Source organism: Taudactylus pleione, unplaced genomic scaffold (assembly GCF_031769625.1).
Source record: "Taudactylus pleione unplaced genomic scaffold, aTauple2 ptg000349l, whole genome shotgun sequence".
Taxonomy (NCBI): domain Eukaryota; kingdom Metazoa; phylum Chordata; class Amphibia; order Anura; family Myobatrachidae; genus Taudactylus; species Taudactylus pleione.
The window spans coordinates 3816269-3888357 of record NW_028284750.1 but is presented as its reverse complement, the minus strand read 5'-3'; the positions used below and the strand labels follow the sequence as shown (position 1 = coordinate 3888357).

The 72089-nt window shown below is 46.3% G+C and overlaps 1 protein-coding gene across 1 annotated transcript; it reads left to right on the top strand.

Annotated features, from left to right (window-relative positions):
* Nucleotides 1-22579: 22579 nt before the first annotated feature.
* On the top strand, nucleotides 22580-65327 carry GDF9 (growth differentiation factor 9). Its single transcript, XM_088444106.1, has 2 exons — nucleotides 22580-23205; nucleotides 63060-65327. Exons 1-2 carry the CDS (start codon nucleotides 22887-22889, stop codon nucleotides 63986-63988), a joined length of 1248 nt encoding a protein of 415 aa, XP_088300232.1. The 5' UTR covers nucleotides 22580-22886; the 3' UTR covers nucleotides 63989-65327.
* The last annotated feature ends 6762 nt before the right edge of the window (nucleotides 65328-72089 follow it).

Below are 72089 nucleotides of genomic sequence, written 5' to 3'. Positions count from 1 at the left end.
TCACTGTCCACAGCCGAGTGAGAAAATGGTGCCGACGTGGGTACCTTATATAGAATCCAAAACCCGTGAGACCCGGAAAGCGGGATGATGACGTTTTGCCTCGATTTCAGATCCGAGTCAGGCGGGAAAAGTTGAGCCTGACTCGGATCGGCCTCGGATCGGGGGGGCTCGGGGGGGGTTCGGATTTCAGAATTCCGAACCCATTCACCCCTAATATATATAATATATATATATATATGTACATACTGTATATACCAGCATATGGCAGACTCGTCTTCTTTCTTGAAAGGAATGCCACCATATGCTGGTTTTGGATACATATATATAAGCACACACATATATATATATATATATATATATATATAAATATTTAATTTATATAGACACATACACACATATATACATATACACACATACATATATAATTATATACACACACATATATATATACATACACACATATATATATATACACACACACACACACCTATACATATATATACACACACACACCCACACGCATAATACATATGCACATATATATATTGACACAGATACACATATACATTATTTGTCTACTTACATCTCCTGGTGTCAGAGGCAGCAGCAACAGAACAGGAAGTACAGAACCAGGTCCCTGACAATATTTTGCGGGTCTTTGAAAAGGAGGCGGAGCCAAATGTGACATAGGCGGGGCTTAATTGCAGACTGTGGCAGGCGGCTCATTTAAAAGAAAAAAAAATTTGGTTCATCAGGGGGATTTTCTGGGTACTCAGAAACCCCCCCTGCATGCGCTATTGCGCTGGTGGTGGTTAGTTTACACCTGGCTTTTAGATTTATTGGATCCGGTAGAACAACAAGTGGCATAAGACACAGGGATGTCACAGGTGTATATAGATAGATAGATAGATATAAGCAGCCCGGAGCATAGAGTGTTGCTGGGCATTGTAGTGCACAGGGGCTGGCTGGCAACTTTTAGCCTGGGGGGCAAATGCATGCAGGCGGCCCTGGCAGAGGAGTAGCGTGTAGCCAGGGTGCTCAAAAGAACGTGCGTGCTACGGCGCCCCCCCTCAAGTGTTCTAGGAAGGAGGCGGGTCCATATGGGATTAATGTAAGGTAAAAATAAAGATATGGGGCAGCCCCCTGTCGTAGTGCCCATATGCAGTGCCACCCTGTGCCACAGGAGGACACCCTTATGCAGGCCTCGAGTAGTGCCCCCAGTAGTGATCCCCCCTATGCAGTGCCCCTTGTGCCCCCAGTTGTAAGCCCCTTATATAGTGCCCCCAGTAATGGTAACCCTTATGCAGTGCCCCTTAAATAGTGGCCCCAGTTGTAGTCTTCCCCCTATGCAGTACCCCCACTATTGCCCTTTATATAGAGCCCCCAGCAGTGGTCCCTCGATGCAGTGCCCCCAGTGGTAGTCCCCTCCCCCCTATGTAGTGCCCCTAGTAGTAGTCCCCTCCCCCCTATGCAATGCCCCTAGTAGTAGTCCCCTCCCCTTGTAGTGCCCCTAGTAGTAGTCCCCCCCAGTAGTAGTACCCCCCTTGTAGTGCCCCCAGTAGTAGTAGTCCTGCCCTTGTAGTGCCCCCAGTAGTAGTCCCCCCCCTTGTAGTGCTCCCAGTAGTATTCCCCTCCTGTAGTGCTCCCAGTAGTCCCCCCCTTGTAGTGCTCCCAGGAGTCCCCCCCTTGTAGTGCCCCCAGTAGTATTCCCCCCTGTAGTGCTCCCAGGAGTCCCCCCCTTGTAGTGCCCCCAGTAGTATTCCCCCCCTGTAGTGCTCCCAGTAGTCACCCCCTTGTAGTGCTCCCAGGAGTCCCCCCCTTGTAGTGCCCCCAGGAGTCCCCCCCTTGTAGTGCCCCCAGGAGTCCCCCTCTTGTAGTGCTCCGAGGAGTCCCCCCCTTGTAGTGCTCCCAGGAGTCCTCCCCATTGTAGTGCTCCCAGTAGTCCCCCCCTTGTAGTGCCCCCAGGAGTCCCCCCCTTGTAGTGCCCCCAGGAGTCCCCCCCTTGTAGTGCTCCCAGTAGTCCCCCCCTTGTAGTGCCCCCAGGAGTCCCCCCCCTTGTAGTGCCCCCAGTAGTCCCCCCCTTGTAGTGCTCCCAGGAGTCCCCCCCTTGTAGTGCTCCCAGTAGTCCGTCCCTCCCGCAGTAGAGACATAATAAAAAACAAAACAAAAAAAAACACACTTACCTGACACCCGCTCCTGCTCCTGGTCCCGCCGCCGAGATCAGCTCCTCCGTCCGCCGCTTTGCATTATGGGAGTGCGTCACTCCCGTTTTACCCACTGCGGGAGCCGGAAGATGTCCGGCTCTGGCAGTGGGAGCAGCAGCCGATGAGAGTCTGTCTGACTCTCATCAGCTGCTAAAGCAAACACACAGCTGCCGGCTCCGGCGGCTGTGTGTTTGTGCTGTGTAGCGCTGACTGAACTCCGTCCGGTCAGCGCTACACACGCGGTGCAGACTGTGTCACAGTGACACAGTCTGCACCGCGGCCCGCATGACGCTGCGGCCCGGGGGGCACATGGCACCCTGCCCCCCGGCCCAGCCCACCACTGGTAGTGCACCGGGCATGAAAGCGGTAAATACACCGACGGATGTTAACACTATTGCCCCCTACTATAGTGGTGGTGACACAGTGATTTGCAGTGAGCAGTATGGGTTCCTGGATCCGTCCGTTCTCATTTAACACCATGCATGCACAGTAGCGCATGTTAGAGATCGGACCTCCTGGTTGATTTCCGGCAGGTCCTAGAGACCATCTAGTCAGCTTACCATGAGGCAGTGCAGGAGCGCACTCCTTCCAACAATGTATAGGTGATTCAAATCCATTTACAAAAGTGGAAAATATCACCCATATAGATGTTTATTTGTATAAACAGATATATTCATCCGTCACACACACATAGGAGCGGGCCTACATTCCACTTTTGAAAACTGCAAAAATCTGAGTGTATATTTTTGCAGTATTGAAATAAAAATAGTAAAAAGAGTAAAAACACCAATTTAAAGTCTATTCTACTACAAATTCTAGTCTACTACTACTTTAGAGCCACACTGGTCATTACATTCAATAATCTAGTTTTTCTCCTAAAATACTTCCTTACTTCCTGATACAGGCCCTCATTCAGAGCCGTACGCTCTGAGCAGAGCGCACGCTCTGAATGAGGGCCGGGCTCCATTTTCATGGAGCGTCCTCCTGGACGCTCGTATAGCTGTGGGTCACCACCCACAGGCTATACGAGCGTGCTTTGTGATGGCCGCGATGGTCGAGACCATCGCGACCATCGAAATTGCGAGCCGGAGCCTGCGGTTGAGGTTTTCAACCGCAAGCTCCGGAGTGATTTTGGCTCTATCAGAGCCAAAATCACTCCCACTGACATCACTAGTGATGTCAGTGGGCCGGCTTCTGACGGGAGGCGTTCCCGTGGGAACGCCCCCGTCAGGGAGGCACGCCCCCGGCACGCCCACCAAAGGGGGCGTGCTGTCAATCAACATTGACAGCACGCCCCCTTTGATCGGACACAACGAGCGAAGGACTTTCCTTCGCTCGTCGCGTCTGGCGCATGCGCACGACGGAGCTCCCTCCATCGTGCGCATGCTCAGTCCATAACATCGACCCACTTGCGAGCGGGCAGCCGCTCGCGAGTGGGTCTGAATCAGGCCCATAGTCTCCTTTATGTACAGGGCCACCAAGAGAAATTTTGTGTAACTGCTACTAAGGAGGGGGTTTGACTAAGTGTATGTAGGAGTGGCCATGCCTCATTGTGAATATTGGCACCCCTTTGTAGATACTCTACTGCCATTCAGTGGTGGCACTAAAGGGGTAGTAGTTGCACCTCTTTATTTCATGGGTCACACTTTTGATCACTGTTATAAGAAGGTCGAAATGCACCTAAAAATATCCTTATTTCGGCAGAACATTCCTGCTTCTCGAGCAGTCTTGCCTTCCACCCACAGGCCCTTTTCTGCTTGAAAATTACCTCATGCACACAACGAGTTTTATTAATAATAGTTTGCCGAGTTTCGCGTGGAAGAACATGACTGGTCTGCACAGAGCCCTGACCTCAATACCATTGAATATTTTTGTAATGAACTGTAATGCCATCTGTGTCACGCCTGAGAGTTGGTTTGGGTTGGAACAGGCATGGAAGGCTGAAGAGGAGATTTGAGAGACGAGAACGAACTTAGGTGGCTTGAGCCAGGACTTCCTCGTGTATTGATGTAAGGAGGTAGAGACACGGCAGTGGATGATGGGCCCGAAGGATGAGACCGATGGTTGGAGTTATCGGCTGGAACCAATGGTGACTGCAAGAACAAGTCTCAGTGGTAAAACCAGACTGGTGTGCAAGATGGTATAGGAGACTTGTTTACCAGATATAGTAACTGGATAAAACGGACTGGGACCATACAGATACAGAGTACCTGGGAGCCCAGCACAGAGCTGTAACTTCAGCATGAATCAATGTTGTCCTGGCAACAGAGGCCAGTCAGGAAATGGAACTTATAGGGGAGGATCCCCAGGGATTGGATGCTGCGATTAGCTGGTCTGGGAGCAGCGCTCTGAGTGGAGGAAGAGCGTCAGGTTACATGGCTGTCCAACATGGCTGTGCCCATACTGTTGTTTAGGAGGGAACTCTGGTGTGCAGCCTGTGTGCCATCATCCTGGGAAGACACGTTGTCAGTAAGGGGCTGCAGAGAGCCATTTCCATGCTCAGTGACAGAACACTGAGTGGACAGGGCAGGAGCAGCACATACAGACCTCAGCATCAGCCGGGAGTGATGTGCAGCATGAGCGGACCTTTGTGTTATCTGGGAATGATGCATGTAGTGGAAAAGCTCATTTTCCATCAAAATAGGCATAAATGCTAAGGATATTGTATTGGTAATGACATGTATTTTTTCCCTCCGGTACAGTTGTATGTAAGAATCTTTTGTGAGGGTCTGTGTACTATAATCAGTGTGTGGATAGGTGACAAAACCCCTCTGGACTAGTTGGGCAGCAGAGGTTGTAAGAAGGTCTGTTTTCCTGAATCAGCCATAAATATGTCCATCAGTATATGGCATAAAAGAAATATTTCTGTTGAATTATATGACAGCTGGCCAGGCCCTTGCTAAAACAGTCATTGAGAGCCCTGTGTTCTGTTTGGGGACAGAGGAGCTCATTCAGACCTGCTTGCTAGATGCGTTCGCATGCACCCAGCATATGCAAATCCGGCACACACCCAGCAAGGCAGGCGATCGCATGGCATGGGATAAGCACGCCCACTATGTCTTGGCGTGTGATCACTTTGTGTATGCAGATGCCCACCAGCCTGTCTTAAGGCGCCCACTTGCGCACGCCATCTCCAGGAAGTGTATGTAACCATCGGTACATAGAGGACCATCGGATGCGATCGCAGCGCTTGAGGTTGACTATACCCTGCCGCAACCACTGCGATCACTTCAGTGTGAAATACAACCAGGTGATGTGTACAATGACACTGCCTGTTAATTATACACGCCTCTGAAACGGCATTAAGACGATCAGGCACACCTGCGTTTGCACCTCCACTCCCCCATTTCTAGTGGCCTACCCATGTTACCACCCACAAACTGTTTCTCCTGTCACTCCCTCTGCTGGGCTGTCTATGCGCAGCGAGTGACCGCTTCCCGATCTTTTGCACTGGTTCACGCATGCGCACTACGATACATACGCATGTGCAGAATGTGAAAATCGGACAGCTACAAGCGAACACTTCTTAGCGAGCGGGTCTGAATCAGGTCTTGTGATCAAAGAATGGTTATTTATACAGAAAGAAACTCAAGGCCTAATTCAGACCCGCTCACGAGCGCTGAGTGCTCGCAGCGGGTCGATGTTGGCCAAGTGCGCATGCACACGACGGGGCGGCTCCGTCGTGCGCATGCGCGAGACCCGAATAACAATGGCAAAGCCGTCGTTATGGGTCTCACACCAAAGGGGGCGTGCTGTCGATGGTGATTGACAGCACGCCCCCTTTGGTGGGCGTGCCGGGGGCGTGGCTACCCAGACGGAGGCGTTCCCATGGGAACGCCTACCGTCTGGGTCCGGCCCCACTGACATCACTAGTGATGTCAGTGGGAGTGCTTTTGGCTCTGATAGAGCCAAAAGCACTCCAGGGCTTGCGGCAACGAGACCCTACCGCAAGGATCTCCTCGCAAGCCCGATGGTCACGATGGTCTTGACCATCGCGACCATCATTTTGGCCACTCGCTATAGCTGTGGGTGGTCACCCACAGCTATGCGAGCGGCCAGTAGGCCGCTCTTAACTTCAGAGGGATGGCCCTGATTCAGAGCGAGTGCTCTGTCAGAGCATCCGGCTCTGAATCAGGGCCTCAGTCTCCAGATGTGTGAATTTCCTCACCTAAATCACTGGGCACGTTTAATGACCCAAGAATATTTCCCAAGCTTCAAATTGGGCTGACTGTGTAATTAAAGAACCCCTTTTCATGTGGCCAGGAAACCCTGAGCTTCAGCCAGCTAAAATACCTACTCTGAGCTGAAAATGGTTAAAATCTCCAGGGAGGGGGTGAGGGGGGTGCATGGCAAAGGCAGGCATACAATGTGGGTCCACCCTGACCCATTGTTCATTCTGCATGAGGCTAGCGAAGAATACAGATGATCCCTAATTCATCACTGGGAAGGCCTCATCCCAGAACCATTTAATCCAACTTGATCCGAATGGTTTGTAATTTTATTTGCTTTTCTGGAAAGTGTAAGTAATGGTGTGATTCTTTTTTAACATTATTATATTCTTTGTAACTTTTTGTACATACTGTAAGCTTTGAAGACATTCTTGTATTAAACATTAATTCTAGTTCTGGATCTGTGTTTTTATGACCCAAGGCCTCATATGACTCATGTTACCTATTTTTACTAAGTGTGCATAATTGTATGGGCAGGTAAGGGCAAAGGCTTACCTTGTGTTTTAACACTAAAATTCCCCTTTGCTGGTGGCAGTTACCAGGTTTAGCTAACCACACATGCTGAGGTAACCTGTAAAAGTCACGGGCAGCGATTGTCAGATTGGCGTATCTGGAGGGTCGGCCAGCAGGACCGTGACAATGCACAGTGCGAGCGGACCTCAGCGCTAGCCTGGACAGACACCGAAGAGGTAAGAAAGTGGTTTTTAAGGGCCAGAGTGTGACAATCTGTGAGCAAGACCTTATTTATCAACATTATTGCCTGACCTCACTAATGATCTTGTGTCTGAATGGATGCATCTCAATGCAAATATGCTAGTGGAAAGTCTTTCCAGAAGTTTGGAGGTTATTATCAGGGCTGCCAAGAGCCGCACCGGGCCCAGGTGAAGGGGGCATGGCCTAATTGCAGGAGGTGTGGCCACGCCCCTTAAGAAAAAAAAGTGTGTGCTGGGCTGCTCCGCTGACTTCGAGGAGAGGGGGTAGCATAGGACTTGGGCCCCTCCAACAAGCCTGGGCCCAGGTAAATAGTACCTGCTTCCCCCCCTCTTGGCGCCCCTGGTTATTATGATAGTAATGGGAAGACCAAGTGGGACCAACTCTCTATTGCTGTCTATGGCTTTGCAATGGAGATATGGGTGTGATGTTTGGGTGCACACATACTTTTGGCATTGTCAGTTTAGACTCCGAAAATTATGTTTTTACCCATCTCCGCCCTCTATCCCCAACTAATCATAGGGGTTCCATGTCAAACCAATATGCTGTTTTAATGAAATTCCCCAGTTCAAACATTGGCAGCAATGTAGGCATCACCCCTGCTGCTGCTGTAGAAAAACAAACCTCTCCCCATCTGTCTATATGATCAGTTTATGTATTTTCTTCTCAGTATTATTAGTTCCAGAAAAAATAATTGTGTATTGCAACTTTTGTAACCAGGCACATTCAGCAACAAAAGAAATGTAAACATCTAAGGAATTTAGTAAAATGTGACGTTGTTCAGATGTTTCAAACCAATCTCAAAATCATCATAATTAAATCATGAATTTATTGGACAAACTCAATAATTCAGTAAATAACAATTGTATTCCTAAATCAAGAAAATAGTTTATTTGTACAATAGAAAATCTGGGAATTGAATTTTGTTTAAACAATCTTGTTGCTTTTCCCATGCATTTCAATGACCTATACATTCAATGTCCATGCAGAAAATAGATACATTGAAAAACAAAACATTAATACCCTTGTTCCCATGGTGCTAGTCAGGCAGGTTACCATCAATACCCAGGTAAATTTGTAACCAGCAACAGGCTAGAATAAGCTGAACTGATCCCACTATAACAGGAACTCTTGCAGAGTGGGGCACCCCTGTCATAGATGACAACAGTTGCATCCCATTCCTCAAACATTCAATGGTTACCACAGCTGGGTCATGTAGTTGTAGTTGTACATTAGCAGTAACGGCATATTTGCCACTGCTAATGTACTATGACTATCAACTCCAACCGTGTGCTGAACAGCCTGGTGCTGATTCCTTTTATGGCAGGGGACTTCTCCCTATGGGAGCGAGTTTGCACAGATGTTTTCAATACAGTATCACATATGATTAATAATAAATGATCCTTGTGCACTGGTAATGTTGGTAGGTTAGGGGATGTAACACTGAGCTGAGTGATTGGGAATGCCAATGCCAATCAGTTTATTGATTTTTCAAAAGAAACACACCCCACCATTTCTTGTGCAGAATGTTCCAAAATTGAACTTTGACTTTTGTAATCAATTCTTTCAGCAGGAACGGGTTACAGAACACCTTAGCCAGCCATTCCAGGTGACGTATCAGGTGTTCCAGGTGGCCACCCTAGATAGTAGCTCTGGGTTCCAGAATGGGGCGCAGATCACCTTAGCCAGCCATTCCAGGTGTCGGAACGGGGCACAGACCACCTTAGCCAGCCATTCCGGGTACCAGAACAGGGCGCAGACCACCTTAGTCTGCCATTCCGGGTGTGCAGACCACCTTAGTTAGCAGCTCTGGAAGCCAGAATGGGGTGCAGACCACCTTGGGTATCCCTTCCAGCTGCCACTTTGGGGCTCCCAGTACCTTAGCCATCCATTCTGGGTGCTGGAATGGGGCTCTTCACTGCATTCCTGCAAGTCCTAGTTATTTCTGAAACAAGAACTATTCCATATATTTGAGGTGTCTCGATACCATGGGGGTAACTAAACGTTTGTGGATTCCACAGCATTTTGTAGGGGCCCGTGCAGAACACACACACCTAGAGCACCCCCTCTGCATACAGTGGGGGAGGGATTTCCAAAATAACGAATCATCCATTACTTTCACCCAAACATTGAAAAACTTGGGGCAACATTTCCATATCTAACCCTTTCACTGTTGAAACAAGAAGGCTCAAGCCAACCCTCGTTACCAAGCCATTAGTAGAGGGCCAGATCTGGGTGCGGCAGTGTACACCCCCTGTCTGATCACCCTATGATGGATCAAGGCAGAATGCGTGGGATCCCTGCAGTCTTATCACAGTATGCAATACATGGGGACAGACAGGAGCTACTTGGCTCTAGGTCTATCCCCAATATTTATTTAGCATATATGCAAATGCAGAGTACATCCTAGTGACTGCTATACAGTGCACAAAACATCCCAGTGACCTCATACAGAACACAGGGCATCCTATTCTCCATAGTACACAGAACATCACAGTGACCTCCATACACTACACGAGATTCGGTCAAAATCCTGACAGTTGGGATGCCGGCGATTAGAATACCGGCGCTGGAATTCCAACACCTGTCAGAATCCCGGCGCCGGCATTCTGACGGTAAGTACTGGGGTTAGGGGCAGGGGCTGGCTGGCAACTTTCTCCATGGGGGCAGATGCAAGCAAGTGGCCCCGCTTTCTACCCACACTTGCAACGGATCTGTAGGAGGCACTAGAAATAAACACGGTAAAACATATGCACCTTGACCAAAGTGTTTCAATACACTGAAATTTTGCTTTTCTTGCTGTTTTCCCTATTATGAGCTTGTTTCTTAGTCAATCACAGCCATCCTCGTGTTCTTTTGCAGCAGTCACGTCTGCGACTTACTGCTAATGGTGCTACAAAGACCGTCCCTGGTGTACATCTGTGCGTCTGCATGTGCAACAGGGCCGGCTCGAGGCATGATCGACCAGTGCGGTCGAACGGGGACGCCACCCCATAGAGGGTGCACCCCTCCCAGCCATTCATGATTTCAGCAGGATAGTCCCATTTTTCGGGCACTGCCCCGCTGTTCCACCTATGGGACGAAGCTGGGAAGAAGAATGGATGCGCGCATGCATTCAGTGCAGGGAGAGAGCTGGGGGCAGCCCAGCTACTGTCGTAGTGCTGGGCTTGCCCCCAGCCTGACGTTAAATGGGAGGCATGCCATACGGGCAGGCCCCCAAATAGCTTCATTTAGGGGGAGTGGCCTATGGTAATCAGGCCATGCTCCCTTTTCAACAGCAAGGTTTGGGCCATCCGGGTCCCTCGCTGCACAAGGCGCGGCTCAGGGCTTGTCTTTAGATGCTCAAATACTGCTTGCTGAGTCTTCATACGCCACCCATCCACATATGGTCTCCTATGTGAATGAATGTGAATAAATCTGCATCTCAGTACACAAACACTTTCAGCCACACATGCCTGCGACACCCCCATAAGATGCAACATCACTGTGTGTCTGATTAGCCACCCTCCTCTCACCGCGCAGGAACGCCCCATAAATTTTCAATACAATTTTTCTACCGTGCGTCTAAATCTGTACAAATCTGTACAAATAAAATGCATGCACAGACAAAAAACATCTCTCCACTGCATCCGGCATCGCGGCTGTGTCCGACCCAGAATCTAGCCCTATGTGTCCCTACTTTGAGCGCTGCCTGATGTGTAAATCGGTGTCAATATATATACACACACATGTATTATAAACAATACCCCACACACATCATTTATGCCAGACCGACATAGTTTGTACACACACACACACTAATACAAAAAACAATATAGTCCTGCAATCACAGTACCAGCAGCAAATGGCCTGGTGCCTGCACAGATAAAGTGAATAAAACATGTGGAGGTGCGCCACTCATGGATCCCTTAATAGTAGTACTCCTGATGATAGTGTGAAGTAATACAGACACTAAAACATTGAAGCAAGCCATGTCACCGTGAACGCTTATTATTAAGGGATCCATGAGTGTTGCCCCTCTCTCTCTCTCTTATAAAATATATCTTTATTATTTTTCTCATAAGGATAAATTCTCATTTCTATTATTATGCATAATTATATATTCATGTTTAAACTTATTTTAATAAGTATATGATGATTATGATGAAGTTAATCACGTGATGTTTACAAATATGTGCCACTGAAACCTGTTTTACCCCTCGCCCACAAGAAACTGTACACAATACTGGAAGATAAAGGGAATCCAGCATGGAACAGTCTATGGCAAGAGCCTAAGTATGAAGCAACAGCACCCATTGGACAAAGGAAATGTACCTGAGTTATCGGACGTCGAGTGAAAGATATCCCTACCCTCGGCCAATGAAATAATAACCTGGAACAATTCCAGTTTGCAGGTCATAAATTCCTGCAAACTAGTGTTTTGTTCTATTGGAGGCTTGCCACCTAGCAACAGCAGGTGGGCAGACTACCACATACCTGGTGTTTTCTCTGAGAAACTCGATCTTTGGTAGATCAATTGGTCTCCGATGTTTGCAATGTGTGCATGCGTATAAGACGGAGTGAGCGTGTGCGAACTAGTCAATGCGATCGGGAAGCATTCACACCCTGTACATAGATGCCTCACTAGAATGAGTGTCAGGACGAGCCGTTTGTGGGTTGTGACGGGTTGGTCGATGGAAACGGTGGAGTGGTGGCGCAAATGCAGGCATGTCTGTGCATCTTAATGCGGTTTCAGAGGCGTGCATAATTAAGACACAGCATCATAATACACGTCACATGGCTGAATTACACACTGAAGCACTCGCAGTGCTTGCGGTAGGGTATGGTCAGCCACGAGTGCTGCGTATGGGTCTGCTGTTACTCGATGTTACCAATTGTTGAATACACTTCCTGGAGATGATGGGTATTGCTAAGGGAAAGTGGCCGTCTTAAGACAGGCTGGTGGGCGTCTAAATACAAACCGCGATCGCACGCCAAGACATAGTGGGTGTGCTAATGTTTTGCCGTGCAATCGCGGGATTTGCATACTTTGGCATCTGACGGCTGCGTGCGAATGCATCTAGTGAGCAGGTCTGAACCGGGCCATGAGGACCATCTTGCTGCTAGCATTATTAACTGTAATGGGAATCCTTTAGCTGTCGCTTTTGTGGCTGCTGCTCCCCGTAGGGAAAGACTTTTGAATTGGTTTGTATCTACTCCCGCCTCCCTCATGGATGCTATAATCCATCATCTGATAGTGGAGGATCTTGCTAGGTCGAAAGGGTTTCCTACAGATAATGAAGAGTTGCATGATACTATCTCTCATGGGAGCAGTCAGGGCCAAATAAGAGGACAGGCACGAAGCTACACAAAGGTTAGGTTCTGAAGAGTCGTAGATAACATCGAATTCAACTATGGGATTATTAAACAAGGAGGTTTTGGTGTAACCTTTTAGGATAATGTGGTACTCTGCAGTAGTAAGCGCTAACCATGGGTCTGAGACGTGTATAAGGGTAAGGTCAGCTCCCCTGGCCGCTATGGCTAGAGCTAACAAAGATGCTAATTTATGGGATAAAATGAAAATGTTGGAATCTGTTTCCCAGGAAGCCAGGAAAGAGAGGGAAGGCTCGATGTCCTAAGTATGTGAATATTTTGGAACTATGGGACTAGATATATGCCTCTTAATAAACGTAGGTATAGCCTGTTGTTTGTTAAGTTTGGGATCATAATAGCTAAAGCGGAACCATAAGATTTAATGGTAACTAACGCTAGGCCTGACTCGTACTTAGAAGCTAGGAAATCTAAAGATAAATGGAACAGTGAAGACTGGTGAGAAGGGTTAGTTTTGGATCGCCGAAGGTTACATTTTAATGATTGTACAATATCTAGCCCTTGTCCGGGGCCTTCAGGAGGCAATGATTAGGGCTTTTGTGGGTGATGCTAGAGCTACATCTGTTAACAGTCTAGTAATATTGCCATCTACATACATTGGGAAAGTGTCTCTAACAGGTATGGGGTACCCTGAAAAAGCATTCCTGGGATAAGCCATGGGAATTTTTGGACCTATTCGTAACTGGTTGATCAGAGGGAACCACACTCTGGAAGGCCACACAAGGTATACTATTACAATTTACGGCACTCTGTCCTCCGATGATTTTGTGTAAGACTATCAGGAGTAGAGCGGGGGGGAGGGAAAGCATACGGGCAAGTCAGATCCGTCCAAGGAAAGGACTTTGCATCCATCCTCCACACCCCTTTTGTCCATATTCTGGAAACAAAATGGTGAATCTGAGCGTTCGTAGGACTGGCGGAGAGATCTATCTGTAATCTCCAAAATGTGTGAACTATTTTCTGAAAGATTTGACTTTTCAGTGCTACTGAATCTAGGGAGAATCTTTTCTGGATAGGGACTCTGCTAATTCGTTAAACTCCCCTGGGATATAAACTGCAACCAGAAGTATGTCTCTCTGGGCTGCCCAATCCCACACTTCTAACGCCTCTTTGCATAGTGTCAAAGTCAAATAATTGAATATGATCGCTTACAATTATTATCTGACGATATAGTCTATAGTCTGACGATGTGTTACCAGGACGCTACTTTGCGTTGTGCAATTCAATGCGCACAAATGCGAATCCATCACACACATACACTGACGCATGTAACTCACACATATATATATATACATACACATAAACGATTGTATGTATATTCACATACGTACACGTAGACGCTCATATGCGTATTCACATACATACGCACATTTGCTATTACAATACACAGACGCACATATGCAAATGCATGCATATAAAAGGGTTCCTACACGTTATAGTTAATAACCAGAGTTATTAAATGTTTTGTTATTTAATAATTATGATGTAATATGTACTTAAACGAGATCTAAGGTTCAGAATACAGTGGACATGTTATGTTTGGTATCATACTAAATCCCTGTTTATTTGCAGACATCCGCATCTATCGGCAAAGAAGTCGCATCATGCGTCCGCTAGTTATGGATGATAGGGAGTTATTGCTTACAATGTTAACACTTGTATGCAGTGTTGTAGCCAGTTTTAACTAGTTGTTTGGCGGGAAGCTACACAAAGAGACCGTTGGAGGACTGAGCCATGCCCCTGATGACACCGTATGCACTGACCAATGACCAGATTATCCAGAAGCAAGAACCGATGGAAACCTGTCAACTAGTCCCTTTGTTAACTCTGAAACCTGTAAGGCATATAGGCTGTATCCCGATCTCAGTGTAGAGACATTTTCTTGCAACCGCAGACTTCTGGATTGATGACTGTATACTGGGAACAGTGTGCATGCGTATGTATCGGCTGTACTATTTTCATTGCTTTTTACTGTAATTGTTAAATCTTATATCGTGTTACTTTTCTACATAAATAACTTTTTGTGCTTTGGAACCACACGATTGGACTGGAAAGCAATTCTTTCTTAAGCGACTTGCAACGCTAAAAGAATCAATAATAGGGACGTTGACTTGGTGCCACCCATCTTGTTTACATAGGACACTACGGTTGTATTGTCCAGGCATAGCTGGATACAAACCCCTGAAAGGTGACTGGGGACTAGAGCCTGTAGAGCTAATTTTGCTGCTTGTAGTTCCAAAATGTTTATGAACAAGCAGGATTCTTCCTTTGACCAAGCACCCTTTACTGATTTTTCTTGTGAGAAACCTCCCCATATTGTTAGGGATTCATCCGTGGTGATCATCATGCAGGGAGGGGGATCCAGGAGGGGACAAGGAGGACTGAGAAGACTGTTCCATTTGGATAGTTCTGTTTTTACATTCCTGGAGAGATATATGGTGTCTGTTCAGGAATATCGGGCGTGAATCAAAGTTCTTAAGAGGCGTTGCAATTCCCTGCATAATAGCGGAACGTGTCGAAACCCCAGAGATATCGCTATAATTTTCCCAATAATTGTTGCTAAGGTGCGGAGGGTCATGCTGTACTTTTGGGAAGTTTTTTTAATTTAACCTTTTGTGCTAGCCATTTCTGTTGTTGAATGGCTAAAGAGAAAGAATGGGTGTCTAAGTCGAAACCTAAAAAGGTGATGGACTTGGTTGGAGTCAGTACTGACTTTGGGATATTTAGCATGAAACCCAGGTTTGATAACAGAGAAAGGGTTGAATCCTTGTGCTTTAAAAGGGTATCGTGGTCTGCGTATACCAAAAGTATATAATCTAGGTATATGATATATTGAACCCCTTGCTGGTGCAGGTGAGACACTAAAACTTTCAACACCTGTGTAAAGGTGTAGGGGTGGTGGAAAGGCCAAAAACCATCACTGATAAAGATTGTCTCTCCAATAGAACCTGAGGAGACGTCTGTGATTCGGGTGTATTAATATAGAGTTGAAAGCTTCTTTTAGGTCTATTTTTACTCAGAAGCTGTCCTTTGTGAGAAAGTAAGGAATGTCTGAAATGCCTTCCTTGCAAAACCTTTGATTTTAAATATCGATTAAAAGTTTTGACATCCAGGACTGGTTTTAAGGAACCATCCTGCTATTTTATAGGAAACAAATGGCTGACCCAGCCCTTTACTGCTGGGTTTGCCAATTATATCTTCCCTTGTTGTAGGACTAGAGTCAGTACATCGTTCAACAGAGGTCTGCAACTACTTGAACGAGGAGTATGAAATGCCTGTTGAGGGAAGTGGATTAAATTGAGGTTTAATCCTGACTGGATTATTTTTAGCAACCATTTGTCTGTGGTAATTTGTTGCCACTCCGCATATGATTCTTTTAGGATTTGTGGTGAAGTGAGTGTGTGTGGATATACCATAACCATGGCCTCATCTGGCATTGTTCCATGCACCTGAGGATGATTCTCGATGGGTATCATAGCATCTTTACATGAAGCCTCCTTTCTGGGCTCTCCTTGTGCCTTGAAAGTCTTGGGTCGGACCTGTGGCTCTTAGAGTCTGATCCTCTTGAAGAAAGGGCCTCCTGGGAGGCTCATTCACTTTTTTAATGTCAGAAAAGGATTTTCTAGCTTCGTGGCATGTTTTCACCTCTATAAACTGTGGGCCAAAGAGGTTGGCATCTGTAAGGTTAGGAAACTCCATGGATTTAGGAGCAAGGTCTGCCAGACCTGCACTAGTTAACCACCTAGATCTGCGGGTATTAGTGATGTGATTAAATGTTTGACCTATGATAAGAGTTGCTCTGCTAATAGCCTTAAGTAGAGCGAGCTTAGATGTCACCAAAGAATCTAGGGCACCTCCGGACTCTCCCTCTCTCTCAGCTTTATCCAGTATGAAAAGAAGAGGGCCAGCTGCATTCACTAATATGTATTGGATTTTTCTTAAAATACAATCCGTGGGCTCATTGTGTCTCTTCTCCCACACTATAGAGGCGAAAGCCGGGTCAATGTTAGGGGTAAATAGAGCAGGTACATCTGACATCCCCATATAGGAGCGCAGGACTAACTCATCTTCCTTAATAAGGGTTGCTCTAAAGGGTATTTTGTATTGGATCTTTCTTAAAATATGATCCGTGGGCTCATTGTGTCTTTTCTCCCGCACTATAGAGGCCAAAGCCCGGTCAATGTTAGGGGTAAGTAGAGCAGGTACATCTGACATCCCCATATAAGAGTGCAGGTCTAACTCATCTTTCTTAATTAGGGATTGCTCTAAAGGTGAGCTGAGCAAATTTTTGTACCTCTGAATTGCTCTTTAGGGGCTAGTGTGTGGTATATAATTTTGACGGGGGAGGTTCACCCTGCTAAAGCCACTCTGGCCATCTGTACCTCACTAAATTTGCCACCCTGTGGAGAGGCAGAGGTTCTCATTATTATCTCCTCTGACTCCCAGTCTACCGAGGAGGGTTTGCCAAATTCACTAGATTGTGGCTGTTTGGTATCGACCCCATATACAGACTGCGGGTCCCTTCATGCTGCCAGCTACGGACAGATAAATTATGCCGGCTATGGGAAGAAGTATTGTGCTTGCTCAGAGCACTGGGATGTTGCCTGCTACGGGTAATTCCTGGGAATGGGGGAATATCACCTGAACAGGTGGCCCTGGGCTTAAACTTACTTCTATTTTTATGTGATTTTTTCAGTTAATTTTGACTTCCTGAACAGGAAGGTGGCCTGGCACTTTCATGAGGAAAATTATTTGCCTCAGAGTCTGAGGAGTTAGATGTTCCCAAATTTGTGACTGGAACAGACTTTCTCCTTTTATATATAAGTACTTCAGATGAAGATGATGAGGAAGATAGTGGCCTTTTATGGGCTCTCTTCCATGAAACACTGCCAGCGGCAAAGGACATTCTGAATGAATCTGTCACAGAGACAGAAACTGTGTCCTCCATTGTTCGTTGACAGAAAAATTTGACCAGCGGTGCCTGCGCGCTTGCACGTGACCTAACGTGCACCACTCAGTGTTCAGGGCAGAGGGAGTGAAAATTCTTTCACTTTCCTCTGCCCCAGCGTATTCGGGGGGCTTGTTGCCTAACCCACCTGCTGTTGCTAGGTGGCAAGCCTCCCAACAAACAAATAAATTAACTTGCACTGATCCTTGACATAGTTGTCAAATCCGCTTACAACAAATGAAATTGAGCTCGCTATTTTTTAATTTGCGTTTACCAGCCATGTGTTGCGATATTTTTGCTTGTGCTTTTTCATGTGCGCATTGCGCGAAAGCACTATGACTTTCTGGGCAGAGGGAGAGGGGCACACAAGGGCCTGTATCTGACTATGCGACGGTCCGCAGAAAGCACATCACAGGAAGTGATGGAATACGAGGGTGCGCAGTGAAGTTACCGGTTTCCCTTTAGCTGGATTTTGGTAAGAGTGTGTGAATGTGCTATTACACTGGTAGTGCATGAGGGTAGGGGGCAGTAGGCAGAGGACGGGGTAAAATTGAAGAGGGCAGGCAAGAGGAAGAGATAAAATGGATGAAGAAAATTAGTCAGGTACATGTGGGAAAAGTTAAAACTACTGAGGCTGTTAAAGAGATAGGGGATATTGGAATTTGGCAGGTGGAATATGGGGGGAAAATTAGTCAGGTAAAGGAGGACTAGCAACAGAATGAGGTAGGAAAAGAGGGAAGAGGTAAATATATGGAGGCTGGTGTAAAGGGATTAGAAAACCAATATATGCAGATAATATGTGGGTCCCAGGGACCCCTTACTTTAAAAAATTGGGGTCCTACTCCACTGTTTCTTGGTACCATCACAAATCATGCTTTTGAACTCCCCGTATGCCCCACATAGCATCAGAACACACAACATGCCCTACACATAAACCATGGCAAGTTACACTCATATTTTCAGTGCGGATAATGCTTATAAATACATTGCCTTGATCTCACATAGGTAACAGGTGCAGTGCTGGGGGCAGAGAGGGGGAAGGGGGTAAGGGCAGGCAACAGTTAGGACAGTGCAGGGGGTGGGGTCAGGTGGCAGCTTGGGCAGTGCTAGGGGAAGGTAACAGTTGGGGTAGAGGGGGCTAAGGGCAGGCAGCAAGTGGGGTAGTGCTGGGGGCAGTGGAAGGAAGCAGTATGGTGAGAGAGGGGGTTAGAGAATGTGGTAGTTGGGGCAGGAAAGGGGGGATAAGGGTAGATAGCAGCTGGGGCAGTACTAGGGGCAAGGAGGGGGCTAGGATAGATAGTAGCTGGGGCAGTAATGTGTGCAAATAGGGAGTTAGAGTAGATAGCAGCTAGGGCAGTACTGGGGTAAATGAGGAGGTTAGGGGCAGGCAGTGCTGGGGAAAGGAAGGGGGTAAGGGTAAATAGCTGCTGGAGCAGTACTGGGGGGCAGGGAGGGAGTTAGGGGCAGGCAGTACTGGGAGCAGTGTTTGAGATACCAACTGGGGCAATACTGGGGACAAGGAGGGGGTTAGGGGCATGAAGTACTGGGGTAGGGAGGGGGTAAAGGTAGATTCCAGCTGGTGCAGTACTTAGGGCAAGGAGGGGGTTAGGGACAGGCAGTGTTGGGGAAGGGAGGGGGTAAGGGTAGATAGCAGTTGGGGCAGTACTGGAGGAAAGGAGACGGTTGGGGCAGGCAGTACTGGGTGCAGTAGCTCCTTCTTTCTGCCATGTCATCAGTGCCGTCTAATCCAGCAGGAGCTGCTGCCTCAGCTTGTCCCTCAGCACTTGGAGGACAAGCTCCAGCTACTTCCTAGCCCAGCCACTGTCCACCTACCTGGCTTTCTGTGTGCAGAGAGCTGACTGAAGGTGTCGGGGATGGAGCGCAGGCTGCTGGAGGGACCTGGCACCAACAACATGGGGAAAAAACATTGCTTGTGCAGCCAGGAGACTCACAGGGTGGCCGACGGGGAAGGTGTGCAGAGTCCAAGGATGAAGATACTGAGGGGCTGCTGAAGAACTGGATTCAAATAGCAGAGTGGCATGCTGGAAGGCAGGGATGGAGGAAGACACTGCAGGCGACATTGTGACTGGCTGGGGAGACAATATAGGCGGCGACTGGCTGTTGAGACACTGCAGGCGGCGATTGGCTGGGGAGACACTGCATGTGGCAGTTTGGCTTTGGCGCAGACGCACACAGACAGATCATAGAGTGTCCTGTGGGAAACGCACATTTCCTTAAAGTGAGTCCTAGGCAGCCATTTTAGGGTAAAAGATGCAATAGAGCATATACTGTATATGTGATCACTGAGACTGGTGAGGGGAATGAGGTAGTTACAAAGGGAGTGGTAAATGAGGGAATGAGATGGGTTACAAGGATAATTGCTAGGACTGGAAGTTAAAGTGAGGATGTGGAGTTAAAATTATTTAGGTTAGTTAAGAGTACTGGAAGTAAGGTAGAGAGTGAAAGACAAAGAGCCCCCCCCCCCAAACACACACTCAATGGCCCCCTCTACCTGCGATGGGACAGTCATCCAGCAGGAGAGGACACTAACTTTCCCACTGATCCCCTGCACTCTGCTGGCCACCCCCTCTGGACCTCCACTGATCCAACATTGATGCTGATCTGATCTGCGTTAGCCACCACCGCTCCCTGAATCCTCCAGCCGATATCCCCATACGTGCCTCCACTACCTGCTTCTACACTGCATCACCTGGACCTGCTACCTTCAATTCCTCATTGCTGGAATCCTTCTCTAAGTGGATCTGTGACCTAACTTGTCTCCTGTGCTATCATAAGTCCCATCCCTCCTACCACTCTCCCTGCTTGATCCTCTTACTATATTTACCAACTCTAGATCCCATCTTCGGTCCACAAGGGTCCCTGGCCAAGACTTAGGGGTATATAAATGTGAGAGTTTTTAGAAGTGGAGATGTTGCCAATAGCAACCAATCAGATTCTACTTAACATTTAACTAGCACCTTCTAGAAGATAATATCTAGAATCTGCTCTCATTTAACTAGCACCTTCTAGAAGATAATATCTAGAATCTGCTCTCTTGCTGTCTTCCTCAACTTCAACGTCATTCTCTTCTTGCTAAGCAATCTAATGTTGGGTACACACTAGACGATATTTTGTCCGATCCTGCGGATCGGTGCCGACATATTGTGCAGATCGTCTAGTATGTACCCACTATGTCACTGACGGTACATGCTCCCTCGTGTCATCAGCGACATCCTCCATTGCCCCTACGTGCGTGCCGAATGCAGCATGGCTTCCGCCATCGCTCTCCGCCACGGGAAGTTTGTATGCACTTGCCGATGCTGGCTCCCCCACCAGGTCCAGTCGCTGCCAAGGTCGGGCTGGGTACACATCGTTTAGTGTGTTCCAAGCTTTACTTTACATCTCTCATCTCCTGCCAATCATCCAACCCACAGCATTTTTAATTAAATGTCTTTATTACATTGAACTTCCTCGTCTCCTATCTCAGTTTGCACTTGACTCTGCCACCCTTTTTTGTACCATAATATCTTTTTCAGACTTCTCCTGTCACCCCAACACCCAGTCTGGCAACCTTGTCTTCCCCTTGTCTCACGTGTTGAGGTCCATACCCTTCTCTCCTACCACCTTAACCCTATCCCTTCTCTGGTGCCTACTCCCACATTGCCTATGTGCTCAACCTCTCCCTAGCTACCTTCTCTGCCTTCTTCAGATATGCTAGGGTCCTCCCCATTCTTTTTAAACACTTCCTTGACATCGGATTCCCTATATAACTATCACGCAATCTCTCTTCTACCCTAGGCTTCCAACTCCTTCAGCAGATTATTTACAACTGACTCCCCTCATTCCTCTACATGCACGCCCTCCTTGACTATCTCCAGTCTGCTTTTCAGCCTCTCCATTCTACCAATACCAACCTCGCCAAAGTCAGTAATGACTGCCTCCCTGCTAAATCCAAGGGTCAGTTTTCTCTACTGACATCTCGGTCTCATGGGGGCTTTTGACACCATCAACCAGCACTTCCTCCATAAAGTCATCCACTCTGTTGGCATCTGCTCTCTTAGCTGTCTAATCACTCTTTCTCAGTCTCCACACCTCTCCCACCACACCTCCTTTACCCTCACCATATCGTTGGCCTTAATTTCAGCTAACTATAAAACAGCCTTTAGGCCAGACCCTATGTTTTGTATGAAAGTTAATTTGTATGGGTCAAAAGGACCAGAACAAATTTTATATGTTGAACTTTTTCGATTGGAAAATAAAAAAGAAATTGCATATAAATGTATACTATACTATTATTTTTTGTTTATAGCCAAAGCATATGGCTAAGGTGGTCTGGCACCCAGAACGGCTGATTTAAGTGGTCTGCACCCTGTTCTGGCAACCAGAATGGCTGGCTGAAGTAGTCTGCACCCTGTTACAGAACCTGGGACAGCTATCTAGGGTGGTCTGCACTCTCTTACAGCTGGCTAAGGTGTTCTACACATCGTTATGGCACCCAGAACTGTTGGCTAGGCTGGTCAGAGCACTATTCTAGCACCCAGAACGTCTGGCTAAGGTGGTCTGGCACCCAGAACAGCTGGTTTAGGTGGTCTGTGCCCTGTTCCAGCACCTGCAACAGCAGGCTAAGGTAATCTGCACCTTGTCCCAGCACCCAGAACAGCTGGCTAAGGTAGTTTGGCACCCAGAACGGCTGGTTTAGGTGGTCTACGCCCTGTTCCAGCAACTAGAACGGTTGGCTTAGGTGGTCTGTGCCACATTCCGGCACCTGGAACGGCTGGCTCAGGTGGTCTCTGCCACATTCCGGCACCTGGAACTGCTGGCTAGGGTGGTCAGAGCACTGTTCTGGCACCGTTCCTGAAGAAAGTGATGATTAAAATAGGCAAAAATTACATTATGTAACATTCTGCACAGGACATGGTGGAGTGTTTTTTTTTTTTTTTACTCAATAAACATTGGCATACCCAATCACTCAGCTCAGGGTTGCATCCCCTAAATTACCAACATCACCAGTGCACAAGGATCATTTATTATTAATATGTTATACTGTATTGAAAACATCTGTGCAAACTTCCCCCCACCCCCTCCCCCCATGCAGCAAGTGTTGGTTGTAGCAGTAGTAGCCATCTCCATGCTGCTCCCTCCCTCTGTCTCCGAGTCCCAGCACAAGAGCACAGGTACCGGGGTGAACTGCGCGTGGCTGGTGTCAGGGCTGACAGTTTCCTTTCAGTCCGGGAGCAGCAGCTTCATACGAGGAGGCTGTAATCTCTCCCTCCTCGTTGACACCTCTCTCAGACACACCCCTGGACGGAAACGCGCAGGCTGAAGAGGTCGCTGTAGGGAGCCGGTCCGGTCCGGCGTTCCGGATTCCGGACCGGCCGCTTATCGCCCACCCCAGCTGTAATTACATCAACTCTCCTCCGAGGAATGGCTGTGACACTGTTTGTATGCTTCTACTGTTCCCTATGGCTGCTCTCTGCCTCTTCAGGTGACTCTGGACTGGTTTATGACAGCCAGGAATTTAATCTGCTACCTCCATTGCTCAAGGAGCTGTCAGAGCGCCCAGGCTGGAGGGAAGGCACGCCAGGACCCCAATCAGTAGCCATCAAGTACATGAAGAGGCTATACAAGATGTCAGCCACCAAGGAGGGATTGCCCCGGATTCACAAAAATGCACAGTACAATACAGTCAGGCTGATCCCTCCAAAAACAGAGTGCAAGCCATGTACCAAGGTGCAGATTCAAAGTTAGTATGAACATGGGTCCCCACCCAAATTAGTGCATAGTTATGTTCCAATTTATATGTGTGTATATGTGTATGTATGTATGAGTGTGTGTGTATATATGTGTGTGTGCGTGCTAAAGCCCAAACAAACTATCTCAGCTGGCTTTGTTCTGTTGCACGCTACATATTATATATATTTGAGTCTGCAGAGTGACAAACAAAAAAAAAGGCTTCAAAATGATTTGGAAAGAACTGCTTAGGTCCAAAGTTTGGGGGTATTGTAAATTGAAGATGTATGCTTGTTTTATTATTTTTGAGGTGTTTCTCTGCTGTAACATGGCATTGGTTTGTTATACCATCCTAAAGATTTATAAGACAATCCTATCTTTCTGCCTTCTTTTGAATAGGTCTGTTATGTGTTTACATCCTCAGGTGAACTTGTCTTTAGTAATTACCCTGGTATTCAACACATTGGATATAATTGTATTTCAAAACCAACTTTGTGTTTGTATCCGGGAGTGATAAAAATAGACTGCTCCCTCTGTCTAATGACATGGCTGAAAAGCACAGTAGTGATTTAAAACGGCAATATCCTCAGCAACCTAGTGCAATAATTCTACTAGAATGGTGGATCAAGATCATTAAACAAAATATATGCTGCTAAACATTATTAGAATTGAGTAAGTATATGTATGTGGCTGGCTGACTTTGAGTCTCCATTTCACCTGGTTTTAATCAGCCACATAGCCTGTGTAATTCACGTGTCCCTAATTGAAGGAATGATATAGTAAGCCTATATATGTAATGTATTAAGGCCCCCATATATCAGAGATGGATCACGGCGATCGGATCGGAAACGCCAACCGGCGGACATCGATGTTCCAAAGATCCGTTGCAGGATTGGTGAAATTCAACATGTTAAATTTCACCGATCTGCCAATCGTGATCATTTTTTGATTGTGATCGACAAATCTGTGAAATCCAACATATTGGATTTCGCCGTCCTGGCATCTCTGGATCACTGTATCACGGCGATCCGTCTCTAATGTATGGGGGTCTTTAGTTTTTATGTAGTTCTCTATAGTAATCTTGTCCAAATGACCTAAATATAGCAAGTGCCTAAAAAAAACAAAAACTAATTGGGGTCTATTTATTGAGATGTGGCGATAACATTTTCTATGATCACTTATCACAGAAAATCTATCAGCGTACCTTAGCAGAAGGCTTTGCTGGAGCATCAGAGTCATGCACTGCTACTCTGTGATATTGGCAGACAGCAGTGAGAAGAGACTTATCGCTTTGCCTGTAGTTCTGGTTCCCATACAGTCACGTGTGACTCGGCATCACTGTGTAACACAAATGCATTGCATCAGAAGCCTGAACTTGGGTATCCAAAAGCAATTTAAATAGGAAAAAAAACATTTGAGTTTTATTAGCGAATCATTTTTATCCCTTGTGTACTGCCTCTGCCAAAGCCATCCTGAGATAGCAATAGGAGGACAGTCAGTACACGTAGTGCCACTGTCTTTGTTAAATAGGCAATAACTTGCTCCCCCTTGCTTTGCCGAAGCTGTCTAGTGAGTGCCATTGTCAGCGATCTTAGATGATAGCTTTTACCAGTTGCATGATCTGTTAAATGGAAAGAAACCCTATCTTTGTTGAAAACTTCCAATTTCACTGAATTAAGGGCTCTATATGATAAATGGGGACGTATTGACCAATTTCATTCATAAATGTGGTCTTAAAATGTATTCACAAAACGACAATGGAAAGAATAGGATCATAAATATCCTGATAGGTAGCCTATATTAATATATATGAAAAAGCAATGCATTTAGCTTGCACTAAAGTAAACAGATGTAAAAAAACTGCACCTCTCATACCCCTTTTCCACTGGCCAAAATACCCAGGTTATTGCTGTGTCAACCCGGGCAGCGGCTCAGTGGAAAAGGCTTCTAGGAAAAACTCCTGGGTCGACTGACCTGGCATTTCTTCTCGGGTCTCAAGCATGGTTTTATGCGGGTAAAACCCTGATAAGGCTCAGTCCGGACCATTCCAGTTTTTACCCCGTCCCCGTTTCATACGGGGAGGTTGTAATCTCTCCCTCCCTGGTGACAGCTGTCACAGACAGTCTCCTGAATGACACACCCCTGGAAAGGACCCTCTCCCCTGGTCCCCGTTTCACTCTGGTCTGGCGTTTAGAGGAGATGTGGAGTTTCCGACGCTTGATGATGACATCTCCAAGCGCCGACACTGCACCCGTGCGCAGTGTGAACGGCGCCGTGGAAATGGGGTAAATACTGGGTCTTACCCGGCTTGGAAGTGTGTTCCAAATCCCAGGTCAGACCCAGGATTTTGATGGAAAAAGGGTATAGGTAAATCCCCTGTTAGTAAGGATCAGTCAGTAATACACAAATTCAAAACCAGAGGGTGTTATGCAGATGAAATATTTAAATATAAAATCAATGGGTCGTCTTTACTGTGTCTACAATTCCTTTCCACTAGGATCCTCAAAGGTGTAGTGTTGTAGAGGCTGATATATCCTGGGTGTTCCTAAAAATACCCTCTTACCAAAGATCACCTCACAAGAAAAAGGCCCAATGGGTGATCAATAAATAATATGCAATTTTTTAAAATTTTTGATATAAAAAATGCATATATTATAAAAATAGCTTAAGGCATAATATACAATACAGCCAATATTGTATAGCGGCTGTTCTACAGTAAGCGGCTGCTGATTGGCTGAGAACCGCATGGCTGTCAGTCAACAGCCACGAGGGTCACAGCCAATAAGCGTCCGCTCTAGAGTAAGAGTCCGCTGATTGGCTGTGACCCACACGGCTGTTGACTGACAGCCATGCGGCTTATAGCCAATCAGCGGCCGCTTACTGTAGAGCGGCCTCTGATTTGCTGGTGGCCCCTGAGAAGGACAGAAACCACCTGATCTGTGTCATTTTCCGGAGTAGAGATATGCGTTATCACATATATCTCTAAATGTCCGAAATGGTACGGGCAACTCTTCCTTTTTTTTTTTTTTTTCAAACCAAGTCTCGGGGAGTCTACTGGACAAGGGGACAGATGCTAAGCCAGGAGGTAGGTGAGTATTGGAAGCGTTAGGACTATTTGGGGCATATCTCTATCTCTATCTATCGATAGATAGATAGAGATATATATATTTCTACTTCAGGGTCCATAGGGTATCCACAGGATACCTTGGGGTATAGGTGTGACATCAGTCGCTGGGCACCATAGAGTTAAGCTTTTCAGCCTCCCAGGATGCACTAGGGTCCCCCTCCTATACCCCGCCCCCGAGCCAAGGCACCCCAGTTTAGTTTGGTGCCCGGCTGGAGTCGGGTGCACCTGTCGGAGTGGGGGCTAGAAGAGCCCCTGAAGCTTTCTTCAGTGCAGCTGTGACTGCACATCTGGTTGTACAGCATGGACAGTCAGTCCTGACGTCCATGCTGTCTTCCCTACACCCCCGCCGGTACCAGAACGCCGGTACCGATCCGGGGATGCTGGTGAGCATCTGGGGTCACAGCTAGCGGTGACCCCAGATGTTCCGGACCATGGCCGGATCCAAGGGGGACAAAGGTAAGCAGCGGGGTCCCGCGGTGGGTCCCCGCTGGTCACATGGTCCTAAGTCCCCAGGCAGGGGGCTCCCTGGGGACTGGCTGCAGCGTGGAGCCAGGCGACCAACCTGCGCTTTCCACTACCCCCTGGGACAGCGGACCGCAGCAGAGCGGTAGCGCTGCGGCGTCCCAGGGGTTAAATGCATGCCAGGGGAGCGCGCCTTCCCTGTCTCACAACCGGCGCCTCCCCCGCTGCACACAGCCCTCTCCACGCTGCCGACTGGTCCTGTGGCAGCGCTCCTCCCCCAGGCCAGCCTCCTCTCTGCTCCTCGGCGGCCATCTTCTCCAGAACGCATGGTGAACGCTGCTGGAAGCGCTGGACGGAAGCATCGTGGTCTGGGTCCCCCCGCATACCTCTCCTCCGCTGTGGTCAAGTCTGTGTATGCAGCGCTGTGTCCTACCAGGCCCTGTGTCTGCGTAGTTGAGTGATCAGCGCTGTTAGTGCAGGAATTGATTTTCTTTGCATTGTATGTGACTGTGCTAGCGCTGCTGCCTGTAACTTTTCTCTAAACTGTCAGCTTTATTACTGTCCCTGTTCTTTCTGCTAAGCCCTTGCGGTGCTGCAGGGTGGTCTCTCGCCTATTTAAGTTATAATTGGTGAGAGAGGTCACATACGTGGTGCCATCATGTCCGAAAGTGATTTTACCCTCCGGCTACAGTGTACTACGTGTAAAGTACTGTTAGCGGAGGGGGAGGGTAGCGCGGAGGGCCTTTGCCGGCAGTGTTTGTCCATGGCGCGGCCTCTTACGGTTACAGCACCGGTACAGGAGCCGCCCTGGGCTTGTTTCGCTAAGGCGCTTACAGCCTTAGTGGGCCAGTTAGCTCCGCAGCCCGCGTTTTACACCGATGGGTTTATCTCAGCAGTCAGTGGTGTCGTCACCCATGCAGGGTTTCCCACGACAATTGGTGGTACCCCACAGTCTCCCTATTTCCCCGCTCCCGGTTTCTCAGGAGCCAGCGTGGGTTAACTCCCTGACGAGTTCTGTACAGCACTTGTCGGATGGGTTGCGAGGGGAGTCTGTGATGCGGCCGCATAAACGGCCGGTGGCGTCTCTGTCGGCTCCTTATGAGGATGACGAGGGGACGTCTGATGATGGGGAGATTCTGGATCCTTACGATCAGGAACCTCTCCATACTAAGGACGCTGATGCTAAGTCCAAGGTATATATTCCTGGACTTATTCGGGCGGTCCGCACAGCCTTGGTGATTGAGGACGAAGTTCCCCCAGCGGCTAAATCTAAGTATGCCTTTTTCAAAGATGTGAAGGGCGATGCCACAGTCTTTCCTCTTTCGGGTCAGTTGGTGGACCATTTAGAGGAGGCGTGGAAACAGCCTGGCAAAAGATACCAGCCGCAGAGACGCCTGGCGGTGGCTTATCCGTTCGCGGATAATTATTTAGCAAAGTGGGAATCTCCTCCACAGGTGGATTCTCACGTGACCCGTCTTGTCCGTAGTGCCACATTGCCGATGCCATCTATGTCCTCCCTTAAGGATGCTACGGACCGCAAGGTGGAGATCTGCCTGAAGTCCGCTTATTCCCTTGCGGGGGGGGGCAGCGCGGCCGGCTATGGCCATTTGCTGGGTTGCCAGAGCGATGGAGCGCTGGGCGGATTCATTAGAGGCTTCCTTTGATTCCGACTGTCCGGCCGAACAGGCGGAGTTGATTGGTAATCTCCGTGATTCGGCCACTTATATCAACGAGGCGGCCCTAGACATTAGTACTCTGGTGTCTAGAATTTCTTCAGCAGCGGTGGCTGCTCGTCGCACCTTGTGGCTGCGATCCTGGAAGGCGGACGCAGATTCCAAAAAGGGTCTGGAGGCGTTGCCGTTTACCGGAGAAGTTCTCTTCGGTCCGGATCTGGATAGGATTGTGGCCACGCTGGCGGCAGCCAAATCGGCTTGTCTCCCGTCGGCCGCTGCTCCTTCTGGTTCTGGACCATCGTCCTTTCGGTCATCTAGGGCCCAGGGCAGGCCCAAACCACAGTCGTTTCCTCGACAGGCTGGCCCTAAGAAATCGGCCAAGCCCCGGAAGCAGGCATGGAGTACCAGACGTCCGGCCCCCAAGCCAGATGACAAGCCTGCGGCCTGACGGTCCGGGCCTCCCTTTGGGGGATCCCAGGGTGGGAGGCCGCCTGCTGCAGTTCGCCCAGTGTTGGTACGACAGACACTTGGGTTCTGGAGGTGGTTTCCCACGGATACGCCCTCTCCTTCCGGCACAGACCCCCGGCTCGATTCTTCACCACGGGTCTACCATCAGACCGGAACAAGGCTACGGAGCTGCGGAAGGTATTGCACACTATGCTCCAGGCTGGAGTTATAGTGTCTTTTCCATTCTCCCAGAGGGGCCAGGGTTTCTATTCAAATCTATTTTTGGTACAGAAACCCAATGGGTCGTATCGTCCGATTCTCAACCTCAAAGCACTCAACAAGTCTTTGCGGGTTCCGAAGTTTCGGATGGAGACCCTACGGTCCATCATTCTGGCGCTGGAACCTGGGGACTACATGGTGTCATTGGACATACAGGACGCTTACCTGCATGTCCCTATTCTTTTGCGCCATCAACAGTTCCTCAGGTTTGCAATCCGCAGCGACCACTTCCGGTTTCGGGCGTTACCTTTTGGCCTGGCAACAGCACCACGTGTTTTCACCAAGGTGATGGCGGTCATGGCGGCTTCTCTGCGGCTGCAGGGAGTCCGCATGTTGCCGTACTTGGATGACCTGTTATTGGTGGCAGGATCTCCAGAGCTCCTGTTACGCCACTTGGACCTGACCATTGCTCTGCTGCAACGGCACGGCTGGCTAATCAACTGGCAGAAGTCCACTCTAATCCCGTCTCGGAGGATTCTGCAACTTGGAGCCTTATTGGACTCGGGACAGCAAAGGATCTTCGTGACGGAGGACAAGATCTCTGCTTTACAGTCAAGGGTGCGCAGTTGTCTGCACAGCCGCCGGGTGTCCCTACACTCGGCGATGAGGTTACTGGGCTCCATGGTGTCGGTGTTCGACATGGTGGAATACGCCCAGTTTCAATCCAGATCTCTGCAGCACCTGATCCTGTCCAAGTGGAACGGGCTGCCTCAGTCTCTGAAGTCCCAGACGATTGTGATCACCCCGGAGGTTCGCCTGTCCCTTGCGTGGTGGTTGCAGACGACCCACCTCAACAAGGGACGTCCGTTCTGGATTCCAAATTGGGTCCTGTTGACAACGGACGCCAGTCTTCGGGGCTGGGGAGCAGTTTCGGGTCCACACTTGTTCCAGGGCAGGTGGACGCCGACAGAAGCGGAGCTCCCAATAAATATCTTGGAACTCCGTGCGGTCTTCAATGCTCTCCTGCAGGCACATCGGTTTCTCCAGGGTCACCCGGTGCAGGTCCAGTCGGACAACGCTACCACCGTGGCCTACATAAACAGGCAAGGAGGAACTCGCAGTCGGGCGGCTCTCGTAGAGGTCTCTCGGATCCTGGTTTGGGCGGAGCGCAATCTTCCGGCCATATCAGCGGTCTTCATCCCGGGAGTACTAAATTGGGAGGCGGACTTTGTAAGTCGACAGGACGTTCATCCGGGGGAATGGTCCCTGCACCCGGACGTTTTTCAACTGCTGGTGGACAGGTGGGGTCTTCCAAAGATCGACCTCATGGCGTCCCGGCACAACAACAAGTTGCCGGTGTACGGGTCTCGCACAAGAGACGAAGGGGTGTCTCTGGTGGATGCTCTGTCCGTCCGGTGGACGTTCCGGTTCGCATACCTGTTCCCTCCGGTCTCCCTTCCACGGGTAATCCAGAAATTCAAACAGGAAGGAGGGATGCTCCTGTTGATAGCTCCCGCGTGGCCCAGACGGCACTGGTTCTCAGACCTTCAGGGTCTGTCCGTGGACAGTCCTCTGCGGTTGCCGCTACGACCGGACCTCCTGTCTCAGGGTCCTTGTCTTCACCCGGACCTGACTCGGCTGTCTTTGACGGCGTGGCTGTTGAGACAGCCATGCTGAGGTCCTGGGGGTTTTCCAGCTCTGTGGTGCGTACCATGTTGCGAGCTCGGAAACCGTCTTCCGCGAGGATATACCATCGCGTGTGGCATACGTTCTTCCAGTGGTGTCGACCGAGAGGTTATTCACCGCGGGAGTTTCGTCTGTCTCGGATTCTCGCCTTCCTGCAAGCGGGACTAGATCATGGGCTTCGCCTTGCTTCTTTGAAGGTACAGGTTTCGGCCCTATCTGTCTGGTTTCACCGTAGGATTGCTACAATCCCGGATGTGCGCACCTTTATGCAAGGTGTTCTCCGCATTCAGCCGCCCTTTGTTCCGCCTGTGGCGCCTTGGGATTTGGCTGTGGTCCTGAGGGCTCTCCAAGGACCGCCGTTTGAACCACTGGGCTCAGTGGATCTTAAATGGCTAACAGCTAAGACTGTTTTCCTTCTGACCATTGCTTCGGCCAGACGTGTTCCTGAGTAAGGGGCTCTTTCTTGTAGACCCCCTTTCTTGGTTTTTCATTGGAACAGGGCAGTGCTCCGCACTCGGCCCGAGTTTCTTCCCAAAGTTGTTTCCCAGTTTCATGTTAACGAGGAAATCGTTGTTCCGGCCTTTAACTCACCGGGTCTTTCCGTGGGTGAGGCCTCTTTGGATGTTGTGCGGGCCTTAAGGACTTATGTTGACCGCACTTCTTCGTTTAGGAAGTCTGACGCTTTGTTTGTCCTCTATGGCTTCCGTAAAAAGGGTTGGCCTGCTTCAAAGCAAACTTTGGCAGCCTGGATCCGTATGGCTATTTCTGAAGCTTATCTTCATGAAGGCCTACCGGTTCCTCCTTCTCTGAAGGCTCATTCCACTAGGTCTGTGGGTCCTTCGTGGGCAGCTCGACGTGGTGCCTCGGCAGTTCAGATCTGCAAGGCTGCTACGTGGTCCTCTGTCCATACCTTCGTGAGGTATTACAGGTTTGACACCTTCGCCTCTCAGGATGCTTCCTTCGGGCGGCGGATTCTCCTTTCTGCACAGGAGCCCCCCCACCCTTAAAGGATACTGCTTTGGGACATCCCCAAGGTATCCTGTGGATACCCTATGGACCCTGAAGTAGAAAATATGAGATATGGTAAGAACTTACCCTTGTTATCTCTATTTTTACGAAGTCCATAGGGTTCCACAGGACTCCCGCCCTGTCGCACCTGTGCTGCAGATGGGCTTTGCTCTGGTCACCGGTTTTCCGTCTCCCTCTGGTGAGAATGTGATTCTTGTATGTGTCCAGATCTTTTTTCTCTCTCTTCCTTCTCCTCCTCCGGCCTATGGCTTGATAACTAACTGAGGTGCCTTGGCTCGGGGGCGGGGTATAGGAGGGGGACCCTAGTGCATCCTGGGAGGCTGAAAAGCTTAACTCTATGGTGCCCAGCGACTGACGTCACACCTATACCCCAAGGTATCCTGTGGAACCCTATGGACTTCGTAGAAATAGAGATAACAAGGGTAAGTTCTTACCATATCTCATATTATATTAGCATTAGTCAATTTCTCCCCTTCTATCAACAATTTTATCAATAAATAGCGACCTTGAGTATCGTTGATTTAATAATTTATGAATTTACTGAATAGAACAAGCACTCCTCTTGTCTTTGTTGTATATGACGCTGCAACATAGTCTCTAATCCAATCTCCTTGTAATATATTTTTGTCTCTAACTTTCCAGTGTGTTTCTTGAAGTACTATATCTGGTCTAAATCGTTTTAACTGTTGTTTTTTCCTTTAAATTGGGGTAATAAGGTCTGCTATAGTCCATGAATCAAACTGAATAGATTGTTTGACTCTGATTCAATGAATTGCTAGCCAAACTAGACATTTATCCAAAAAATATATTTTGGTATGGGTCTCAGTATTTTATATATATTTAACCCCTTTCAGCTTAATCCAATTAACATACTGAGGGCTGATTCAGCATTGCACATACGTTTGAGTGGCAGACATTCAGTAGGTTTTCTGAAATTTTAGATCATGTCTAAGAAGCCTTAAAGAGACATCTGAAACATAAGTTTTTTTGTCTATGGAATTTCATTGCTTTTTTTAGAATTTATTAACCACAAGGGACGGGAGCAGCAAACTGGGCCACTTGCAGGGGAGAAGTTCAACAAAATGGTACACTAGCGTGGGTGGTGGAGGGGACAGCACACAGGAGGTGTTTTGGATGCGCAGAAGGAGGGGCGGCTGCGGGCGCAGGCTGCAGGCATGCGAGGCAGTGGGGCAGTGCAGAGTAGTGGCAGCAGCGGTGCAGAGGGGCAGCAGCAGGGGACAGAGGGGTTCACTGGCGCTGATGGTCCGAGAACGATGTGCTCATGATGCAATATCGTGAACTATTTCCCTTGAACACTCCAGGACACAACGGGGGGTATTAATTTGTTTGTGTCTGGGCGTCTTATTTCTCCGCCCAGTGTTCTTCGACGTCATCGCGGCTAATCCGGCCGGTCAGGTCCTGATTCAATTGTTTTGTTGTTATTTTTATGTGGTCATGTAGAATCGGTGGGCGGCGATGTGCGCTTCTTCCCGTCCAGACTCTCTTCCCCACATATGGATGCGCTGCTGTGTTGCTGCTCCCCCTCCCTCCATGCCCACCTGCCAGTGGAGCCTCCCCGCGTGCCCAGGTGTCCTGGGCACGCTCCCTGATGACTGTCAGTGGTGCCTGCCAATCCACTGGCCGCCCGTGATAGTGAAGTGTCCAGTGAGAGCGGCGAAGCGCAGAAGGGGCGGGATCGTGGAGCAGAGGATCCCGGAGGAGGAGGGTTCCAGGCTCCGGGCTGGGTAGGAGGGGAGGCAAGCTGAGTGTGCTAGAGGAGTGTGGGGTGGATTTGGGGCCCCCTAAAGACCATGGAAGAGGAGCATCCTGACCTGGCCTTCCAGGGTTATGGTGTGTGTAATGCACATAAGTCTGTCAGCAGTGTGTATATATACTGCGTGTCTGTGTATATATATGCGTGGGTGTATATATATATATATATATATATATATACACTGCATATTATATATTCTACATATTGCAGGCAACTTACTATATATATATATATATATATATATATATATCTCTCTCTCTCTCTCTCTCTCTCTCTCTCTCTCTCTCTCTCTCTCTCTCTCTCTCTCTCTCTCTCTCTCTCTCTCTCTCTCTCTCTCTCTCTCTCTCTCTCTCTCTCTCTCTCTCTCTCGTGCTCAATTCAATAGAATGCAAATGAAATAGCGCCGGGAGGTAGCTCCCGGAGCTATTCAATTCTGCGCGCGCTTAAGGATTTCTTATTGCACCCTTCCAAGGATGGGATAACGGGCATTCTCCAGCCTAACAACGCAAAAAAAAGGTATTTTATTGAAATATTTCATTAATAATTATTACATACCAGTTAAATATTAATAAAATTCTAATATTAAAATACTTTTTACTGAAAACGCACACCCTCTAGGGGTGGTGAGAACTGACAGGTGATGAAGTGAAAAATAGGTCGACCAATATTTTTTTATCATGCCTAATTTACAACAGTTGAATAGCCCTGGCCATGTTACAGATAGGCTGAAATTTAGGCGTGATAAATCACAATCATGACCATCCGTACGGCTTGCATTTGAGAAAAAATAAATTAATAAGACACAGATGAATGGACGGATCAGTGACTTTTTTTTTTTTTTTTACTTAAATGTGGCCCCCCCCCCCCCCCCCCCCCAGCACACATCCTCCCTAAAGCACAACCAGCTCTGGGATTTTCACAGCCGGTCCTGGTTGCGAAAATACAGGGGACAAACAACATAGGGGTCCCCAGTATTTAGCACAACAAGCACTGGGCTTTTCAGAGCCAGTCCTTACCAAAACACAGCGGACAAAATATGTAGGGCTCCCCTGTATTTCGCGCAACCAGCACTGGGCTCAGCTGGTTTTGGAAATACAGGGGAAAGTGTAGGTGTCCCCTGTATTAACCATAACCAGCACGGGACCCTTTCTGGCGGGGTGGGGGTAATGCCACAGCCAGGGAATCCCTTTTACCGGGTTCCCCAGCCAAAGCATTACTCCTGACAGCTAGTCAGCCCAGGCCGGGGATCCCTGGTGAGTCGGGGACCCCCCAATAAAGGGGTCCCCCTTTCCAGGGCACCACAGGCCTGGGATGATAGCTCGGGGCTATCCCCGGCACCCCTCGGCGGCGGATGCTGGGTTGATGTGTATAAATGTGGTGCATATGAAAGAGTTAAAATATTGTCTTTTTCAGAAGAACTACAGGCCCCAGCAATCCTCCCCCGCATGCTGGTACTTGGAGAACCACAAGAGCCAGCAAGCGGGGCATTAAGGGCCCGCTAGTACCTATAGTACCCCTGTAAAAGAAATATTAAAATAAAGAACACAGATTGTTTTAATATTTTTTTTTTTTTCACCCAGGGGGTTACATGGCTGCCACCTTCCCCAGGACTTCCAAGGTTACTTCACCTGGAGGGCGGCTACATTTAAACTCTTTTACATGGCTTCCACCCATCCAGGACTTCCCCAGCATCTTCTTTCTTCGGCAGCTCTTCACTGCTGCCTCCCCGCTGTTGGACAGCTGTGCCGCTGCCTCGCGCTGGCTTATATAAGCCAGCCGAGGGGGCGGGGCGATGAAGTTGCGAGCTGTTATTAGCTCACGGCGCCCATCTGTAAATTTCAAAAATGGCGCTGACGCATTTGAAATGTACACAGAATTAACCTTAAGTTACTTTTGCAGTTCTCACCATTAAAGTCAATGGTGGGAACCATTTATTGGCTGAGAGGCAGAAGGCTCGCCTCTCTCAGCCAATGAGTGCTCCGCACCGGGATTTCTATAGCGAAATCTCGCAACGGAGCTGTCATTTGTAAGTTTGGTGGTTCGCCTAACTTTGCTTTTTTTGGGGGCCAAGCCCGGGGATGCCTACATGGACAGAAGAGGACGTGATCCATGCATAGGAGGAGGTGAGTGTGGATTTTTTATTACAGGTACCCTATGGATTCCTACTGGACAATTGGAGGGGATGGGCTTCAGGGGTACTAGGTGAGTATGTGAGAGAGTTTGTGTGCATGTATGTTTTCATAAAATTTTACTTTCAATGCTGTGTGTGTCTTGTGTTTATTTTAATATTTCTTTTGCTGGTGAACTACAGCTACCAGCAGGCCCGTAATGCCCCGAATGCTGGTACTTGTGGTTCTCCAAGTACCCGCATGCAGGGGAGGCCTGTAGTTTCACAGCAAAAGACATTTATTTTTACTATTATCAAATGCACCACACTACATAATCAACCTGGCAGCCACCGGCCAGGGGTGCCAGGGATAGCCCCGGGCTATCAGCCTAGGCCTAGGGGGCCCTGGAGAGTTGGACCCCCACAATAAAGGGGTCCCCAGTGATCCCCGGCCTTGGCTGACTAGTGGTCAGGGGTGATGCTTCGGCTGAGGGGCCCGGTGAAAGGGATCCCCTGGCTGTGGCATTACCCCCCCTGCTAGAAAGCTCCGGTTCTGGTAATTACAGGGAACCGTATGCATTTTTTCCCCCTGTATTTCCAGAACCACGACCAGCTCAGAGCCCAGTGCTGGTTGCGCTTAATACATGGGACCCCTACATCGTTTGTCCCTGTATTTTGGCAACCAGGACTGGTTCTAAATAGCCTGGTGCTGGTTGTGCTTCATTCGGGGGACCCCTACGTCGTTGTCCTCTGTATTTAGCACAACCAGTACTGGCACTCCAAAGCCCGGGGCTGGTTGTTGTTTGGGTGGTGAGGTGGCGGTCATGCTTTTTTTTTTTTTTTAACACTGGTCTTATTTTTTAAACACAGAAGCACAGACTGATCGCGCTGATTCATCTGTGCTTCGGTGTTTGTTTATTCACAGATGCAGGCATCACGGATCTCCCAGGAGATCTGTGCACGATAGATCTTGTGTTAGTTTCAAAAATGGTGCTGAGGTGCCATTTTTGTAATGGGCACCACTGCCGAACTCGGGAGAATGGCTGGCAGGGACTGGATCCTCTCAGATCCAGGCCTGCTGCCAACACAGCACCACTGCCACAAGGTCCCGCAGCCAGCACTGCCACCAGATACCGCAGCCCACACTGATGGCAGGACCAGCCACTAACACCTGCACCACCGCAGCTAACACTACCTGCCCGGATCCTGGCCGCAGCAAAAGCCCGCTTCCTTCCTCCGGGTTGCTCCTGTGCTACCGCCCGCAAAGGACAGCCATCTTTGTGCAACCAGGGGAAGCCACAGTAAGTACACCCCCCCTGCTGGAAGCACCTACTGAGACTGTGCAGCAAGTTGAAGCTCCATTTCTACTTCAGGTTCCATAGGGGGTCCACAGGGTTGACTTTGGGGTATATCTGGATCCATGGGCACCACGCAGTTAAAGCTTTGCTGCTCCCAGGATGCACTGGGTCCATCCTCCTCTATACCCCGCCCCAGCCACAGGCACAACATTACCTTAGCGCATGGGGGCTGCTTTTCAGCCCCTAAGCTTATTTTTAGAGTTAATTATTTTTCTTTTTTTGACTCTTCAGAGTGGCAACTTCAGACTGTCCATTGGACGTCTAAGCTGCCGCTCCTACAATCCCGCTGGTGACGCGGGGTTGTAGGATAGCGGTGGGACCCCAGAGTCTACACTAGCACAAGCTCTGGATTCTCCCTTGACTGCTGCCGGAGCGCCGGGGACCAGGTAAGCCGCTGGTCACTGCTTGCAGTGACCCGCGTGTAAAGCCTTTAAAACTGCAGTCGCATGCCTCCGGTCTCTGGGGATAGACCGGAGGCGCTAGCTAGTGACGGCCGGCTCCCCCTCCCCGGAGGCATACACCCGCGAGACCACTGGACCACCAGGGAGTACCATGCCGGCAGCGGGAACCGACGTCCCGGGGGTCAAATGCTAGCCAGGGGAGAGAGCCTTCCCTGTTTAGTGCTCCTCCCCTCAGCTCAGCGCACCTTTCCGCTTAGATCTGGCGATGCTGAGCTGCTTCCTCCTTCGGCCACTCCTCCTATGAGGTCTCCGGCGGCCATCTTTTATTGGTGGGCAACGCAGATCTCTCCAGGCAGTGTGCAGTCGATCCCCCTGTGTATCTCTCCCCGGCAAAAGGGTAGTGAACACAGCGCTATAGCCCTCCCAGACACTGAATCTGGGTGGTTGATTGTAGTGACAAAGTGCAGGGAATTTTACTTTCTGCATTGTATGTGACTTTTGCTAGTGCTGACTGTATCTGCTGTATTTCTACTTTACTGTCAGTCTATAACTATCCCTTTCCTTCTCCTCCAGCCCTGGCAGGTGTGTGTGGGAAGGGCTTTTCAAGGATCTCACTTATATAAATTCATGTATTTGTGAGGTCGGTCACATACTGTTGTGTGCTACATGGTGCCATATTTGTGGGCTTGTGTGCTGCATACTTGTGGGCGCACCAAGAGCTTCCCTGTTGTATTGCTATATATCTTTGTGTGTGTGTGTGTGTGTGTGTGTATATGTATATGTATATATATATATATATATTTATTTGTTAGCGTGTCTGATGAGGAAGTTAAGCGCTCTACGGCTCCCAATCTGCTCACCTGCATACGCCACGCTGCAGTGGGCAATATGGAGGATTTATCGCAGGATGGGTGTGTGTGTAAGATTTTGTCAGTTACCTGATCCCTCTAACCCCCCAACTTCGGGACAGGATCCCCCTTGGGTGGTATTTTCGCAGGTGATGGCCTCCATCATGGACCGTCTGGCGGTCCCGACTACCATCCCCCATAGGGGGTTACCACAACCAGCCATCCCCCCTTCTCCGGGACTACCACAATTATTGCAGTGTCCCCCTGGGCCTCAGACAGTTCATCCATATGCGGGGTTCCCTATGTATGTTCAGTCTCCTCCGATGACGCAGCAGTCCGTCATCCCCTCCCAGGGTCTCCCGCAAGCTAACCCACCGTGGGTGGATGTGTTCTCCAATTCTGTCCAGAATTTGGCGTCCTCTTCTTCGGATTTTCTTCGGTACGCCCTGTCCTTCCAGTACAGACCCCCTCAACAGTTCATCTGCACGAGTCTTTCCCAAGAAAAGACCAAGGCATTGCAGATCCAGGAAGCCACAGAGTCCTTGCTGAAAGCAGGGGTTGTCGTTACTGTTCTCAACGCGGGACGGGTTACTACTCTTCTCTATTTCTGGTTCTAAAACCGAATGGGTCTCATCGGCCCATTCTCAACCTCAAATCGTTGAACAAGTTCCTCAGAGAGCCCACTTTCAGGATGGAAACTTTGCATTCCATCATTCTGGTTATGGAACCGGGGGATTATATGGTCTCCCTAGATATCCATGATGCCTACCTCCATGTTCCTATAGCCCCTTCACACCAGCAGTAGCTGAGGTTTGCTATACAACATCTTCACTTCCAGTTTCAGGCTCTGCCCTTTTTATCTTTCCACGGCTTTGAAGGGTGTTCACCAAAGTGATGGCTGTCATGGCTGCCCATCTGCGCAGCCAGGGTATACGGCTTCTGCCGTATCTGGACGACCTCCTATTGCTGGCAGGCTCTCCGGAGGTCATTTTGCAACATCTACACCTGACGATCGCTTGTCTCCAGAGGATGGTTCATTTGGGAGCCCTTCTAGACTCTCGTCGGCAAAGGCTCTTCCTGACTCCAGAAAAGGTTTCCTCCCTACAACTACGAGTGAGCAGTTGTCTGAAGACTTCCCAAGTGTCGGTTCACTTGGCAATGAGAGTTCTGGGGTCCATGGTGTCGACGTTTGACATGGTGGAGTATACCCAGTATCATTCCAGGCCCCTGCAGGGGCTGATTCTATCCAAATGGAACGGGTTACCACACCTGATCAGGACTCAGATGCTTATGTTGTCTCTGTCGATGACTTCAGACAGCTCATCTCACCAAGGATCCCGGACTGGGTCCTGCTCACGACGGATGCCAGTCTCCGGGGTTGGGGGGGAGGTGTCGGGTCCCCTATCACTTCAGGGCCGTTGGACGGTGGAAGAAGCGGTTCTTCCCATCAATATTCTCGAACTTCAAGCTGTGTACAAGGCCTTCCAGTTGTCAGGTCACACTCTTCACGGAAGGGCAGTGTAAGTTCAGTCCGACAACACCACCACAGTGGCGTACATCAACCATCAAGGGGGGACTCGCAGTCGAGCAGCAATGTCGGAGGTGTCACGCATCCTGTCTTGGGCGGAATGCCACCTTCCGACCATCTCGGCAGTCTTCATTCCAGGAGTTCTCAACTGGGAAGCGGGCTTCCTCAGCAGTCACGGCTTGCATCCCGGGGAATGGTCCCTTCATCCAGATGTATTTCAACTGCTTGTGGACAAGTGGGGATTGCCGGAGGTGGACCTCATGGCCTCCCGTCACAATCGCAAATTGCCCGTGTTCGGGTCCAGGACAAGAGACGCCGGCACAAGCCTGGTGGACGCGCTGTCAGTGAAATGGACATTTCAGCTGGCGTATCTTTTCCCTTCGATAGCCTTGCTGCCTCGGGTCCTTCGGAAATTCAAACAGGACGGCGGCACGCTTCTGGTGGTGGTACTGGCTTGGCTCAGACGTCCCTGGTACTTCGATCTTCGGGGCCTATCCATCGACATTCCGTTTCTTCTACCTCAACGTCTCTTGAGACATCCGTCTTAAGGGCCCGGGGTTTTTCCAGCTCAGTCATCAGCACAATGCTACAAGCACGCAAGCCTGCTTCCGCCAGGATTTACCACAGAGCGTGGCATACTTATTTTCAATGGTGTGAGGATTCAGCCTCCCTTTGTTCCACCAGTGGCTCCTTGGAATTGGGCAGTGGTGCTTCGGGCCTTGCAGTGTCCTCCATTTGAACCTCTTGAGTTGGTGGAACTCGAGTGGATGACACTTAAGACTGTGTGTTTTTCTCCTGGCAATTGCTTCGGCCAGAAGAGTGTCAGAATTAGGCGCACTTTCTTGCCGTTCCCCTTTTCTGATTTTTCACCAGAACAAGGCACCTGTCCGGGCGTTCTTCCTAAGTCTCTAAGTTCCACATTAATTAGGAAATTGTTGTGCCGTAATTTCAGTCACTTGATCTCTCGGCTGGTGAGGCTTCCTTAGATGTTGCCCGTGCTCTCAAAGTTTTTTATTGATCGCACTATTTCCATTCACAAATCTGGTTGTTTGTTCGTCCTCTTTGGTTTTCACAAGAGGGGTTGGCCTGCCAACAAACAAACTTTGACCTGTTGGCCTCGTTTGGTTATTTGTGAAGCTTATTCACATTAGGGTTTACCTGTTCTGGCCTCTGTTAAGGCTCATTCCACTCGTTCTGTGGGTCCCTCGTGGGCTGCCGGCCGTGGCACCTCGGCTGTAAAGGCTGTGTAAGGCGGCCACCTGGTCTACCATACAGACTTTTCTACAGTTCTATAAGTTTATGGGAAAGATTTCTGGACTGCACAACCTGACTATATATATCTCAATTACCAGAACCCCAAAAGGCCCTACCCTAGAACAATAGCTATCTAATAAAACAAACCCCAAGCCTAAATTCGCCCTCTACTCCGAGTTATGCCTTCCCAAAATTCCACCTTAGACTACTGCAGAAAAGTGGTCCTAACCGGGAGTGTAAGAAAAAACTGACAATTGGAACTTTAGATTGTTCCCAAATCCTCTTTTTTTTTTTTTTACCCTGAAATTTGTCATGCAGAACCGAGCGACAGCTCTACTCGTCAGCTGGGTACCTCCAATAGCTTTTGAATTGTATCACCTCAAACACTCTCTGGAATTCTCTATGTGAGAACTGCCATTTTTTTTGCGATTCACCCTTAATATAAGTGCACGACTGTATGCATGTATGTGTATGTGTGTGTGTATATGTATGTATATATATATATATATATATATATATATATAATAATTGAAAAAAGAGCGCACTCACCCGGCTTTTCCAAAATTGAAAGGTATACTCAACAGTTTATTGCATCATGTAGTCATAGAAAGTCGACGTTTCGGTCCACACAGGGACCTTTCTCAAGACCAACAACCTGCACAGCAACCACACATAGTGAAGATGAAGCCCCATACTGACACCTGTGTGCCCTTATATACCCATAACAACGATAGTATACATCTGCAGCATAATTGCCAACCGGAAGTCACCATCTCCAAGCTCCAACATCGTTATGACCATATCTCATATCAGCCTTAGTATAACAACATCTTTAATATATAACATACCTAGTGCACCCGTTCACATTGTAACCCATCTAGGTACAGCCACGCGCTACTCAAAGCATCACGGCATACTCCCCGCAGTCTCTCTCTAAGCAAACAAGAGTATTAAATCTTTTAGTAAAAGCAGTACTTTTGATCCAATATCTACAAATCCTAGTTTAAAGACAATTTTGAGAATGGTGGACCAGGATATAAAAATCGATGCTGCTGAGAATAAAAAGAAGTTTGATAATCTGAGATTTGATGAAAGACAGGCTTTGAAATCTTTACGCAGCAATACATCTATAGTAATAAGAAATGCCGATAAAGGTGGGGCAGTGGTTATACAGGGTTTTGAGAAATATGATGCTGAGGTTAAAGAACAACTGGCTGACATCTGTACATATTCGAAGTTAGAATATAACCCGATGATTCGCATTAAGAAGGAAGTTGATGATCTCATTGATACAGCCCTTAAGTGTGGGTGGATCGATGATAGCACTGCTGAATTTTTAACTGTGGATTTTCCGGTGTGTCCTGTTATTTACACTCTCCCAAAGGTGCATAAATCGATGGTTGACCCACCTGGCAGACCTATAATATCTGCCAGGGGGTCAATTTTACAGCCAATTGCGCAGTTTCTCGATCGTTATTTACAGCCTTTAGTACAATCTACTAGGACCTATCTTCAGGATACGGGTAATTTTTTGAAAGATTTAAAATCTATTGAATCTCTGCCTCATGATGCCTTATTGGCTACTTTGGATGTAGTATCTCTATATACCTCTATACCACATGATGATGGGATAGAGGCCGTTAGGGAAGCCCTTGTACGGGGCCCATATAATGGTCCACCAATTGAGTTCATGTGTGAGCTCTTGGGTAAAGTATTGAGGTGTAACCACTTTATGTATCAGGGGGAGTACTATATCCAAATTGCGGGAACTGCTATGGGATCGAATATCGCACCCGCATATGCTAATATCTACATGAATAGATTTGAGCATAAATATATTCTGCAAGAATTTTTTGAGGATATACTGTACTTTCGTCGATTTATAGACGATATATTTTTGATATGGGGGAATGATGCCGAATCATTTAACAGTATGGTTAAATCTTTTAACGATTTGAATAGCCCTATAAAATTTACAGCATCGATTGACGCAGCAACTTTGAATTTTTTGGACGTTACTGTGTTGAAAATGGGGTGCACACTTGAATTCACCCTATATCGGAAGCCCACTGACAGAAATATGTTGTTGTGGGCCACAAGTCACCATCCAGATTCACTCAAATCGAATTTGCCTATATCTCAATTTCTGCGCATATTGAGGAACAACTCTGACAACTCCAGAGCTGAGATACAATTGGAGGAGTGTAAACGGCGATTTATTGAGAGGGGCTATCGTCCCAAGGTGGCAAAAAGGTGCCTCACCAGAGCTAAAAAGTCATTCTATATGGGATCCAATGAAGGTGGGTCCGAGAAGAACATCTCTAATAGAGTGATTCTTAACACTCGTTGTGACACCAGCCTGAAAACAGTACAGAGAACGGTGAAAAGACATTGGCCATTGGTAACCAGTGACACTGCATTTAAGAAATTACAAGGTCATCGACCACTATTGAGTGTGAAAAAACGGGACCCAATCTAAAGGACGCCCTATTGAGACCTAATATGCAACCTGTAAAATGCGGGGACGATAATTGGTTATCGCAGCAGAAAGGCTGTTATAGATGTCTCGGATGTACAACCTGTCGAGCAATGATAGTGGGGAAGTACTTTAGTCACCCACACACTGGGAGAAAGATCTACCTTCGTTATCGGTTGACCTGCCTTATGGATCATGTAATCTATTTGTTGATGTGTCCCTGTGGCCTGATGTACATTGGGAAAACGATACGCACTTTTCGCGAAAGGATGAACCAACATAGATCATCAATTTGTTTGGCCTATAACAGTGGCTCTTCTGATAAACCTGTGGCGTTGCATTTCCTCAAGGAAAATCACCAGTTGGCAACATTACGTTGTATGATGATAGATTGGATACCCCCATTATCAAGGGGTGGTGACCGAGGCTTGAAGTTACTAAAGAAGGAAGCGTGGTGGATACACCATTTGGGAACAGTGGCCCCCAGGGGCCTTAATGAGATGAATTCTTTTTCTATTTTTGTCTAAGGGCTTATCGTCTAGATTAATACCTGAGATGTTATGATTCGGTATCACTAAGTTTTTTTGTTTTAAAACAGCTGGTGATCAGGTTAATTATAATGAATGTGTTTTATATTTTTAATATGTACATGTGTTGTATTTTCATATTAGAAGTATCAAAATGGTAATTTATGGGTGTGTTCACTGACACCTGTGTGTTCTGGACCCTGACTATGAGTGATATAACGTAGATTAGGAGTTGGTATTGGGCTCTACACTTTAAGTTTTCTGGTTCATGGTAATGGACAGGGAGACTGTTATGACACTGTGGAACACTAACTGCCATTTAGTTATGTGTTCCGGATCTCTCATTCGGCTTGTGATTTGATCATGTGATCGGCTCCTAATGCAGGTGGAACGCAAGCCTGTTCAGTTGTCAGGTTATGCGTTCCACGCCTCGTAGCCACCTAGTGTGGGACTTCCTGGCTGTTTGCTTAGAGAGAGACTGCAGGGAGTATGCCGCGTTGCTTTGAGTAGCGCGTGGCTGTACCTAGATGGGTTACAATGTGAACGGGTGCACTAGGTATGTTATATATTAAAGATGTTGTTATACTAAGGCTGATATGAGATATGGTCATAACGATGTTGGAGCTTGGAGATGGTGACTTCCGGTTGGCAATTATGCTGCAGGTGTATACTATCGTTGTTATGGGTATATAAGGGCACACAGGTGTCAGTATGGGGCTTCATCTTCACTATGTGTGGTTGCTGTGCAGGTTGTTGGTCTTGAGAAAGGTCCCTGTGTGGACCGAAACGTCGACCTTCTATGACTACATGATGCAATAAACTGTTGAGTATACCTTTCAATTTTGGAAAAGCCTGGTGAGTGCGCTCTTTTTTCATTTATTTATATTGGCTCCTTTTTGGATATGCAAGCCTGAGTGTGGCACCCCAGCAAGGATGTACATTTAATAGTGAGTGCTGCTCTATTCCTGATAGATATATATATATCTATGTGTGTGTGTGTGTGTGTGTGTATATATTATGTGTGTGTGTGTGTGTGTGTGTGTGTGTGTGTGTGTGTGTGTGTGTGTATATATATATATATATATATATATATATATATATATATATATAATTATATATGGACAATGTCCCGGCACTCGTCAGAATATAAAGATAAGTGCGCAGGTGCCCTCCAAGGAACAAACAGTCCGAATTACAAAAAATAAATGGCGGCACTCAGCGTCTTGCAAAAATACAAACTCCGTTTAATCCATCCTACGACCGTTTCGGGCACATGCCCGTCATCAGGGATATGAAACACCAATACAAACAAACCGTACAATCTGGCCTTTGATGTGTTTGGGTCATTTGTGATAAGAAGCATTCCCAATTTGGACATTTTGTTAGCAATCAATTAATATTGCATCTGATTTGATAAACAAAATGTTATTAGTTATGCTATTTTGAATACCTGGTTTTGGAATAATTGGATATAAGAATTAACCTGCACTGGCTGCTCGTCTTAATGTAAACAAAATAATAATATATCTAACTGTCAGGATTCTGCCTGGAATCGGCTGTTACTTACCGCAGCGCCGGCTTCCCCTCACTAGCGAGAGCAGTGAGACGTCCGATGCAGCGGTAGGTGACTTGCTGAGTATTCTCCCCGTGGTCCAGGTGACTTCCACGCAATTCTCCAGATATGAGTTCCTGTGGCGGGGGTCATGGGCGCAGCCATCTTGGCTAAATCACCTGATAGATCCTTATCCAATGGTAGCTGTGTCAGTTCTTAGCTGACTTTTTCATCCAATGGACAGCTACCTGGAGGTATAAACAGGTAACAGGAAGTTGCCTGAGCAACTTCGGTATTTCCTAGATAGTTGCTGTTTGATTCATTCCAGGCTTCACCTGCAATCTTCCAGAGACTCTTCCCAGTGTTTTTTTCCAGTCTATACTCAGTACATCACCTATAAACTGAGCCCTAGAGATTATTTACAGTGTTCACCCTGCACTCAGATTCCAGTCTGTTCTCTGAACATCTCCCAGTGCAGATTCCCGGAGCACCACTCTGGTGCTTGCCCTGCGACAAGAGCCACAGAGTGGATAAGTGCGATGGTGCCCTCCAAGGAACAAACAGTCCGAAATACAAAAAATAAATGGCGGCACTCAGCGTCTTGCAAAAATACAAACTCTGTTTAATCCATCCTACGACCGTTTCGGGCACATGCCCGTCATCAGGGATATGAAACACCAATACAAACAAACCGTATATATATACCATAAGTGATTTACCTTAATCAGGCGATTGTCCACAGCCTGTCTGCGACGCTGCAAATCCCCAGCGGCACGTGCCCACACTGCAGCGTCACCGTCTCTGGGACGTCACAGAGCCGCGACCAGTAACCGGGCAAATCGGATGACACACCAAGCGTTGCTATAGCAGCGCAATACAATCTAAAACATAAATACAAAAAACAATGACAATATTATAACTGTATACAATGCATATCAAATAATAACAAATAAATGATAACTTAAATATAGTTGAAACAACATTTAAAGAAAATTATCTATATTAAAGAAAACACTGTAACCCCCAGGATTCATTAAGCCCTTTGGGGGCCATTGTATCCAATTTAAAAATCCAGCGACATTCAGCTTGCAATAGACTTTTAGCCCTATTACCACCTCACACTAGGAGGAATATGGTCAATGACTTTAAATCGAAGGTCCGCTACACCATGTTGCGTTGATATCCAGTGTTTAGCCACTGGTTGATCACTCTTACCAGAATTATTACCTGAACGTATGGCAGATCTATGGAGCGCCAAGCGCTCTTTGATATGTCGCTCGGTCTTACCTACATAATGTAGGCCACATGGGCAGGAAAGTAAATAAACCACAAAAGTAGTACTACAGGTAACAGGGAAACCAATATAATATTTTTTCCTAGTGTAAGGGTGATGAAAAGTGTCACCCAAGGTAGCAGATCTACAGGTGATACATCCAAGACATCCATTCTTTTGACTAAGGAAGTGAGGAGGTTTTTGCCTCAGTTTGGCGACATCTAGATGGACCAATCTATCCTTTAAATTACGGCCTCTAGTATAACAGGGCATTACTTTAGTGTTAACCAAGAGTGGAAGTTCGGCATCACTACTTAATAAGGGCCATAAGCTTTTTACAATCCGTGTGGTATCCGTGCTTCTGGTGGTATAACGATTTACCCACGGCACCTTTTTGACTGAATCTTGTTGTACAATTTTAGATTGTAAAGCAATATCACGACTAATATTACGTACCTTTTCTTTAATAGTAACTCGTGTCTATTAATAACCTCTTGCCACAAATTTATTGACCATTTTATCAAGTTGATAATCAACTTGAATAGGGTCACTAGTAATGCGTCTAACACGTAGGAATTGTGAATAGGGCAAGCCATGCCGTACAGGTAATGGATGGAAGCTATCGTGTCGTAGGATAGTGTTACGATCAGTCTCCTTGATGTATAGATCAGTACTAAGAATACGATCATCAATAAAGATACTTACATCTAAAAAATTTACATTTGCTCTATCGATTGAATAAGTAAATTGGACTTCATGGCCAGTCTGGTTATGTGTCTCAAATAGTTCCCTTAGTTCACTGAGCGATCCTAACCAAAAAATTAATAAATCGTCTATGTACCTGAAAAAAAGGACAAATTTCTCCACAATAGCTGGATTGCTGAAGAACAAATTCTGTTCAATCATATGCATATAGGCATTTGCATAAGATGGGGACACATTGGACCCCATAGCGCAGCCCGCACATTGTAGATAAAATTTGTTGTCATAAACAAAATAGTTCCTGGTGAGAACTAATTCCAACAATTTAATGAAAAGGTGTACAGGTGGACCAGTGTACAAACAATTATTACTAATTAGATTCTCCACTGCTCTAAGGCCCTCCTTGTGCGGGATACAGGTATAGAGACTCGTACTATCCGCACTGCAAAGGAGGGTCTCCGGAGGTAGTTTACCCAATTCCTTGAATTTAATCAATAAGGAGGTGGTATCCTTTAGATAGGTGGGAATGTTTTGTACACAAATGTTAAGATAGTAATCTAACATTACTGAAATAGGCTGGTACAATGATCCCCTGGCCGAGATGATAGGACGGCCAGGGGGATCTACCAAAGACTTATGTACCGTAGGCAAGGTATAAAACAAAGGTACAATGGGATAATCAACTGTCAACACACTTTCTACTTCAGGGTCCATAGGGGGTTCACAGGGTTGACCTTGGGGTATAGGTTGGGAACCAAATCCGGGCACCACGCAGTTAAAGCTTTTAGCTCCCAGGATGCACTTGGGTCCACTCTCCCTATAACCCCACCCCCAGCCAGAGGCACCTCAGTTAAGTTGGTGCCCGGCCGGAGTCGGGTCACCGTTTAGTGCAGTAGGGAGCTGATTAACAGCCCCTAAGCTATATATTTTTTCAAAGAACAGAGTTTTTTATTTTTTACTTTGGACTTTTAGAGCGGCAGCGTCGGACTGTCCATAGGACGTCTAAGCTGCCGCTCCATCACCCCACCGGTGCTGAGACGCCAGTACAGATCTGGGGATCTCAGCGGGACCCCAGAGTCTGTACTAGCCGGACTCTGCGGGCGCCCAGGACTGCTGCCGGATCCACGGGGAGCAGGTAAGGCGCGGGTCACCGCTTGCGGTGATCCGCGCATTTAATATGCAGTCCTGTGCCTCCGGTCTCCGGGGACAGACTGGAGGCGCCGGCGGGCCATCCCATACCCCGTGTGTCCACTAGACCACCAGGGACTTACTGATCGGTGCAGGGAGCCGGCGTCCCAGGAGTTAATAGCCGGCCAGGGGAGGCAGCCTTCCCTGTTACAGCGGCTCCTCCCCTCACCTCAGCGCGCCTTTCAGTATGTATAGTCTGGCGTCGCTGAGCTGCTTCCTCCGCGGGCCACGCTTCTTCTGAGGTCTCCAGCGGCCATTTTCTTGTGGTGCAGCAGAAATCTGTGGAGATGGCAGTGAGTCCAGTCCCCCTGCGTACCTCACCATCAGGTCAGTGTACACAGCGCTGTAGCCTTCCCAGACACTGAATCTGGGTAAGTTGAATGCAGTGTAATAGTGCAGTATATTATATGACATGTTTATGTATATATCTGCATGGTATGTGACTTATGCTAGTGCTGACTGTCTGTACTTAATTCTCTCACCTGTCAGTGTATATCTATCCCTTTTCTTTATCTGCCCTAATACAGCTGTACTTAGGGTGGTTCTGAGACCTCACATTTATATACTCGTTAATATTTGTGAGGTTTGTCACATACTGTTGCGTGCTGCACGTTGCCACATTTTAGTTGGAACTGTGTGTTGTATACGCTGAAAATGGGTCCCTGCGGCTAATTTTGGCATCAGTCAGGACCAGTATAGCACTGCTTGATATTTCCGCCAAGATTGGTCAGATATGTTTGACCAGGAGATAGAGCGTTATACGGCACCCATTTTTACTATCCTGCAAGTCATGTGCTGCAGGTGTTAGTGCGGAGGATTTGTTTCATAAAGTGTTCTGTGTGTGGCGTCATCTGGTGCCGGCCCCTTTCACGACCCCCTTGGGCGGTTTGTTTTCTCGGGTTCCTCTCAATTGCGGATCGCCGGGCGGGTCCCATTGTTGTACCTCACTTGGGGTTACTTCACCATACTGCCCTTTTCATCTCAGGGTATCTCGCAGTTTCTTGCACTCTTCCCCTGTGACACAGACTACCGCTCCCTGCAGGGGTTGTTCGCAGAATATGAATTCCCCCTGGTGCCACAACACTCTGTCATTCCCCTTGCAGAGATTACCACAGCCACCCTGGGTGGATGTCGTTTTCTACGAAACGCAAAGTGGCGTGGGTTGACGCCCTGTGGTTACTTCCCAGTTGGCTCTGCCGTGAACTGGATACTGTTTTGGGCTCTTTCCCTCTTACACGGGGGGAAGCCTATTTCAGGTATTATTATCCCTGCTTTGGGGCTGGTAGCAGGTCCATTCTGGTTAGAGTGAATGTTGACCTGCACTTGTATCATACACCCTCAGTCTTACGTGCCTTCGGGTTCCCTGTTGCTGACTAGCGGGTGGATCGCATGGAGGGACTCTGGCTGTTGCCAGATACGAGGTATTGCAACAGTGTTTGGCCTCCTGTCCCAAATTCCCTGAGGGTCATCACGAGTCCCTCCTGGGGTGGATGGGCGTGTTACTCGTCTGATTTCAGACGTTGACGCCTCCCATTCCTGCGTGGTCAGATTCTTTGGATCCGTAGGGGGTAACTCTGCCTGAAGTCAGTATACTCGCTTTCAGGGCTTGTTACCCATCCTACCATGGTTATAGCATGGTTGGTTAATACTATTGCATACTGAGCTGATGCATTTGTAATGTTTTTTCCCCTCCAACACGTCTGGGGTTCAAATGTATTTGGTCGCTCACGTAATATATGCAGTTGTCATAGGTGGAAATGCCTATATTGAATATCAGTCTCCTAACTTTCAGAGATTTCCGGCTGCGACTGTATCCTCCGTAATACCCTATGGCTGCGCTCTGGGAATGCAGAGGTGCAGATACCATCTATAGGGTAGATCTTGTTTGGTCCTGACCTTGACAGGATTGTAGTAACATTGGCAGTATTACTAACGACAAGTTTACCGCCTTCAGCTATGCCCACTACAAGGCCTCCGACTAAGTCTGTTAAGTCTTTTTGTCCTCTGGGTCAGCCTAAAGGTCTGTTTCTTCATAGACTGTCGGCCTCTATGAGGGCCAACATATCCAGTACCGAGCAGGCCTGGACTGCCAGCCAATCCTGCTTCTGAACCTACGGATATCTCTTCAGCCTGACGAGACAGGCCTACCACTGGGAGATGGCGATTTTCTCCGTTCGCCCGGTACTAGTGTCAAGTTGCCGCGGCTACGTGGGTAGGAGGGTACGCCCTCTCTTTGCTCAGGCGGACTCTTTCCAGGTGATTGTACGCAGGCCCTTATTCAGACCCGAACAGGGCCTTACAAATCCAGAAAGCTATACTGTTGTTGCGGTAAGCGGAGCTCATTAGGCCATCCCCACTTTCTCAGCGAGGGACTGGTTGTTCTGCTTTCTTTTTGGTGCGGTGGCTGAATGGTCCTCTTTGGCCTATTCTCTGTCTCACTTCCCTGAACCAGTTCCTAAAGCTACCTGGGCTCAGGAGGCAATCCCTAGGCTCCATCATACTATGTTTGGAACCTGGGGACTTTATGGTATCACTAGATATACAGGACGCGTGCCTACGGGTACTTACAGAGACCTTGCCTCAGCATGGACTGAGGTTTGCTGTATCACAGCACTTACAATTTTTCGGGCTCTGCCTGTTGGGACTGTCCTCAGCCCCACAGGGGTTTACCAGCGTTTTGGATTTTCTGACAGTTCTCCTGTTCAGTATATCCCAATGCTCCTGTACCTGGACGGCTTCCTGCTCTTAGCAGGATCGCCGGGGTTCTCTACAGCCAGATCAGGATGACCGTGGCTTCTTCAGGGTGCAGACGTTTAATCAACAGGGAAAAAGTCCTCCCTGCATCTCTCTCTGGGTATTCTTCACCTAGGAGCCCTGCTGGATTCTCAGAATCTGAGAATTCTTCTGGCGTAAGACGGCATCTCCACTCTTCCATTAGGAGTACATGGATGTCTACGCAGTCGACATATGTCTTTACACTCTGGGATGCATGGTCCACTATTCAGTGTCTGCCTTTGGAAGGGTGGAATGGGCTCAGTTCCATTCCAGGCCTTTCCTTAATTGGCTTATCTCCAGATGGAACGAGTTTTTCCTGTCTGATCTTGCTCTCTCCGGAGGCAAGTCGGTCCCTTTCCGGGTGGCTATGGTCATCTCGTCCAGGGTATTCTTGGCTACGGACAGTGTCTGGTTCGCATCCATTTCAGTGCAGTTGGACGTCTGTCGATTTCACCCTGTCAATTAACTTGTTGGAACTTTCACCTGTCTTGGGCCTTCACTCTGGCATAACTCTTGTTTCCCGGTGAACCTGAAAAAGTTCAGTCCAGGAGGGTCAGGGCAGTGGCTTCCTTTTTAGCAACACTGTTCGTTGGGTGGCAATGACAGGTATGTCACACATTCGGACATAGGCCCTCATTCAGAGCCGGACGCTCTGAGCAGAGCGCACGCTCTGAATGAGGGCCGTCCTCCATAATTATGTAGCGTCTCCTGGACGCTCGTATAGCTGTGGGTCACCACCCACAGCCTATATGAGCGTGCAGGTTGATGGTCGCGATGGTCTTGACCATCGTGACCATCGAGACCATCGCGACCATCGCCACTGCGAGCCGGAGCCTGCGGTTGAGTTTCTCAACCGCAAGGCCCGGAGTGATTTTGGCTCTATCAGAGCCAAAATCACTCCCACTGACATCACTAGTGATGTCAGTGGGCCGGCTTCTGACGGTAGGCGTTCCCCTGGGAACGCCCCCGTCTGGGAGGCACGCCCACCAAAGGGGGCGTGCTGTCAATCAACATCGACAGCACGCCCCCTTTGATCAGACACAACGAGCGAAGGAAAGTCCTTCGCTCGTCGCGTCTGGCGCATGCGCACGACGGAGCTCCCGCCGTCATGCGCAGTGCACACCATCGACCCACTTGCAAGCGGACAGCCGCTTGCGAGTGGGTCTGAATCATGCCCATAGTCCGAGGGTCTCCTCCCGACCATCTCGGCAGCGTTCATATCAAGTCCTCAGCCGTCACGAAGTGCATCCCGGGGACTAGTCTCTTCCCCAAGAGAGGTTTCATCTCCTGGTGAGCAGGGGGGCCCCCCTGAGGTGACCCTCCTGGCCTTCTGACTTTATCAGACTATGGTGTTACAGTCCAACTCTGGGGATTCTGCAGGCAACCTTCAGTGACTCTTTGTCGGTGAAGTGGTCCTTCCAATTTGAGTACCTGTGTTCTCCGGTCTCCCTTCTTCCTCGTGGGAAGTGTTTCAATCGAGACGGAGATGCTTTCCTGCTGGTGGCTCCTGATTGCCCCAGATGTCAGGGGTACTTGGATTTTCGGAGTCTCTCCATCGATACTCCATTCCTGCTGCTTCACTGCCCGGACCTGTTATCTCAGGGTCCTTGGTTTTGCCTTGGACCTGGGTCCCTTGTCTTTGACTGCGTCCCCTACAGTGGTCTTACGGCTTCCCTGGCTTTGTAATTGTTGGAATGATTAGAGCACATGGATCAGCTTTTGCTGGGACCTACCACAAACTGTGGCAGCCATAATTTTTATGGTATTGTACCTGTCGATCAATCCTCCGGTGTCCAGGATTTCCTGATATTCTGGCATTCCTTCCGGCTGCCTTGGGTTGCACCCTCGGCCTGGCCTTCCTGTCAGTGCGGATCTCTACACTGTCAGTATGATTAAGATATGGAATTGCTCCGCTCTGGTATCCAGTTCATCCTTTGGAGTGTTTTCTGGATTATTCCTCCATTTGTCCTCCCTAGGGACTCCTTGGGAGTTAGTAGTGGTTCTTCGTTCCCTCCGGGGACGGTCTATGGAACCGCTGGTTGTGATAGCCATTACAAGGTCTATTGCTTAGGCTCTCTCTTTCTCTCAGGGTGCTTATATCACCCAGGTGAGTGTCGGAATTGGGAGCGTTCTCATGTGGCTCCCTCTTCTGGAGGGCATCATGTCAGGGTGTGAGTTGCTCTCACCTTGTGTTTCTTCTTAGTGATTTTTAGGTTCCATATTATTCTGGAACTTATGGTATGGCCATTCAGTCCCCAGTCCTCTCGGCTGGTGTGTCCTCATTGACTGTGGTCCGGCCTCTGTGGATTTATGTGATCCGTTCAGGTTCCTTACGGAAATCGGACTCCTTATTGGTGGTCTGGGATTTCTGGTTTTAACAGGAAAGGATGGCCGGCCTATAGCCAGATGTTGGCTGGATGGCCTCGTATGTCTTCTTCAGGGGCCTCCCTTGGGTAGGCCTTTCTGTTGTTGATGCTTGTTTTTTCTCGGGCCATGTAACCCTCGTGGGCGGCTCGCTGTGGCGCCTTGGCTGTGTTGCCTTACTAGGTGGCCACGTGATCTTCTGTCCACACCTTTTTTTAAGGTTCTAGGCATTGATTTCCTTTGCCTCTCAGGATGCTTCCTTTTTGGCGACTGATTCTCCTCTCAGCACAGGAGCGTCCCCACCCTTGGTTGAACTGCTTTGGGACATCCCCAAGGTCAACCCTGTGGACCCCCTATGGACCCTGAAATAGAAAACAAGAGATATGGTAAGAACTTACCTTTGTTATCTCTGTTTCTACGAAGTCCATAGGGTCCACAGGGCGCCCGCCCTGACGCACCTGGCTTCATATGGGTTGTGTGGCTGGTCACCGGTTTTCCGTCTCCCATTTCTGTGAGTATGGTTATTGAGTGTTCCAGTTTTCTCTCTCTTTTTCTCTCCTCCTGCCTTTGGCTACTTACAAATTGAGGTGCCTCTGGCTGGGGGTGGGGTTATAGGGAGAGTGGACCCAAGTGCATCCTGGGAGCTAAAAGCTTTAACTGCGTGGTGCCCGGATTTGGTTCCCAACCTATACCCCAAGGTCAACCCTGTGGACCCTATGGACTTCGTAGAAACAGAGATAACAAAGGTAAGTTCTTACCATATCTCTTGTTTTTCAAATCTGCAGAAATCAACCCCTCATTGACTGCTTCAGACAAAACTAAATCTAGCTATTTTTTATAGTGTTTCGTAGGGTCCCTCTGCAATGGCTCATAAGTGTGATTATCTGACAATTCTCGCATACACTCCCTATCATAATTTTCGAGATCTTGTACCACTATTGATCCCCCCTTATCGGCACCCCGTATAACAATATCGGTGCGCTTTTCCAGGGATAATAATGCCTAATATTCATCTCTAGAAAGATTATTAGTAAAGAGAGATTTCTGGGGCAATTGCGCTACTTGATGGTCAACCAGCCGTGAAAAAGTCCTAATAGAGGCATTAACAGTATTTGGGTCAAATCTAGAACGAGATTTAAATTTATTTAAAGGTGGCGGTATCTCTTGTAATTGAGAACTCGGCTCTGATACAGTAGATACAGTATGTTTACCAAAATAATCTTTAAGACGTAGGCCTCTATTAAGTCTGAAAGTGTCCACTTTCCACTGAAATGCATCCGGTTTACTAGTCGGAATATACGAAAGTCCTTTTGATAAGATTTTCTCCTCTAAAGGTGTAAGGGTAGTCTTGGAAATATTAAATATGGCATTCATGTCTTGCGAGGTGGTCTCCTGGGGGCCTCTTTGCCGCGTGTTTTGCCTGCCACGGCGGGTCGGTCTGCGCTTGGGTTGTCTATTGCCGCCCTGGTGGTAACTCCTAAAGGGTATTGTTGCCCTTGGATAGAAGTAGTGGGCAGGCCTTCCACTTCACTGGCTGATGTGGACGATCCTTCATACTGACTAGTAGCCCAACGTGTCCTAGTGTATTTACGAAAAGGACACTGTCCACCTGAGGTAGAATTAAGCCATGTGTAAACCCTCTGTTGCTGATAATCAAGTTGTCCTTTGGACAATTTAGCTTTTTTAAACTTAATTAAATCGATCCTATATTGCTCAACTTGAGATTGAAGTTTGTCCAACCAATTATTATTGGTATCTTGTATTAGAGTGTTCTTCTGTTCATTCTCAAATACCACAATTTTCTTCTTAACATCCTTGAGCTCACGTGTAGTTTCATCGATAACCAAAAGGATCAGGTCCATAGAACACTTGTTGAGTATTGCTACCCATTTCCGACAGAAGGGAACACTGTATCTCCCTATAGTCGGAATGTTGTGGATTCTAAATCCACGCGGAATTTGTTTGGCTTTATGATAATCCGACAGGGAGATACCGTGATATAGGAAGTCCAGTTCTTTCTTTTTTAAACTTAACAATTCCTTATACAGTTCTTCTTTGGGTGCTACATAAAGAGTATCTCCAAGCTGTTCTTTATATAAGATGGCCTCTGCTTCAATGTCTGAGAAGCTAAACGTTTCCCCAGTGTCAATTTGGGCAAAGAGATTGTTAATCTCAGTGTTATCTTCATGCGTAGACATCATACACTAAATATTGTCAAAAAAATTATAAACCACAAATCTTCACAAGCAAGTGACAAGTGTGGTGAAAGATTCCTCACTGATGAATATATAATTAGAAAATGAGTAGAACGGTGACTTGGACTAATGTGATCCAGACTCCAGTCTGTAACACATCCATGCAGTAATAGACAATGTCCCAGCACTCGTCAGAATATAAAGATAAGTGCGAAGGTGCCCTCCAAGGAACAAACAGTCCGAAATACAAAAATTAAATGGCGGCACTCAGCGTCTTGCAAAAATACAAACTCCGTTTAATCCATCCTACGACCGTTTCGGGCACATGCCCGTCATCAGGGATATGAAACACCAATACAAACAAACCGTACAATCTGGCCTTTGATGTGTTTGGGTCATTTGTGATAAGAAGCATTCCCAATTTGGACATTTTGTTAGCAATCAATTAATATTGCATCTGATTTGATAAACAAAATGTTATTAGTTATGATATTTTGAATACCTGGTTTTGGAATAATTGGATATAAGAATTAACCTGCACTGGCTGCTCGTCTTAATGTAAACAAAATAATAATATATCTAACTGTCAGGATTCTGCCTGGGATCGGCTGTTACTTACCGCAGCGCCGGCTTCCCCTCACTAGCGAGAGCAGTGAGACGTCCGATGCAGCGGTAGGTGACTTGCTGAGTATTCTCCCCGTGGTCCAGGTGACTTCCACGCAATTCTCCAGATATGAGTTCCTGCGGCGGGGGTCATGGGCGCAGCCATCTTGGCTAAATCACCTGATAGATCCTTATCCAATGGTAGCTGTGTCAGTTCTTGACTTTCTCATCCAATGGACAGCTACCTGGAGGTATAAACAGGTAACAGGAAGTTGCCTGATCAACTTCGGTATTTCCTAGATAGTTGCAGTTTGATTCATTCCAGGCTTCACCTGCAATCTTCCAGAGACTCTTCCCAGTGTTATTTCCAGTCTATACTCAGTACATCGCCTATGTACTGAGCCCTAGAGATTATTTACAGTGTTCACTCTGCACTCAGATTCCAGTCTGTTCTCTGAACATCTCCCAGTGCAGATTCCCGGAGCACCACTCTGGTGCTTGCCCTGCGACAAGAGCCACAGAGTGTACTCAGTATATAGCCTAAGTACTGAGCCCTAGTGGCTAGTTACAGTATTTTCCCTGCATTTTGGATCTTCAGTCTGTTCTTGAAACGTTGTATCTACTGGTGCATACATACTGTGTATTCTGTACGCACAATTGTGTACAAACACTGAACCACTCTCCGGTGTGTCTAGATTCGCACGCGGTGTATTCTGTATGCATGATCGTGTACAAACTCTGAACCACTCTCTGGTGCGTCTGGATTCGCACGCTGGGTACTCGGTGCGCACAGTAGTGTACAACTAAGGATCCTCATTCTCCTGTAGTGTCAGCAGCATATCCTCATTTTCCTCATGTCAGCAGCCTACTCCTCATCGGATTCCCTTTCTCCAGTCTCCCACACTACCACTTCAGGAGGCATTTTCATTGTGCTTACTCTGTACTATTGGTACAGAGATTATAACACCAGTGGGCCATAGCGGTGTGTCTTTCTCCAGTCCCACTCGCATCGGAACCCTGACTGAGGGACCGCGACCTGCCTGCCGGTTGCAGCTAAAACCCATATCCCGCTTGGAGGGGTCACTGGTGAACACCTCCCGGCAGGTTAGACTCCGCACCCTTGGTCAGGTCTCGTCAACATCCGATGCTTGTGGATGGGGAGAACGAACATCCAGGCCCCTCGCCCCTGATTCCTTCCTTAACCCAGGACTGCAACTTTCTTGTTCGGGGTCCATAGGGTCCACAGGATCTACCTTGGGGTATATAGTTGGATCACATCCAATGCACCAAACAGCAAAGCTTTGGAGCTCCCAGCATGCACTGGTACGCCACAGGCATTCAGTTTTATTGTTTGTTGCCCGGCAAGCAAGTTGCACCTTATGCTATGCAGCAGGACTACCTAGACACTCCTAAGTTGTTTTTTTTTTTGTTGTTGTTGTTTTATGCTTTACCTTACTATTCAAAACTTTAGAGTTTAGCGGTACCAGCTGCCGATAATGACGCTATACTGTGACTCAGTCTACCTCTGCCGACGCTGAAACACCAGCACCGCTATATGCCCTGAGGTTCTCTGCATGCCTCAGTGTGGCTTAGCTAGCGGCTTAACGCTGAGGTCCGGGACTGCATTTACTCACAGATTTTACTCACAGATTTTTTTTTTTCTTGGATAAATCATTTTCTGCTTATTTCAGATCATGCCTCTATTTCTGTTCAATATTTTACGAAGATAATACAACGGCTCCAAATTGCTGGTGTTTTCCATCTTCATTGATTCATTCTGAACATTTTTGTCAATATCTAACATCTAAATGGCAGGAATTTTCAAACGATAACTCCGAACACCAGGATGACCCAGCACTTTTTTGGGCAACATCGAAAGTGGTGATTTGTGGTCAGGTCATAGGATATCAAGCTAAACGGAGATGGGAATATAAGAAAAAATTATTTTACACCATACTATAACTGAGGCTTACCAACATTATGCAAATAATATAAACTATATATTAAATAAATATATATTATAAATAAACAAACAACAATTTATTAGAAAGTTTCTTGGCAGCAAATGCTTAATTGAAATTTGAGTATATGTCACATCGTTATTACAGTTGGGGAAATAAAGCAGGATGGTTGTTGGCCAATATGACCAGAGTGCAGAAAATTAAACATCGTATACCTGTCATAAAATGGATTGAAAAGTACATAGTACAGTAGATATTTTGACACAATTTCATTCATATTATAAAACAGTATATACAGCTTCTCCTACTGATTCTATATTGCATACTAATTTGTTGAGAAATTACCAAAATTATCTGCTGCACAAAGAGAATTTTTGAATTGAGATATTGACGAACTGGAATCTGGTATCTACAGCTATATCACAACTCCATAATAAATCTCTTGGGCCCAGATGGGTGTACAGGGGAATATTATAAAATTCTATATTGTTCCTACATTTACTAGGCTTTATAAAGGGATTCATAAAAAAACATATTCCATATCCTCATTTTAATGAGGCTTATACTATAATGCTTCCTAAATCAGAAAGAGATCCAGAATTGGTTTCATCCTATCGACCCATAACTTCATTAAATCAAGATTTTAACATTTAATCTAAAATCATAGCTTCCTCTTCAGACTTTATTACCTTTATCCTTTATCTGCTCCTGATGTGCTTCTCAGCTTAGATGCTGAGAAAGCATTTGATACTGGTTCCTGGAATCATCTGTTGAGGATATTTGAAATTTGGGCATTTGGGAGTGAGTTTTCCCAGTTTTTTCAATATCTTTATTTGATTCTTATTACATCATTAATAAGTAATGGGGAATGTGGAGACCCTTTTTTAGTAAGACAAGAGGGACAAGACAGGGGTGTCCCCTATCCCCAATATTATTTAATATAGCTTTGGATCCTCTCTTGAGGATATTGCTATCATGGTCTTTTAAAGGTATACAATTGGGATCATATGAAATAAAAATTATGGCGTTTTTAGATGATTTGCTTTTGTATATTTCTTTTGAAGAGATTACTCTGGCACCAATTTTGGATAAATTTGAAAAATATGGCAAGATAACAGTGTTTACCATTAATCAAAATAAGTCTAAAGCTATGTCTCTAGGATCTTAAATATGTCGGATGGAGCGATAAATTTCATATAACGGGCTCATAACTCAATTAAATATCTTGGAAAAATGTTACCCAGAAATATTCATGATCTTTATAGTGTGAATATGTCAATTGTTATTCGAAATTCATTAGGAGAAATTGACAAATGGAAACATCTGTTTTTGTTCTACACGGGTAGAATACATTTACTAAAAAATTATTACATACCCCAAACTTTTATATCCGCTTCATATGTTGCCTGTTTTATTAACAACAACAACAACAGGTGAGAAATTAATATATTAAACTTTCCGGAAATTTATATGGCAAAATAAGAGACCTAAAATAGGTTTGAATAAATTACAGCAAACCCCAATAAATGGAGGTGAGGTGTAAATTTCCCAGATATAAAATTTTTTTATAGCCATGCTAGTATATTAAGATATATCCGCGTTTGGATACATCATACATATTTATATACAAATAGTGACCAGTATTTTGTTTCCAAATCAAAACTTACTGTCTTTTTTTATATAACATAAGGGCTTAAATAGTGATTACTCATTGCTTTTTACCTTTCATACAAAATCATGAATTTCAAAACGGTAAAGCTATGGAGCCCTTTCAAACATGGTGTTTTAGGAGTATTAATAATAAAAAAAAAAGCAATGGTGGACACAAATAGGAAAATTCCTTTATGAACACAAGATATATTAGATAAATACTCTATACCACAGTCACAGATTTTTGCAGTATATCAAGCACAACATCACGTTTATTCAGTAATTAAAAAATGTACATAGTGATTGGTTTAATTCTTTAGATGTATTATTATTGCACCCTATGATGGGGGAAAAAACTATTTCACTTCACTATAAACTTTTACACACTTATTTGGATTTGATGAAATCCCCAAGAGGATTATCCTCTTGGACACAGATTTTTCCTCACATTTCTATAGACACAATATTATGCACATTTGCTTATTCTATACATGTTATGTCTTCATCAATGTATAAAGAGATGTTTTATAATATATTTCACAACGGAAATCTTTCTCCTTACAGGCGATTTTTGATGGGATTAACAGACTTTGGATAATGTTTAAAGTGATGCGAACTTCATGCATTGCATGTGGTATTTGTTCTGCTATTAATTACTTTTGGTGTTGGGTTCCACGAATTTCTATGACTTATCTTCTAAATTATTTACCACTTTTTCCTCAATGGGCGGTTTTGGGGATTTCTCCTGTGGCAAATAAAGTAACAATCAATAGTAAATAAATGCTGCTGGTTATTTCGGTGGAAGCCCGTAAATGTATTTTACAAGTGTGGACGCAGGGAGAGCCTCCAATACTATCTTTATTCCGTGCTAAATTATATTATTCTTTTTGAATTGGTTGACTGGAAGCTTCCCTACATAGGGCCGAATTCAATTAGCCGCAAAAAGCGGCATAAATTCGCTTCATTCGCCTGTTTTGCCGCAATGTTTTCTCCATATGCGTCCCTGCTTTTTGCCCTATTCAATTGTAAAACAGGCGCAAACGTGGATAGGCAAATGTTTTATACAGTGAAACTAGCGAAAAGGACATATTTTTTGGGAGAAATCAGTCTGTACCCCATATAAAGCTTCAGTGACCCTGGGAATCAATATAGAATAGTATTAGTAGCTGTAATAAAAGTATTTAGTGAACTTATTTTGAGGCAAAGGGCTGTTATATGCATATTTGCATATATGTGGAAAAATTATAGAAAGCAATGTTTTTTTCAGAAAAATAAGTACTGTAGTTAAATTTGGGGTACATGTAAATGGATACTAGTATATTTTGATGTCTCTAAAATGAAGATTTAAAATAACGTAAAAATACACCTGCTGCAGCCTCCTGCAATCTTAAAAACACCTGTCTCATGCATATAGCCCCCCAAATAACAGGCTCCCCACATTTTCCCATTTTCCAACACTTTTTACATAAAAAGAAAAAAAGGGGGGGGTTCCAAAGGGTTCTGGATCAATTCCCCAAATTTACACCCCAAAATAGTGATTTTGCACTTCCAATTCGCGTGTCTATATGTGAAGAAACTTTTTAGCCTATTTTATCCATGGAAAGTAAAAAGTAGAATACAGGCAAAAAGCGCAAATCGGCGAAAACTTTTCTCCAAACGGCACTTTTCACAGCTAATTGAATCCGGCCCATAAAGAGAAATCTACGGAAAATGTTTTCCTAATTTGGGAAGGCTTTATAGATTCATTGGGCTTAATTCAATTCAACACGAATTGAATAGCGTCAGGAAGGAGCTCCCGGAGCTATTCAATTCGGCGCGCTGTGAAGCCCGACTGAAGGAATTCTTCTCGCACCCCTCCTTGGGTGCGAGCAGAAATCTGACTAAACTTCTAGCGCGATGCAGTTTTCTGCCATTAGTGTGGTGGAGCCAGCATCGCACCGGCCACTTATGTCGGAGAATGCCGGTTCTTGCAACTAAACACCATGTTTAAGGCTCGAACAGGACATAACAGCGTGCTGAATTTAATAGCTTCAGGAGCTCCTTCCTGGCGCTACTCAGTTCGCATTGAATTGAATTGAGCCCAGTGTCATCTGATATGAAAAGCAAGATACACAATTGTTTTCACTCAACACAGTGGTATGAAACGAGATTGATGGATGATGCATACACTATAGTTCTAGGAGAATGTAGACTTCTATCTTGCTGACCATGCTCATGATTTGATTTGCTTTGCTCCCAATTTAATAGGGATTATGATACCCTGTATTGCGATTGGCAAGATTACAGTATATATATATATATATATATATATATATATATATATATATATATATATAATGGAAATTTTAAAATGCTATTTATGCATTTAATCAAATGATGTATTTAACTGGTGTTAAAACAATGCATATTCTAAAAATTCAAGTTTATTTAAAAAAAAAAAAATTCACATTGAATATTTTTTTGGCTTGTTGCAGTGTTCCTAGGTGTTAATGGAATGTTCACCACTTACGTACATGATTATGTTTTGATCAAGCTGCAGAGAAGAGATTTTGTAATTTACCATAATATATCCCCATCTTGTAAATCTAGTGCTAATTGGTCTCTCTCTCTCTCTCTCTCTCTCTCTCTCTCTCTCTCTCTCTCTCTCTCTCTCTCTCTCTCTCTCTCTCTCTCTCTCTCTCTCTCCAGGAGACTTGAATTCCCTGGATTTGTCTTTCAATGCTGACAGTGTTACTGCTTTGGAGCAAAATCTTCGGTCTATCTTGCTTTACTCCATTAAAAAACAATACTCTTCTTTCAACATGACCTGCACCTGTGACTTGGAGATCCTTGATAATCAGCTTGCAAGCTCAGTCTGTTCTACAGTACCCCACACATTTGAATTCCAGCTCCAGAATAGACAAAGATGGGTTGAGATTGATGTTACCGCTTTCCTTCAACCATTTGTTTCAAACCGACATAGGATTCACTTGTCCTTTAATCTCACTTGTCTGAGGAACAAGCAGCACTACAATTTTGGAAGTAATGGACCTTTACAAATGATACGGTCCTTGCCATATCTACTGTTGTATTTAAATGACACAAGCAATAAAGCGTACCACCGGAGCAAAATGCATGTGGAGCCTTCTAATTGGTCTCAAAGAAGACAAATTCTTTCAAATGTCAATGATCTGAGAGAAAACCTGCATGGACACACAAGATCTCGCCGACGTAGAGGTCAAGATGTTAAAGATGACGACACAACTATTGGATCGATCTCTTATAATTTCAGCGAGCTTTTCAAGCAATACGCGTACCATCAAAATGAATGTGAGCTTCATCAATTTCGGCTTAGTTTTAGCCAACTGAACTGGGATAAATGGATCCTAGTGCCACATCGATACAATCCAGATTACTGCAAAGGAGACTGCCCTAGGGTTTCTGGCCATAAGTATGGTTCCCTGGTGCACACCATGGTTCAGAATATAATCTATGAAAAACTAGACTCCTCCATTCCTCGACCATCTTGTGTCCCATCTGAGTACCGGCCAATGAGTGTTCTTACAATTGAACCGGATAATTCTATTGCTTATAAAGAGTATCAAGATATGATTGCAACCAAATGTACCTGCCGTTAGCTTGGCCTTAAGAAGCCTTTCATCATGTACCCAACTGTATATTACGCAATTAATCAGGCTTAATGATGACATAGACACCAGTGTTTCCTGATAATGACCATATAATCAACTACACATATAAACAATAATAGTCAATTCTAAATACAGTAAGTCATTAACATAACCACTTCTCTTTGTGGTGTATATCTATCCACTGCTCCATATTTGGAAAAAGAACTTAAAAATGAAACATTCCACTTTCCGCCATAGGGCCCAAACGTAACACTATTTTTTTTTGCAATGAATCGACCTACTAGCATATATAGTGAGGAGGTTCAAAGCAATAAGCCACGTGTTTCTCACTTTAAAAGATATTTTAATGCTGCGGAGTTGTAGTTTTTAAAACCTAAAGGTCTCTAGATGCCAAGAAGGAGGTTTTAAGATAGCTGAAGCCACTTTTTTAAATGTTTAGAGGTTCTTTGGTTTTGTTTTTTATTTTAAAGAACGGATCAAATGGTTGTCCATAGGACAACTGCCCTCCTTCATCCAAGGTATCTGAGAACAAAGTTGTCTGAAGCCTAAAGACAACCTCCTATATGCAACACTGTAAAAATGCCGTCTTAAGCGAACTGTCACTAACTCGATCTAGCGATGTCTTGCAGAAATTATGTAAAACATATGAGGCTAGATCATTGTATACAAAGTGCTAGCATTCTGCAGGATCTTTCTACAGAAACAAGGAAATCAAAGTAACAATTACATTCTGCAAAATAGTCCTTAATATATTTTATTATTAAACCTCTTATTTTTGGCATCTACAAAAGAGCAGATCCACGTGCTGAGGAATTATTCACACGTGTATTAATGCTGCTTTGCACATCTTAACTGTCACATTCCCAGCTAAAGCCCTCATTTAGGGATGGGGACTCCTTGTCAACTTTAAATATTTAAAGACTGGAGTTCTCCTAATGGAAGTAGCTTTTTTAAAATCTCAATTTAGGCATACATTCCTACATGTCTTAGTGGGGTTCCCTTCTTTAGCTGGAAGGGTGCTCACTGCACATTAGTCATTTTGTAAGTGGGTTGTGATTATACTAGCACTTTATTTCTTCTATTGCGCTGCGATTTAAATGACACCCTTCCTCTTAAAATGTCTTTAATATTTCAGTAGAAATATAAGTTGTAAGAGCACATGGCTACTGTTTCCTGTGAGCAGTCGGTGATAAGCTGCTGCCCTACTCTGATGTTACCTGGTGAATCTGCTGAAATCTAGCAATCGGGCACATATGGCACAATAATTAGTATTTCCCTGTTAGACAAAAGAGAGATATTAAGTCACTGTACACAAAATTAAAAGGAAAACGCAAACCTGTCTGGCTTAATTATTTAGTGTGTGTGGGAGTTTTTGTGTGTGGTCACATTGGTTGTGAAATGATTTTACAGCTTAAATTGGTGTTTTATTTTCCCTCTGTTATTTCTGGGTTGCTGGTGAGGTTTTTCTAATAGTCTTTAGCCAGGTGTTATTAGATATGCCATGCTTATTACATAGGTCAATCACTTTTTCTTCAATTAACAATGGTGAATTACAGATAAGTGGGGGGGGGGCTTTAACCTGTAAAACTGTATAATTGCCATGGGTCCATGGTTGCTGATCTTAAAAAAATAATAATATAGAATCACTTTATATTATACTGTAACAATGGTTCCCAAAATTACTAGAAAGTTAAATAGTCTTCAAAAGTTACTGATAAACCTTCAATTTCAAACTAATAGAGACACACTTTTTTTTTTTTTTTTTAAGATGCAGGGATGAGCAAAATGGATGGGTGCATGGTCCTCCACCCTCCATTCAAAAATTAGGAGCATTGGCTATTGAATTTTGTCCAAATATGTACATACTAGAGATGTGTGCTGACCCCCGTGTATTGTTTTTTGTATTTGGATCTAGATTAACTTTCGTGTTTTGGTTCTGGTTATACAAAACCACCCTCATGTTTTGGTTTTGTATTTCAAAATATGATAATAACAGCTAAAATCACATAATTTGGGCCTGTTTTGGTTCCTGCAGTATTATTAGCCTCAAAAACATTAATTTACAGTAATTTCCAATAAATTTTGGCCACCTCATAATATTATTTTTATGCCAAAAGGTTGCACCAAGTTAGCCGGCTGACTAAGCTAAGCGACAGCAGTGTGTGGCACAAACATATGGCAGTTAAACTTCAAACATGGCACATCTAGGTAACAGAGTGACACTGCAGTGGCAGACAGGATGGCAGTTTAATATAAACTATATGATGCTATAGAATGTTTTCATTACTCAAGAACTAGATCAGAGGCCTGAGGGCAGTGCAGGTAAATAGAGGTGGAGTATGTATGTAGTGGAAAGCAGGTAAAGGGTTAGTTAGTTCATTTAATTGTTTGATTGATGAAGAAAATGTAGGAGGAAGGGAGGGTAGTATGGCCAGCAGGTCAGCCTCCTAATGTGACATGTTCTATCTAACCCTTGTCGGGAATCCTTCACTATTAACATTTGTATTATTATTATTATTATCTTTTAAAAAATGTGTAGTAATGTACAGGTATTAGAGCAATAACCAATAAAACTGTGTCTCTGTGCAAAAAGACCACCAATGCGCCCTAAAAATACAGCCCATTCTGAAAAGAAATGTGGTGCAAGATGAAATTGTCCTTTGGCCCTCCCACCCTTATGTTGGATAGTAAAAAAGACCTGCACAGTTTAACAAACCAAGCACTTTAGCGAAAAGTTTGGTTTGTTTGGGCCCCCACAAAACACTTTTTTGGCAGGATTACCTTCAATCATTAAGGAGGAGGTTGATGGTGTTGGAGATTACATGTACTGGTCCAAACTGCTGGAAGCGAATACTGAACTGCTCGTTATTTTACAAATTATTATAATTTTGTTAACATAATTTGCGAATTCATGCAATTTATTTATGAGGAGGTACCTAGATGTAGTGTTCACGCTAGGTCTGGGGCAGGGCGTCGTCCCTAGAAAGGGGTACTCCTGCGCGCATCGGAAAAGGGGGCATGGTCACGAGAAAATGGGGTGTCTTTAATACGCATCCCCTTTTCATTACTCTTGGGGGCGTGCCCGGCACTATGCACATGGCAGGCTGCCCCCAAGCTTTCTTGTCTATGTGAATAGATGGCTGTGATCTCTGCAGTGCAATTTTTCCCACCCGTGTGACACTGTGGCAACCGCAACGTTGTTTTAGCGGGCCGCCGCCAAAAGGGCAGGGTGCATTCTGCCCTTTGAAATCAGGCAGGGCGCGGTGCCCCACTTATAGTGGGAATGCTGTGATGGTTAACGTCCCTATTTATACTAACTTTGGCTTCACAAATGGTACAGATGCCTTTACAAATGTTGTCAGGATTTGAGTGAAAATAATTCCACACCCAAGAAATGGCTTTTCTGGTCTTATGCCCAGGTATGATGATGGCTTTCTTTTTATCACAAGCAAGAACTGCCAATGGTGGCTGATTTACACAAACAAAAACTTCATCATCAACATCCTCATTAGTGCCCGATAGTACACAAATATTCCCCTCATCCTCCTGTTGCACTTCCTTCACACCATCATCCTCAATTTCTAATATTTTACCATCTAATACTAGCATAGCCGTCATGGTGTCGGTGATCCGCTGTGTGACTGGGTGACAGCTGATAGAGGAAGAAAGTATAACAGACAATTGTTCTGGGACTAAGCAGCAGCAGCCATAGTGCTCAGTGATTCTTCGGAGGAATCCAGGATATGGGAGGACTCGCTTAGCCTTATCAAATTGGATGTAGGACTAGTTCCGATCATAATTGAGGATATTGATGATGTTGGTGGTGGAGACTGCAGGTGCTTGGATCTAGAAGAGAGAATGGGGGTAGCTGACGCTGGACTGCTTGTTACTTTTTTTTAAGTTTCTGATTTTGCCCAAAACTTCATGCGCGCACTGCAAATGTCCCTACCTCTGCCTACTGTGGCTTTACAAATGCTACAGATGGCAAACAATTCTCTTCCGGCTTTGGGTAAAAATAATTCCACACAAGAGATGGATTTTTTTCATATAGGCATGACAATTGCCTTCTTATCACGGGCAAGAACTGCTTCCACTGGTGCCTCACACTAAGAACATCCTCATCATCAACATCCTCATTCGTGCCTGCGTCAGCTACACAAATATCTCCCTCTTCCTGTTGCACTTCTGCCCTAGCATCCTTATTGTCTAGGTCAGAAACTTCTTGGCTTGTGCTGCTCATCCCCACAGTGGCAGAGGGTGCAGAAATGGAGGAAGGAGGAGTCTTTTTCGAGTCCAGTAAGGTTACACACAGCACTCACGGACACACTAAGGGGTATATTTACTAAAGTGCTGTTTTTTTAGAAGTGGAGATGTTGCCCATAGCAACCAGTCAGATTCTACTTAACATTTATCTAGCACCATCTAGAAAATAATAGCTAGATTTTGATTGATTGTTATCGGCAACCTCTCCACTTCTGAAAACCCGCACCTTAGTAAATATACCCTTAGACTCTCCTCAGGTATTTGTGACATTCCTGAACACAGTCTGTTCTACTTGGCTTAGTGGCTTGACTTTTGTTTTGCACTGATTTTCTGGTTTTAATTTTTTTGATATTTCAATGATGTTGCTCATAGCAACCAATCAAATTCTAGCTATTATTTTCTAGAAGTTGCTAGTTAAATGTTAAGTAGAATGTGATTGGTTGCTATGGGCAAAATCTACATTTCTAAAAACTCTCACTTTAGTAAATATACCCCTGAGTGAGAAGGGCTTGTATAGTTGTTATGAGAGACAGAAGATGCCTCACTGGCAGCAGTTGCAGAACCACCACTCAGGGGTGTATCTAGTGATCCAAGCGCCCCTGGCAATGTAATGGACTGGCGCCCCCCTATGCAGTGCCTCCAATAGTAATCCTCCAGTAGTAATCCCCCCTATGCTGCATTGCCCCCAGTAGTTGTCCCCTCCTATACAGTGCCCACAGTAGTAGTCCCCTCCTATACAGTGGCCCCAGTAGTAGTCCCCCCTATACAGTGCCCCCAGTAGTGGCCACCCCCCTAAATTGCCCCCAGTAGTGGCCAACCCTATACAGTGCTCCCAGTAGTGGCCACCCCCCCCTATACAGTGCTCCCAGTAGTGGCCACCCCCCCTATACAGTGCTCCCAGTAGTGGCCACCCCTATACAATGCTCCCAGTAGTGGCCACCCCCATACATTGCCCCCAGTAGTGGCCACCCACCCTCTAAATTGCTCCCAGTAGTGGCCCACCCCTATACAGTGCTCCCAGTAGTGGCCACCCCCATAAATTGCCCCTAGTAGTGGGAACTCCTATACAGTGCCCCCCAGTAGCGGGCACCCCCCCATAAAGTGTCCCCAGTAGCGGCCATCCCCTATTTCAGTGCCCCCCCTGTAGTGCCAGGCTTACACACACACAAACACACACGAACAAAAAAAAAATTCAACTTACATGATCCCCGCTCCTGGTGCGACCGCCGCTGTCCGCTCTGAGTCCCGGCCGCTCTTCTACTGCATGGGAGAGACGTCATGATGTATGATGTCTCTCCCATCACATGCTGCGGGGGGAGCCGGCTCCCTCCGCGGACGATGCAGCAGCAAATGAGTCTGTCTGACTCTCATTAGCTGGCTGCTATTACAAACACACAGCTGCCGGCGGTGGCTGTGTGTTTGTAAACTGTGTAGGGCACATCGCTATCACTGCGGTCTGCCCTACACTTGTGGGGCCGGGGGACTTGTCCACCCCTTGGCTACTGATGGCACTGCCGGACGGTGCCCCCCCTTTGGTCGGCGCCCCTGGCGAGTGCCATCCTGGCCAATGGGTAGATACGCCCCTGCCACCACTCATAAATAAAGCCCAAGTCCTGAGCCTTTCCTTGCCACTGCGTGTAGTGAATGGCATGTTGGGAATTTTATATTTTTCTGCAATAAATTTCTCTTATTAGAGGTGTTTTGTACTTTACCACTGTAACATATTGATTTTTGGATTTCAGATGCCCTGACGCTTTAGTAGATGACGTTGAAGGACTAGTGTTGGATTTGTCATGATGACTTGTGGCAGCAGCTGCAGTGCTAGCATTTGCTTGCTGCTTCTACTCTTCTCTCAAATTATCGTTATGCATATTATTGAGTTATCAAAGAATACACAGACGTAGTACACACAATAGAATAAATTATTTATTTTTTAAATGCACAGCACAGTTGACACTGCGACAATCTCAGCAATTATACAACTATATGTATGTGAACAAAACGCACTGGGGGACAGCGCACAGCTGTAGTACGAACAACAATAGGAATAATTATTTTTTCTTCAATTTTTTTAATGCGCAGCTCAGCTGACACTGTGTGCATTCACAGCGCTTATATGTACGTGAACAAAACACTATATCCTGCTATCTCTGGGTATCTTTTGCTGGAGGAACCTCATTGTTACTCTTGGATACCTGGCCAAGCTCCCTTCCCACAAAGTAGCGCCAGCTCATTTTTGCTGTAAAGAAGTTGAGGTGCTGTTGCTGCTTGTGGTGGAGAAGCTGCACCACACCTCACAGCAGTTAATGGCTGGGGATAAACCGCACATCTGGGGTTAATCCTGGAGCAGGTCAAGACATTTGTGCGTCACAACTTAGTATATACATCTCTGGTATTGAAAGATCAAAGAACACAAATTTTCTTGTCTGGAGGACAGACCAAAGGTATCCCCATTGCAAATGGCAAATGTTGGGTTGAAGATTATGAAGTGATGGAAGTAGGGGTGCTGGAATGACTCCTTGAGGGGGATGTTCTGGGAAAGTACCTTGAACAATGGTTGGCAGCTATCAGGCCAGATGCAGTGGATTTTTGCATCATCACCTTGCTGTCTCTGCACCAAATACCCGGTGGTAGGACGAATGGTTTCAGAACAGTTTTGAGATTGTGTTAGGAAATCAAAATAGTTGTATAGCCTCCTGGACACTCCTCCTTTTTCAAACTGTGTTTAACACTTCGTGTTTTGTGTTAAATGTATTTAATGTATGCCAGGTAAGGCCATATACACTGCTACTGTTGATTAAACATGTCTTTTTTTTTTTCTGTACTATTATGGTGCATACACACGGTCAGATTTTTCTTCAGATAACGATTTAAAAAATCATTGATATCTGAAGGAAAATCTGTCAGATGAACGATGCGCGTTCCCGATGGTCAGATAACAATATATGACATCTGATGTGTTTGCAGTCAGACTTGGCCGATTCCACTCATTTTAATGCAGTCAAAAATCGTTCAAATCGTTCATCTGACAGATCTGACAAATCTGCTTCCGTGCTAACTATTTGACAAATAGAAAGATAATCGTATCTATTTGTCAAATAGTTAGCACGGAAGCAGCTGTATCATTCCCAGGTGCGCTATTGTTAATTTTTGATAATAAGATCTGACAAATCTGACCGTGTGTATGCTCCATTAGTTGTGTAATATACCTTCAGACCAGTGGCGAATCTTACCTAGGGGCTGCGAGGCTGCACCCTCCCCCAGTAAATTAAAAGTGGAAAAATAAAAGGGAATGTCTCAGGGCGCTACAATGTTGCCACCTTAATAAACTGAATACTATAACATAAATTAAGTCTACTATAAAAAGTCTGTACAAAGAAGACATTTATATGAAGTAATTTATGCAAGTCCTTTCAATAATATAAAAGTCCTCTTCTATCCAATAGGATACTTATATGAAATATCCATGGATCAAGTCACTATTCAAATAGGAGTCTTTTCCAAGTTGCATGGAGTGTACTCTCATCTCAAATCATATGCATGGAGTGTACTCTCTTAAGTCTTATGCACTCAAAATAAACAATAGAAAGAAGAGGACATTTTATTGTTGTATTATGGGAACTTATCGGGCAGCATAACTAGGAGCGCCAGTAAAATCCTCCACTGTTCAGTGATTGGCTTCACTGTAACTGGACGTGGCTTCCTATTGGAAGCGCCACCTGGCAGTCATGCTGAAGACAGGCAGCCAGGGGGGGTGCCTCCTCCCCCTGGGACTGCCAGTCTGGGCTGCGATCCGCAGAGAGCGGCTTCCAGTGGAAGCTGCTGC

Excerpts from the sequence above, each read along its gene's own strand:
- GDF9 (XM_088444106.1), top strand. The coding sequence starts at position 22,887 with ATGGCTGTGACACTGTTTGTATGCTTCTACTGTTCCCTATGGCTGCTC. Across the intron at positions 23,206-63,059 it reads TACCAAGGTGCAGATTCAAA|GAGACTTGAATTCCCTGGAT; the intron begins GTTAGTATGAAC and ends CTCTCTCTCCAG.